The sequence below is a fragment of the Ranitomeya variabilis genome, chromosome 5 (genome assembly GCF_051348905.1).
Source record: "Ranitomeya variabilis isolate aRanVar5 chromosome 5, aRanVar5.hap1, whole genome shotgun sequence".
NCBI lineage: Eukaryota > Metazoa > Chordata > Amphibia > Anura > Dendrobatidae > Ranitomeya > Ranitomeya variabilis.
This window is the reverse complement of record NC_135236.1, coordinates 484,895,569-484,967,657: the sequence shown is the minus strand read 5'-3', so window position 1 is coordinate 484,967,657 and position 72,089 is coordinate 484,895,569.

Genomic DNA, 72,089 nt, shown 5'->3' with positions numbered 1-72,089 from the left:
ATTCTTATTCTCTGCCTTTCTGATGTTTTTCTTGGCCTGCCACTTCTGGCCTTAACAAGAACTGTACCTGTGTTCTTCCATTTCCTTACTATGTTCCTCACAGTGGAAATTGACAGGTTAAATCTCTGAGACAGCTTTTTGTATCCTTCTCCTGAACAACTATGTTGAATAATCTTTGTTTTCAGATCATTTGACAGTTGTTTTGAGGAGCCCATGATGCCACTCTTCAGAGGAGATTCAAACAGGTGAACAACTTGCAAGTGGCCACTTTAAGTAGCTTTTCTCATGATTGCATACACCTGGCTATGAAGTTCAAAGCTCAATGAGGTTACAAAACCAAAAAAAGTTCTTTAGTAAGTTAGTAAAAAGTAGGTAGGAGTATTTAAAAGAAGAAAATGATAAGGGTGCCCATACTTATGCACCTGTCAAATTTTGTTTGAATGCAGATTGCACATTTTCTGTTAGTACAATAAACCTCATTTCAAGGCAGAAACATTACTGTGTCCAACAGTTATTAGATATATGAAACTGAAATAGCTGTTGCAAAAAAAAACAATTTTTATAAAACATTAAGCTTAAGATTAATAGGGGTGCCCAAACTTTTTCATATAACTGTATATATATTCTGTATTTATATTTAATTCAGCGCGATATATGTGAAAAGCCGGTAATTCAATTGCCGGCTTTTCATTTCTCCTTCCCAAACCCGACATGATATGAGACATGGTTTACAAACATACAGTAAACCATCTCATATCCCTTTTTTTTTTGCATATTCCACACTACTAATGTTAGTAGTGTGTATGTGAAAAATTTGGGCACTGTAGCTTGTAAAATAAAGGGTTAAATCGCGGAAAAAATTGGCGTGGGCTCCCGCGCAATTTTCTCTACCAGAGTGGTAAAGCCAGTGACTGAGGGCAGATATTAATAGCCTAGAGAGGGTCCATGGTTATTCGCCCCCCCGGCTACAAACATCTGCCCCCAGCCACCCCAGAAAAGGCACATCTGGAAGATGCGCCTATTCTGGCACTTGGCCACTCTCTTCCCACTCCCGTGTAGCGGTGGGATATGGGGTAATGAAGGGTTAATGTCACCTTGCTATTGTAAGGTGACATTAAGCCAGATTAATAATGGAGAGGCATCAATTATGACACCTATCCATTATTAATCCAATAGTACGAAATGGTTAATAAAACACACACACATTATTTACAAGTATTTTAATGAAATAAAGACACATGTTGTTGTAATATTTTATTAGACTCTTCTCTTAATCCACCTGAAGACCCTCGTTCTGTAACAAAGTTAAAAAAACAAACAACAATATTCCATACCTTCCATCGTTATGTCCCACGATGTAAATCCATCTGAAGGGGTTAAATCATTTTACAGCCAGGAGCTGTGCTAATGCACTCGCTCGTGCCTGTAAAACCCCGGGTACTGAATGGAAAGCTGGGTGATCTGTAGTTACCTTGAGTTGCGGTGAGGCGCCCTCTGCTGGATGTCCTCATATGAACTTGAGCGTAGGAACTTTTCCAAGGTTCCAGTTCATGAGGACATCCAGCAGAGGGCACCTCACCGCAACTCAAGGTAACTACAGATCACCCAGCTTTCCATTCAGTACCCGGGGTTTTACAGGCACGGGCGAGTGCATTAGCACAGCTCCTGGCTGTAAAATGATTTAACCCCTTCAGATGGATTTACATCGTGGGACATAACGACGGAAGGTATGAAATATTGTTGTTTTGTTTTTTTAACTTTGTTACAGAACGAGGGTCTTCAGGTGGATTAAGAGTCTAATAAAATATTACAACAACATGTGTCTTTATTTCATTAAAATACTTGTAAATAATGTGTGTGTGTTTTATTAACCATTTCGTACTATTGGATTAATAATGGATAGGTGTCATAATTGACACCTCTGCATTATTAATCTGGCTTAATGTCACCTTACAATAGCAAGGTGACATTAACCCTTCATTACCCCATATCCCATCGCTACACGGGAGTGGGAAGAGAGTGGTCAAGTGCCAGAATAGGCGCATCTTCCACATGTGCCTTTTCTGGGGTGTCTGGGGGCAGATGTTTGTAGCCAGGGGGGGCCAATAACCATGGACCCTCTCTAGGCTATTAATATCTGCTCTCAGTCACTGGCTTTACCACTCTGGCGGAGAAAATTGCGCGGGAGCCCACGCCAATTTTTTCTGCGAATTAACCCTTTATTTTAGCAGCTACAGTGGCCAAATTTTGCACATACACACTACTAACATTAGTAGTGTGGAATATGCAAAAAAAAAAGGGATATGAGATGGTTTACTGTATGTAAACCATGTCTCATATCATGTCGGGTTTGTGAAGGAGAAATGAAAAGCCGGCAATTGAATTACCGGCTTTTCACTAACACCACTGTGTATTTCTCGCAAGTCACACTGCTGGTCCGTGCGTAATCCGTATTTTTCTCGCCCCCATAGACTTTCATTGGCGATTTTTTTTGCGCAATACGGTGACAAACGCAGCATGCTGCGATTTTCTACGGCCGTACAAGACCGTATAATACGGATCAGTAAAATACGGCTGATAGGAGCTGGGCCATAGAGAATCATTGGGCCATGTGTTATGAGTATTTTACGGGTGTATTTTCTGCGCTCATACGTCCGTAAAACTCGCCAGTGTGAGGCCGGCCATAATGTTTACCAGCATCTGCGGTTCCGTCAGAATTTCATGTTCCATGTCTAAGTAACATCCTGGAAACTCTGAAAACATCTAGATTTCGCCAGATGAGTTCATGGCACTGTGTTTCTGGGCCAGTGAAAGTGTCAATGCCACCTCAACATCTTCAACATTGGCTCTGGGGTTAGACCCCAGGCACGGAGCTTCCACCAGCTCCTTATCATACCATGGCTTGAGCAGGTTGATGTGGTAGACCTGATAGGGTTTCCTTCTCCTTGGCTGGTGGATCTTATAGTTAACTTTGCACAGTCTTTTGGCCACTTCATATGGCCTTTGCCAATTTGCCAGAAATATACTTTCCATTGTGGGAATGAGCACTACAACTCAATCTCCAGGACTAAACTGTCTCGGCCTTCCCGACCGATTGTAGACCCTTGATTGAACCTCTTGTGCCTGGAGGAGGCTCTCACAATCGGCATTACCTCTATAATTCTCTCCTGCATCCGGGCCACATGCTCGATGATGCTCTGGTGGGGTGTAACTTCGGCTTCCCAGGTCTCCTTTGCAACAATTAGGAGACCCCAATGGTGCCAGCCATACAACAGTTCATATGGCGAGAACCCCAAAGAGGACTGTGGAACTTCCCTGATGGTAAAAAGCAGATACTTAAGTAGGTAGTCCCAGTTTTGACAATCCTTTTCCATTATCTTCTTGAACATGACCTTCAGGGTTTTATTAAACCTCTCCTCCAGGTCATCTGTGGATGGTATACCGATGTACTGAGTTGCGTAATCTGGAAGGCCCTACACAACTCTCTCGTCACTTTGGACATGAATGGAGTTCTTTGGTTCATCAGGATCTACTTTGGCAGGTTGTTTCAGGAAAAAATATGGACTAGTTCTCAGGTTATACTTCTGTCTGAGGAGTTTCTTAGGGGTGCCACCTTGGGTACCATGTCGGGTAGTCCAGGACTCCGGGTACAATGTCACAAAGACACATTCCAACCAGGATATATTGATGCCCTTGGGCAGACTTTACGAAGGGACTAACTAGATCCATGGCAATGTGGTCAAACGGGAACTCTACTATCACAATGTTTGGTTGGTTAGCCAACACCTGCTTATCCATCTGGATCTTTAAGTCCCACATGATTTTAACCGTTTCATTCTCTACCACTTTCTCTTGGGTCTCCCATCTGGACTACTTAGCCCATGTGCTGTGGAGATGTTTCTGTAAAAAATTCACGCTACTTGGTTGTGGTGTTTGGTATACATTGTTGTTACTTGCATTTTGCATCCTGCCACTATGTGTTGCACTGTTTCTGAAGTTTCTTTGCATAGTCAGCACCTTGGGTCTTGTCTTGTGTGGTAGATTCCTGCTTCTATGGGTCTGGTACTTAGTGCTTGCTCTTGTGCCGCTATGATTAGTGCCTATGTGCTTTCTTGGAGTCCCGCTTTCTCCTGCCATTGGTATGATTTATCCATGTCATCCACCACCATTATCTATCTATGGTACATCCCATGCAGTGGCTTGTCTTGCCATTGCGCTTCATGTTCCTGTTCTTCCTTCCAGATCTGTTGTTATTGCTGCCTTAGGCTTTCTCTCAGCATCTCATCTTTTGGTGCCATTCTTTCTAATGTATTTCTGGATACTCCTTGTTTCAGCTGATGGTGGCTTGTGAAGCCACGACCACCCTGCTTTCTGATAGTATACAATCTTTGGGTGTTAGACTTAGGGTGGAGACCTTCATGCATTGTGCGGAACTCTCATGTCTTCATATCTGCAGCTTCCATCTCTTTTTTTGGCCAGCACACAATGCCAGCAGGGTATCTGATAACTGGCAGGGCATATGTACACTCCCTGACAGAAGTTATGTCGCTTATCCATGTTATGTAAATAAAAGCTTATAACCTCACATTAAATTCATCCGTTGGTTGTATAAATTATTCTTTTGAAAGCTGAAACCCTCCGAAATGTGGTTTAGGTTAAGAAAATAAATTGGCATCAATGCAGAAATATTGATCAGTTAATGTACACAGAATGGTCAGAGTTTGCCAAGACAAAGGTTTTGTCGCCTGGTCATGTAATGCACCCAATCCTAGTTAACATCCTCACCTGTGCTCAGTAAATGATCAGTTAATTAGTGTGTGTGTGTGTATAAAAAGAAACCCTGCATCCCAGACCTTCACTTGAATTGCAACTTGAGCTCTGACAACATGCCAAAAATCCACCCTGCGACCAAAGCCTGGATTATCAAAAGGCTGAAGACCAGATCCACTGCAGAGGTGGCTGGCACCTTTAATGTGTCTCAGCGTCAAGTACAAAGAATTAAAAAAAGATTTGAAGAGACTGGAGATGTGTTTGACAAGCCCAGGTCCGGCAGACCCCGCAAGACAACTGCTCAGGAGGAATGTTTGTTGGTTAGAAAATCCAAAGCAAGCCCCTCTTCCTCTGCAGCAGAGCTCCAACAGGCCTGGCCACCTCAAGTCCCTGTATCAACTAGAACAGTTTGTAGGATTCTGTCTCGATATGGCCTCCATGGTGGAATCAGTGCCCAGAAGCCAGCACTAAACAAAAGGCGAATAAAAAACCGTGTGGCATTTGTAAAGTCCCACAGCCTGCTAAACAGATGGACGCTGGAAAAGTGGCAGAAGGTTGATTTCTCTGATGAATCTTCAGTAGAATTACACCACAGCCACCGCAAATACTGCAGGAGACCTACTGGAGCCCGTATGGATCCTAAATACACCCAGAAAACAGTTACATTTGGTGGTGGAAAGATCATGGTCTGGGGTTACATTCAGTATAGGGGTGTGCAAAACATTTGCAAGGTGGAAGGCAATATCAATAACCTAAAATATCAAGAAGTATTAGCTACCGCTTATATTCTAAATCATAAAAGGGGTCAAATTCTTCAGCAGGATGGTGCTCCATCTCATACATCCATCCCGACAGCAAAGTTCCTTCAGGCAGAAAAGATCAAGGTGCTCAAGGACTGGCCAGCCCAGTCACCAGACATGAACATCATTGAGCATGTTTGGGGTAGGATGAAAGAGGAAGCTTGGAAGACAAAACCAAAGAATCTAGATGAACTCTGGGAGGCATGTAAGACTGCATTCTTTGCTATTCCTGATTACTTCATTAATAAATTGTATGAATCATTGTTGAACCGCATGGATGCAGTCCTTCAAGTTCATGGAAGTCACACAAAATATGACTCTAATAGCCCCACAACTTCACTCACCAATGTTATGCAACATATATTTGTATTTTAAGTTAATTATTTGTTTGAATATAACATTACTTTCAGTGGGCGACAAAACTTTTGTCTTGCCAAAATCTGACCATTCTGTGTCCATTAACTGAGCAATATTTCTGCATTGATACCAATTTATTTTCTTAACCTAAACCACATTTCGGAGGGTTTCAGCTTTCAAAAGAATAATGTATACAGCCAATGGATGAATTTAATGTCAGGTTATAAGCTTTTATTTACATAACATGGATAAGCGACATAACTTCTCTCAGGGAGTGTAGAATTAATGGCAGCGATCGCATTGGGACTTTGTGATATTAAATACATACCATCTGCACAAATGTCTGTCAAATATACATATATTGTACCACTGTATAGCATACGGCATGACCTTTAAAGTGAATCTTTCACCAGGTTTTTGCCAACTCATCAGAGAGCAGTATAAGGTAGAGACAGAGACATTAATTCTAGTGATATGTTACTTACTGGACTACTTGCTGTAGTTTTGATAAAGTAGGATCAGTAGGAGATTATCATTAGAGGACTAGTTAACCTGATGCCATGTAGTCCTCCATATTCATGAGCTCTGTATGAACTCGTTCCCATCACTAATTGGCACCTTTCTGCCTATGCACAGTGTACACAGAAAGCTGCCAGTCAGTGGAAGAAGTTATACAGAGCTCAGCATTCAGAGAACTGCAATAGATAAAACAACTTTATAAAAATGGCAGCACGCAGCCCAATAAGTGATACATCGCTGAAATCACGGTCTCTGCCCCTACATCAAGCAGATGTTATTCTTTCCATTGAGCTGGCTCTTCAGGACCTGTCTTGCCCTTTGATGGTATCGGGTTGTTGATGCTTTCCTTGCCTCCTCATCATGTAGCATGTCTGTATATCTGCTATGTGCCCTGTTGGTTATTCCACTCCATCAGTCTTGACTACCTTGCCTCTCTTTATTACCAACTGGCCACACTTCTCCAGTCTGAAAGACATCCCTATGCCTTCGCTGTATATCCCTGCTAGTTGGATCAGTGAATTGATGTCTTGTTTGATTTTTGCATACAGCTTGATGTCATCCATGTAGAGGAGGTGGCTGATGGAGCTTCCACTCTTGAACTTATATCCATAGCTAGACTCTGTAATTATCTGGCTGAGGGGTTTCAAGCCTATGCAGAACAGCAATAGGAACAGTGCATCACCTTGGTATATGCCGCATTTGATGGTCACTTGTGCTGGTTGTCTTGTGTTGACTTCCAGTGCTGTTCTCCATAGCCCCATTGAGTTTCTGAGGAAGGTTCTTAATTTCCTGTTGACATTGTACAGAGTCAAGCATTCACTGATCCATGTGTGGTGCATTGAGTCATAGGCATTCCTGTAGTCAATCCAGGCTGTGTTGAGATTGGTCTGTCTGGATCTTGAGTATTGAGCGACTGCTCTATATACAAGGAACTGATTCTTATAGCCTCTGGTGTCGGGCCCAATGCCTTTCTGAGTTGGATTCATGTACTGGTTCATATGGTTCTTGTCATGGTTTGGACAGGGTTAATGCCCTACCCTCTCAGGGTTAATTGTTGTGGCCTCCTTTTAGATCTGGGAGGGATATTTATACCCACGCTGGACTAGGATTCTCTGTCAGTTATACTTTCGTTCTGTCTGTGTACCTTACCACCTGGTGTGCGTGTGCATACTGTGTTGTTTGCTCTCCGTGCTCGATCTGGTCTGTTTGATCCTCTCACCTTCTCCGCTTTGTGTTTCTAGTGATTCGCTTAATCGGCTTTCTGACCTCCGGCTTCCACCTGACTATCCTTCTGTCTCACCCTCCAGCACCTCGCTTATCTCCCGGTTATTGACCTCAGCACGTATCATGTCGGACGCTGTTCAGACTAGGTCTTCCGACAGACAGCGGTAATTCCGCTGTTGACCACTATTTGCTCATTGGCGTCTGCTAGATTTTGTCTAGCTGTTCCGGGTTAATTTACCTGATCCTCGGATTGGAAGCTGGGCCATTCCCATGGCCTTTAAATAGTTCTCCTGTTCATTGGGCGTCGCCGATTATAGCTTCTCCCTTGTGCGTTGTTATCTCGGTCTGGAGTGGAGAGCTGGTTTGAAGATTCGTTGCTGGTGGTGTATTTTGCTCTGTCTTATTTACTCCTTCCTTTATTTGTATTTATTTTGCCCTGCACATTTATAGTGTATTCCTGAGTGACTGCGGCGTGGTGTATATTTTCCTTTATCCTTGTCTGTTCTATCTGTGGGTATTGGAATATTACCTCTTCACTGGGTGGAGGGCGGAGGTATCAGCCTAGGGTTATTACAGGAGTTAGGGTGAGGTTCGAGGCCTGGACATGCACACCATCAGTGTAAACTCCAGGTAGAGGGTCAGTCAGGATTTCCCTAGTCTGAGGGAAACTGCAGGGGCCCGGATATTTAGCTCTCGCTCACCTAGTTTCCCCGTGACATTATAATCGGCCCAGCAACAACAAAAAAAAGAAAAAAAAAAGGGGTTTCTTTTTTTTTGTCTTGTCATGGATCCCATGACTTCCATAACCCGCCAGTTGGAGGCGCTGTCCCTACAGGTCACTGAGTTGAGGGGGGCAGTGCAGCAACAGGGACTAGCAGTAGCTAATGTGCAGGCTGGAGCGACAGGAAGAGTTGCTGAGCCTAAATTTCCTTTGCCTGAAAGATTTACTGGGGAACGCAGTAAATTTGTTTCTTTTCATGAAGCTTGCAAACTATATTTCCGCATGCGCCCGATCTCCTCGGGTAATGAGGCTCAGCAGGTGGGTCTGGTGTTGTCTTTGTTAAGCAGGGATCCCCAAGCGTGGGCGTTTTCTTTGCCATCTGATTCTGTTGCATTTGACTCTGTGGAGAGTTTTTTTTCTTCTCTTGGGACAGTCTACGATGAACCTGACAGAATGGCTCTAGCAGAATCTAAGATACACACTATTCGCCAGGGGGAGCAAGTTGCAGAGGATTACTGTTCTGAATTTCGTCGCTGGGCGATCGATACACAGTGGAATGATCCAGCATTGCGGAGTCAGTTTATACATGGGATTTCTGGAAGGGTTAAAACAGCCCTTCAGATGTACAAGACTCCTGCGTCTCTAGATTCTGCCATGAGTCTGGTTGTCCACATAGATCGTCATTTGCGTCAGGGGGAGCATGAGACGCCACCTGTGGGAGAAGGTTTAGGTTCACGTGAGGTTGCTGAAGGTGAGCCCACGGAACCTATGCAAATCGCAGGGGTGTCACATGTCAAGCGTCAAGCTCCTGAGCTCAGGAAGCAGGGAGCCTGTTTTTACTGTGGTAAAACTGGTCATTTTATTAACATCTGTCCTCTGCTGTCTAAGAAAAACGCAACGGCGGAAAACTGCTAGGCTCAGAGGGTGTGGAGGAGTCCAATCTGAGCTTATGTATATCCTCCATGGTGGTTTCTCAATGCATGCTCCCTGCTAAGGTTTTTATTGCTGGCAGTGAGCTGCCAATTACTGTTTTTGTGGATAGTGGTTCAGCCACAAATCTCATTGATGAGGAGTTTGCGCGCACAGCTGGTTTTAGGATTGAACTGTCACATCCTATCCACGTGGTCACCATCAATGCTGCTCCTCTCTCTCAGGGGGAGATAACTGAATTTTTGGCTGAGGTGAAACTCCACATAGGAGTTCTACATTCCGAGTGGGTTACATGTAAGGTGCTCAGGAATCTTCCTGCTCAGGTGGTTTTGCGTTTTCCTTGGTTGTCTATGCACAACCCGGTAATTGACTGGAAAACTCAGGACATAATTCGGTGGAGCGAGTTCTGCCAGGAGAATTGCCTGGCCACATGTGTGGCTGCGGTGACTTCAAGCGTTCCGGAGTCACTTCTGGATTTTGTGGATGTGTTCTCTGAGAAGGGTTGTTCAGAGTTGCCGCCACATCGTCCTTATGACTGTTCTATCAGGTTTAAACCAGGGGCCAAATTGCCTAAAGCAAGGATGTTTAACATCTCCGGTCCGGAGAGACAAGCGTTAAAAGATTACATTGCTAAAAGCTTGAGCAAAGGGCATATCAGGCCGTCATCCTCGCCGGTGGCAGTAGGGTTCTTCTTCGTGAAGAAGAAAGATGGCGGATTACGCACGTGTTTGGATTTCAGGGAGTTGAACCAGATTACGGTTCGTGATCCATACCCTATGCCTCTGATACCAGATTTTTTCAACCAGGTGGCAGGTGCTAAGTGGTTTACCAAGCTTGGCCTCAGGGGGGCGTACAACCTCATAAGAGTCCGTCAAGGTGATGAGTGGAAGACGGCTTTTAATACCCCTGAGGGTCATTTTGAAAATTTGGTGATGCCGTTTGGGTTGACTAACGCACCTGCAGTGTTCCAACATTTCATCAATGATGTGTTCTCGCATGTTTTGGGGAAATTCGTTATTGTGTATCTAGATGACATTCTCATATATTCTTGCGACCGTGATGCTCATTTAGATCATGTCAGGCAGGTGTTACAGCTTCTCAGAGAGAATAAGCTGTATGCTAAACTTGAGAAATGTGTATTTTCTGTTCAAGAGTTGCCTTTCTTGGGTTATATTGTGTCTACTTCTGGGTTTAAAATGGACGCCGCTAAGGTGCAGGTGGTGTTGCATTGGGAACATCCTGATAACCTGAAAGCACTTCAGCGGTTCCTTGGGTTTTCTAATTACTATAGGAAATTTATCAAGGATTTTTCCATCATTGCTAAACCGCTTACTGACATGACTAAAAAGGGTACCAATTTCTCCGTTTGGCCTGAGGCTGCTGTGCGCGCATTTGAATTTCTTAAGAACAGTTTTGTTTCAGTCCCCATTCTTGTGCAGCCAGACGTATCTAAACCCTTTGTTGTGGAAGTCGATGCGTCTGAGGTTGGTGTTGGGGCAGTACTATCTCAAGGCTCATCTTTGAGTGGTTTACGTCCGTGCGCAGGGCCGGCTCCAGGTTTTTGAGGGCCCCGGGCGAAAGAGTCTCAGTGGGCCCCCCCCCCCCTTTTAACACATACTCGATTCATGATGCCCAGATACAGCAGAGAAATATAGGTATAGTACAATGCCAGATTTCACTTCTTACATGAGTGAAAGCTATTGTAAATTCTGCAGTGTATATATACAGAACAGGAGGAGTGGTACTGTGCAGTGTAAATATACAGGAGGAGTGGTACTGTGCAGTGTAAATATACAGGAGGAGTGATGGTACTGTGCAGTGTATATACAGGAGGAGTGGTACTGTGCAGTGTATATATACAGGAGGAGTGATGGTACTGTGCAGTGTATATATACAGGAGGAGTGATGGTACTGTGCAGTGTATATACAGGAGGAGTGGTACTGTGCAGTGTATATATACAGGACAGGAGAAGTGGTACTGTGCAGTGTATATACAGGAGGAGTGGTACTGTGCAGTGTATATATACAGGAGGAGTGATGGTACTGTGCAGTGTAAATATACAGGAGGAGTGATGGTACTGTGCAGTGTATATACAGGAGGAGTGGTACTGTGCAGTGTATATATACAGGACAGGAGAAGTGGTACTGTGCAGTGTATATATACAGGACAGGAGAAGTGGTACTGTGCAGTGTATATATACAGGACAGGAGGAGTGGTACTGTGCAGTGTAAATATACAGGAGGAGTGGTACTGTGCGGTGTATATATACAGGAGGAGTGATGGTACTGTGCAGTGTATATACAGGAGGAGTGGTACTGTGCAGTGTATATATACAGGAGGAGTGATGATACTGTGCGGTGTATATATACAGGAGGAGTGATGGTACTGTGCAGTGTATATACAGGAGGAGTGGTACTGTGCAGTGTATATATACAGGAGGAGTGATGGTACTGTGCGGTGTATATATACAGGAGGAGTGATGGTACTGTGCAGTGTATATACAGGAGGAGTGGTACTGTGCAGTGTATATATACAGGAGGAGTGATGGTACTGTGCAGTGTATATACAGGAGGAGTGGTACTGTGCAGTGTATATATATAGGACAGGAGGTGTGGTACTGTGCAGTGTATATATACAGGAGGAGCGGTACTATGCAGTGTAAATATACAGGAGGAGTGGTACTGTACAGTGTATATATACAGGACAGGAGAAGTGGTACTGTGCAGTGTATATATACAGGACAGGAGGAGCGGTACTGTGCAGTGTATATATACAGGAGGAGTGGTACTGTACAGTGTATATATACAGGACAGGAGGAGTGGTACTGTGCAGTGTATATATACAGGACAGGAGGAGTGGTACTGTGCAGTGTATATATACAGGACAGGAGGAGTGGTACTGTGCAGTGTATATATACAGGGGAGTGATGGTACTGTGCAGTGTATATATACAGGAGGAGTGGTACTGTGCAGTGTATATATACAGGACAGGAGAAGTGGTACTGTGCAGTGTATATAAACAGGACAGGAGGAGCGGTACTGTGCAGTGTATATATACAGGAGGAGTGGTACTGTGCAGTGTATATATACAGGACAGGAGGAGCGGTACTGTGCAGTGTATATATACAGGAGGAGCGGTACTGTGCAGTGTATATATACAGGACAGGAGGAGTGGTACTGTGCAGTGTATATATACAGGACAGGAGGAGTGGTACTGTGCAGTGTATATATACAGGACAGGAGGAGTGGTACTGTGCAGTGTATATATACAGGGGAGTGATGGTACTGTGCAGTGTATATATACAGGAGGAGTGGTACTGTGCAGTGTATATATACAGGACAGGAGAAGTGGTACTGTGCAGTGTATATAAACAGGACAGGAGGAGCGGTACTGTGCAGTGTATATATACAGGAGGAGTGGTACTGTGCAGTGTATATATACAGGACAGGAGGAGTGGTGCTGTGCAGTGTATATATACAGGACAGGAGGAGTGGTACTGTGCAGTGTATATATACAGGACAGGAGAAGTGGTGCTGTGCAGTGTATATATACAGGACAGGAGGAGTGGTGCTGTGCAGTGTATATATACAGGACAGGAGGAGTGGTACTGTGCAGTGTATATATACAGGACAGGAGGAGTGGTACTGTGCAGTGTATATATACAGGACAGGAGGAGCGGTACTGTGCAGTGTATATATACAGGAGGAGCGGTACTGTGCAGTGTATATATACAGGACAGGAGGAGTGGTACTGTGCAGTGTTTATATACAGGACAGGAGGAGTGGTGCTGTGCAGTGTATATATACAGGACAGGAGGAGTGGTACTGTGCAGTGTATATATACAGGAGGAGTGGTACTGTACAGTGTATATATACAGGACAGGAGGAGTGGTACTGTGCAGTGTATATATACAGGGGAGTGATGGTACTGTGCAGTGTATATATACAGGAGGAGTGGTACTGTACAGTGTATATATACAGGAGGAGTGGTACTGTGCAGTGTATATATACAGGAGGAGTGGTACTGTGCAGTGTATATATACAGGAGGAGTGGTACTGTGCAGTGTATATATACAGGAGGAGTGGTACTGTGCAGTGTATATATACAGGAGGAGTGGTACTGTACAGTGTACATACTTCAACAGCCGCTCAGCCCAGGCCCCCAGCACCTGTCCTGTATATATATTATATACACTGTATCTATACAGGCTGTGCTGGGCGGCTGCTGTAGTATCTATATATATATATATATATATATATATATATATATATATATATATATATATATATATATATATATCAGCTGCAGCCGCCCAGCCCATGGCCGCCCCAGGTCACCCAGTCCCAGACTGTCAGAACATACAGCGATATAGCATTGCACTCACTCAGGTGCTGGTAGGAGCTCCGTTCAGCAGTGCACACAGCCAGGAGATTCAGAGCAGGAGAACTCTCCGCCCACAATGTCACGCTGGCTGTGTCCAGTTAACCCCTATGTGTGCCTGGCCCTGCACTGACAGTGAGAAGATGCTTGTGCCAGCGCAAATTGAAAGGGTAGAAAGGGTTAAAGCAGCCAGATGGCTCTATGACTGTGTGAGTGGGCCCCCCTGTCTCGTCAGGGCCCCGGCACTTGCCCTGGTAGGCCGGGTGCTGCCGCCGGCCCTGTCCGTGCGCCTATTTCTCCAAGAAACTGTCATCCGCCGAACGTAACTACGATATCAGCAACAGGGAGTTGTTGGAAATTAAGTTGGCCTTTGAGGAATGGCGACACTTCTTGGAGGGGTCGGTACATCAGGTTACTGTTATTACCGATCATAAGAATTTGCTGTATTTGGAGTCAGCCAAGCGCCTGTCCCCCAGGCAGGCTCGCTGGGCATTGTTTTTCACGCGGTTCAATTTTGTGGTCACCTACAGACCGGGGTCTAAAAACACTAAGGCGGATGCTATATCCAGGTGTTTTCCGGGGGGAGAACCTCGGGAGGATCCAGTACCCATCCTCCAAAAGGGTGTTGTGGTTTCGGCTCTCACTACCGAGGTTGAGGCTGAGATTGCCGAGGCTCAGGAGGAGGTACCATCTGAGCTTCCCGTCAACAAATCTTTTGTACCGCTTCATCTCCGCCTAAAGGTTTTGGCGGAGCATCATGATGCTGTCCTGGCTGGCCACCCAGGGGTTAGAGGTACCTTGGAGTTGGTGTCACGTCGGTTTTGGTGGCTCAAGATCCGACAGGACGTGGTCTCATACGTGCCAGCTTGTACCACGTGCGCTAGGGCTAAGATGCCTCGCTCCTGTCCTGTTGGCACACTACTTCCTCTTGAGGTACCTAGTAAGCCTTGGACGGAAATCTCCATGGATTTCATCACTGATTTGCCCTCATCAGCTGGGAACACGGTCATCTTGGTGATTGTTGATCAGTTTTCTAAAATGTCGCACTTTGTGTCTTTGCCTTCGTTGCCTAACGCTAAGACTCTGGCTCAGGTATTTGTGCAGGAGGTGGTCAGACTTCATGGGGTTCCATCTGACATCGTGTCTGATAGGGGGTCTCAGTTTGTGGCAAAATTTTGGAGAGCATTTTGCGCACGTCTGGGGATCAAGTTATTTCATTCTTCGGCGTTTCATCCTCAGTCAAATGGTCAGACTGAGCGTATGAACCAAAATTTGGAACAGTACTTACGCTGTTTTGTCTCTGATAACCAGGAGGAGTGGTCTACCTTTCTTTCTTTGGCTGAGTCGTCTGGGGAGTCTCCGTTTTTTTGTGTTTACAGGCTACATCCTCAATTTTGTACCTTGAGTCAGAGGGGCTCTTCCGGCGTTCCAGAGGAGGACCAGTTGGGGACACAATTGTCATCAGTCTGGAGGAGAGTTAAGCAGCGCCTGTTGAGTGTGGGTGCTAGGTACAAGCGTGTGGCTGACAGTAGGCGTGTGCCAGGTCCAGACCTGAGTGTGGATGACTGGGTGTGGTTATCCACAAAAAACATAAGACTCAAAATACCGTCCCTTAAATTGGGTCCACGGTTTATTGGTCCATTTAGGGTCACCGCCGTCATTAACCCAGTAGCGTACCGATTGGAGCTCCCTACGGTGTATAAGATACACAACGTGTTCCACAGGTCTCTTCTAAAGAAGGTGCTGGGTTCTGTGGACGCGGCGCCTATGCCACCTCCAGTCTTGGTGGATGGTAATTTGGAGTTTGAAGTCTCCAAGGTGGTTGACTCTCGTGTAATGCGTCGCACTTTACAGTACTTGGTACACTGGCGTGGTTATGGGCCTGAGGAGAGGTCCTGGGTACCAGCCTCGGACATTCATGAGGATCGGCTGGTCAGGTTTTTTCATCGTCGGCATCCAGACAAGCCGGGTCCTATAAGCTGTGAGGGCCCTGGGGTCCCTCGTAGAAGGCGGGGTACTGTCATGTCGGACGCTGTTCAGACTAGGTCGTCCGACAGACAGCGGTAATTCCGCTGTTGACCACTATTTGCTCATTGGCGTCTGCTAGATTTTGTCTAGCTGTTCCGGGGTTAATTTACCTGATCCTCGGATTGGAAGCTGGGCCATTCCCATGGCCTTTAAATAGTTCTCCTGTTCATTGGGCGTCGCCGATTATAGCTTCTCTCTTGTGCGTTATCTCAGTCTGGAGTGGAGAGCTGGTTTGGAGATTCGTTGCTGGTGGTGTATTTTCCTTTGTCTTATTTACTCCTTCCTATATTTGTATTTATTTTGCCCTGCACATTTATAGTGTATTCCTGAGTGACTGCGGCGTGGTGTATATTTTCCTTTATCCTTGTGTGTTCTATCTGTGGGTATTGGAATATTACCTCTTCACTGGGTGGAGGGCGGAGGTATCAGCCTAGGGTTATTACAGGAGTTAGGGTGAGGTTCGAGGCCTGGACATGCACACCATCAGTGTAAACTCCAGGTAGAGGGTCAGTCAGGATTTCCCTAGTTTGAGGGAAACTGCAGGGGCCCGGGTATTTAGCTCTCGCTCACCTAGTTTCCCCCTGACAGCACGTTTGGCTACCCTCTGGCGCCATTTGCTTCCTTTGCACCCCCGTGCCTGGCTCCGCCCCTGGCCCCTCCACCTGTGTCACATGGTTCAGGTCCTGCTTGCTACCTGGTGAGTTTTCCCCGTTCTGTTCTGGGCTCCCTTACTGCGGCGAGTAGCCTCCCGGCAGTAGTTACATCCGGGATCCCTGACATTATAACTGACTATACAGTCTCTTCCGGGTGGTGCACAGCTAAAAGAAAGTTACACCTTTTAATAGAAAGGTGAAGTGCTTCTAATCAGTGCAGGAGTAGGAGAAATCAGATGCTGTGGTCTTCTGGCTACTCTCTGTCACGGTAAACCCGTGACACAGGGTATTTTGAAATAATCATGAATGATAAAGTGCAAGTGCATAAGTATAATAAATACATGCAACTTGAGCATACTAATATGCTGCATGGAAAAAGTAAAAATAAAAAATGTGATAGGTTAATGTAATAAAAGATTAAAACAAATAATTGACTTGTGACGTAATGTGAATTTAATGCAGTTTTAAAAGTGGACATGCCCACTACATGGAGTGTACACCTAAAACATGATGAGTCCTGAGTATATCATGAATAGAAAAAAAGATAAGTGGAGTATGAAATAAAATGTAAGTGAAAAGAGTGTGTACCTAGTATGACAGAACGCTAAAAAAAACGTGAAAATATTTTAATGATAGATAAAAGAGATTCATTTTCAATTTTAGGCCTATATACAATATCATATTGTTAGTCCAGAAAGTTGCATAATATAAACCCTGATCTAGTATAAAATTATGGAGAGAATGCATTATTGATAATTGTGCAAAATCAATGCATAAATCCTTCTCCACATATTATACAAATCCATGATAAGAGAGCACATAGTTCTCATACATAAATATTATCCCAAATATGGGAAACAAAAACCTGCAGGTATTTAAACCTTCAGCAAGGATGTGTTAATTATCAGCAGAAAGTGGAAGTAACTGTTGGGTCCTAGAGGGAGAAAGATGCAAAAATCAAGAAGGTGCTTGTAGAGCTATTCGCAAAAACCTTCTACAGCCGGATCCAGAATGACTGTCTGTCACACCTAACACACTCGTGGCAGCAACTGATCTAAATTAATTTAACTAATTGACAAGTTTATTGATTATAGAACTTACAGTGGGTACGGAAAGTATTCAGACCCCTTTAAATTTTTCACTCTTTGTTTCATTGCAGCCATTTGGTAAATTCAAAAAAGTTCATTTTTTTCTCATTAATGTACACTCTGCACCCCATCTTGACTGAAAAAAACCAAAAATGTAGTAATTTTTGCAAATTTATTAACAAAGAAAAACTGAAATATCACATGGTCATAATTATTCAGACCCTTTGCTTAGTATTGTGTAGAAGCACCCTTTTGAGCTAGTACAGCCATGAGTCTTCTTGGGAATGATGCAATACGTTTTTCACACCTGGATTTGGGGATCCTCTGCCATTCTTCCTTGCAGGTCCTGTCCAGTTCCGTCAGGTTGGATGGTGAACATTGGAGGTCAACCATTCTCAGATCTCTCCAGAGATGCTGAATAGGGTTTAGGTCAGGGCTCTGGCTGGGGCAGTCAAAAATGGTCACAGAGTTGTTCAGAAGCTTCTCCTTTGTTATTTTAGCTGTGTGCTTAGGGTCATTGTCTTGTTGGAAGGTTAACCTTCGGCCAAGTCTGAGGTCCAGAGCACTCGGGAAGAGGTTTTCATCCAGGATATATCTGTACTTGGCCGCCTTCATGTTTCCTTCAATGACAACCAGTCGTCTTGTCCCTGCAGCTGAAAAACACCCCCATAGCATGATGCTGCCACCACTATGTTTCACTGTTGGGATTGTATTGGGCAGGTGATGAGCAGTGCCTGGTTTTCTCTACATATACAGCTTAAAATTATCACCAAAAAGGTCTATCTTCTATCTATAGTCTGGGAGTCCTTCATGTGTTTTTAGCAAACTCTAAAGTTGGCTTTCATATGTCTTGCACTGAGGAGAGGCTTCCGTCGGGCCACTCTGCCATAAAGGCCTGACTGGTGGAGGGCTGCATTGATAGTTGATTTTTGTAGAACTTTCTCCCATCTCCCTACTGCATCTCTGGAGCTCAGCCACAGTGATCTTGGGGTTCTTCTTTACCTCTCTCACCAAGGCTCTTCTCCCACAATTGCTCAGTTTGGCATGAGTACTGCAGAAATTCTGTTGTAACCTTGGCAAGATCTGTGCCTTGCCACAATTCTGCCTCTGAGCTCCTTGGCCAGTTCCTTTGACCTCATGATTCTTATTTAGTCTAACATGCACTGTGAGCTGTGAGGTCTTATATAGGCAGGTGTGTGCATGTCCAAATCAAGTCCTATCAGTTTAATTAAACACAGCTGGACTCCAATGAAAGAGTAGAACCATCTCAACGAGGATCACAAGGAAATGGACAGCATGTGACTTAAATATGAATGTCTGAGCAAAGGGTCTAAATAATTATGACCATGTAAGTGCAGCGCCCCAGAGTCCTGGTCGTTGCAGTACTGTGGCTCCGCCACTAAGGGGAGCTATGGTACGTCTGATGGCACTGAAGGAGTTCATCTGATCAGGTATCACAGACACCAATACATTTCACAGCTGGGCCACCAGGGGGAGCTAAGGGTTCTATTCACTAGGCCACTCCCCACCATAGTGGGTAAACTGGGGGTCAGGCAGGAAGTTAGACAGAAAGCTGACTGGGTTGGAACCAAGCAACACCTTGTGGCAGAGGGTGTTGCGGGAGAAGATTCGGTAGGGTCTCTGTCAGGGGTGGGATCCTGACAGAGGCTTGGCAACTTGAGCGAAAGTAACGGGACCGTGCCTGCTCAGTATAGCGGCGGTGCCCAAGAAGGGATTGGAAGCGAGATAGATTGTGCTGAGTGAGAAACGAGATCAAAGCAAGAAGGAGAACACCAGTAGGGGTCGTGCTGTAAGACCGAGGCAACATCCTACTGAGGCGCACAACCGGCGGCCGGAACGCCGAGGGAGTATTACAATATTCAGCTTCAAGCAATACTCTAAACAGCGGCAGGACAGTCAGTCTAAGGCGGGCTGTCTCACCTAAATCACCTATGCAGTCTTGGGGGGCAACTAGTGGAGAGGGGCGACTCTAGGGTCCCAGAAGAGCTCCGAGCCTACCCGTCAAACGGGTGCCGTTCTAACCGTAACATTAGGGAGGGACGGAGAATTAGCAGAACATCATCTAATCGAGTTGTGAGGGAACTTAAGAAACGGACACAACAGTTGTGGGGACTTTCCGTAAGCACAGCAGGGAAGGACCGCAACACATAGCGCTAGAAGGAAGGCACAGATTTCCACCTGTTAAGAGAACTCTGGAGGTGCCATTGGACCGGCTGGACTTGCGCAGCCTGGCTATCTGGACTCCGGACTGAGGACCCAGAGATCTTCAGTAAAGAGGTAAAGAGACTGCAACCTGGTGTCCTCGTTATTTACTGCACCGCACCACTACAGCATCACCACCTCCATCATCTATCCACATCTATCACTGTACGCCCCTCAGCAGGGTCACGGACCGGGCCTAGCCACCGTGACAACCCCAGAGCAGAGACTCAGAGGCCCGGTACCGGGTACCCCTCGGCCCTGCGGCAGTGGGGGCGCTACATAATATTTCAGTTTTCCTTTTTTATTAAATTTGCAAAAATCTCTACATTTCTGGGGGGGGGGGGGTTCAGTCAAGATGGGGTGCAGAGTGTACATTAATGTGAAAAAATGAACTTTTTTGAGTTTACCAAATGGATGCAATGAAACAGAGTGAAAAATTTAAAGGGGTCTGAATACTTTCCATACCCATTGTATACGTAACCAATCATAGATTCTGTCTTATACATTCTGTACAAAACCAGTCATGATTTCACAGATTATGACTAACAGAAGATGGTACCAGTGGAGGGCTGTGGAATCAGACTCTCTTTAATTGCTAGTCGGTATCTTCATTTGTATTTTCATCTGTAAATCATATCTATTTGTTATGCTGCACTCAATAGCAATTCCAATAGCAAATCTACAGAAATAAAATGTGTATCAGGGTGCAGACTCTCACTATGTCATGAGAGCCCATAATGCAACATGTGATAAGTATATTGATCTGTTCATTGCAATTTTAGTGAAGGGTGAAGAAAGTAAAAAGATTTGCTTTGCCATATCACATAAAATTGCCTGAAATGTAATATCTTATTACTGAAACTAATCAAATGGAATATGTTATTATTACAGAAAAAAAAACATTGCTGGATTATTTAAAGGTTATATAGCATTTGCATGAAATAAGAACTAAATATACCTTACTTAAGGGTTGTGAACCTTCCCTTTAATTACCCAATAGGTTTTGTAAACCATTATCTGCAATTATGAAGTAATGAGACTTGTGTAATCGACTGACAAACTGCTGATAAGATGTTAAAATTAATAGAAGCGAATGAATAATTTGCATACCACAAAAAGGAAGTTATTTAGGGAAGTATTAAGTAAATTTCCCTTGCTCAGCAATATATTGTGAAATGACTATATAGCATGTAATACTTCAGTGAGTATGGAAAGTATTCAGACCCCTTTAAATTGTTCACTCTTTGTTTCATTGCAGCCATTTGGTAAATTCAAAAACTTCATTTTTTTCACATTAATGTGCACTCTGCACCCAATCTTCACTGAACAAAAACAGAAATGTAGAAATGTTTGCAAATTTAACAAAATAGAAAAACTGAAATATCACATGGTTATAGGTAGGGTTGAGCGACTTTCATTTTTTTAAGATCGAGTAGGGTTTTGGGAAACCCGATTTTGTCCAGAGTCGAGTCGAGTGCAGTCGGCCGATTATCGCTAAAAGTCGGGGATCGACCGAAACACGAAACCCAATGCAAGTCAATGGGGAAGCATAGTCGGCAGTGAGTGGAGGCCAGGAAAACACCTACAGTGCCCATTTTAATGCCAAAAACATCCATTCTTGTTTCTGAAGCTTGCCAATCTTAATTAACTGTATAATAATAGTTGGGCATAAGGAATTGGGGGAAAGTTGTGGGGGGAGTAGGGCTGGCTCAAGTTTTTCGTGGGCCCAGGAAATGCGGACTACGTCACGGCGGTGTTGCAGGGAAAGGTAAGTATTTAAAAGTTGCAAGTGCTGTGATCCTGAGCAAGCAGGGGGGGCCCACTCGTTCGCATTGCCACTGGCACAGGGCCCCTCAAAGTACGGCGGTGTGTTTGCATGGCGGGGGCGCCTCCCACCAGCAGCGACACTTTTGCGTACTCTGAGGGGCCCTGTGCCAGTGACGTCGCCAACGAGTATGCCCCCCCACCTGATGAAGGAACCTGCACTTTCATCTGCACCTTCCTCTTTGTCCCTGTGTAAGGTGGTATAACATGCGGGAAGGGGAACCTTACTTTCAGCAGGGTCAGATTCTGGCTGTGTAGAGTACAAGGGGAATGTAGTGGTCTAGGTCAATGTACCAGCAGACTCATTTAGCAGTGGCTGGGCAATGGGCAGGATGAGGAGGAAACAGATATAGGGCCAAAGAATAAAGTAGGCTACATGCAGTTCAAAATTGGTAACAGGACTAAACAGGCGGCATTGCTTTGTTCAGTGGAGTAGCAAACCCAAGAGCAGCAGACACTGTTTCAAGGGCCTAACCACACTAGTAGGCCAAATGCAGTTTAATATCTGATAGTATAGGGCGAAAGCCAGAATGTGGAAGCTCAGCTTTGTTCAGTTGAGGACAACACCAGGGAGGGGCAGACACCTTTAGTAGGCCGGAAAAGCCTATTGCATTTTTTAAAATGGTAATTTGGAGCAGAAGGTTGAAGCTCAGCTTTATTTAGTTGAGGGCAACACCAGGGAGGGGCAGAAGCCGTTAGTAGGCCCTAACCACCATTTTTTTTTTTTTTAAAACCACTTAATGAGAGCCGGAAGGTTGAAGCTCAGCTTTATTTAGTTGAGGACAACACCAGGGAGGGGCAGAAGCCGTTAGTAGGCCCTAACCACCATTTTTTTTTTAAAACCACATAATGAGAGCCGGAAGGTTGAAGCTCAGCTTTATTTAGTTGAGGACAACACCAGGGAGGGGCAGAAGCCGTTAGTAGGCCCTAACCACCATTTTTTTTTTAAAACCACATAATGAGAGCCGGAAGGTTGAAGCTCAGCTTTATTTAGTTGAGGACAACACCAGGGAGGGGCAGAAGCCGTTAGTAGGCCCTAACCACCATTTTTTTTTTAAAACCACTTAATGAGAGCCGGAAGGTTGAAGCTCAGCTTTATTTAGTTGAGGACAACACCAGGGAGGGGCAGAAGCCGTTAGTAGGCCCTAACCACCATTTTTTTTTTTTTTAAAACCACATAATGAGAGCCGGAAGGTTGAAGCTCAGCTTTATTTAGTTGAGGACAACACCAGGGAGGGGCAGAAGCCGTTAGTAGGCCCTAACCACCATTTTTTTTTTTTTTAAAACCACTTAATGAGAGCCGGAAGGTTGAAGCTCAGCTTTATTTAGTTGAGGACAACACCAGGGAGGGGCAGAAGCCGTTAGTAGGCCCTAACCACCATTTTTTTTTTTTAAACCACATAATGAGAGCCGGAAGGTTGAAGCTCAGCTTTATTTAGTTGAGGACAACACCAGGGAGGGGCAGAAGCCGTTAGTAGGCCCTAACCACCATTTTTTTTTTTTTTAAAACCACTTAATGAGAGCCGGAAGGTTGAAGCTCAGCTTTATTTAGTTGAGGACAACACCAGGGAGGGGCAGAAGCCGTTAGTAGGCCCTAACCACCATTTTTTTTTAAAAACCACTTAATGAGAGCCGGAAGGTTGAAGCTCAGCTTTATTTAGTTGAGGACAACACCAGGGAGGGGCAGAAGCCGTTAGTAGGCCCTAACCACCATTTTTTTTTTAAAACCACTTAATGAGAGCCGGAAGGTTGAAGCTCAGCTTTATTTAGTTGAGGACAACACCAGGGAGGGGCAGAAGCCGTTAGTAGGCCCTAACCACCATTTTTTTTTTTTAAACCACATAATGAGAGCCGGAAGGTTGAAGCTCAGCTTTATTTAGTTGAGGACAACACCAGGGAGGGGCAGAAGCCGTTAGTAGGCCCTAACCACCAATTTTTTTTTTTTTAAAACCACTTAATGAGAGCCGGAAGGTTGAAGCTCAGCTTTATTTAGTTGAGGACAACACCAGGGAGGGGCAGAAGCCGTTAGTAGGCCCTAACCAAAGTTGAAGGCCAAATGCAGTTTAATTTCTGATACTATAGGCCGAAAGCCAGAAGGTGGAAGTTCCGATTTAGACAGTGGAGGACAATTTGAATTAGGGACTGCAGACAGACTTAGTAGGCTGTCCCCTGTGGACCATGCATCCACCACATTAACCCATTGCGCCGTAATGGACACGTAATCTTCCGTGGCCATGCCTACAGGTCCATGCGTCTGTTGTCAGGTGCACCTTTGTACTCACAGATTGCCAGAGTGCATGGACAATGCGGTCTTCTACATGCTGGTGGAGGGTTGGGATGGCTTTTCTCGCAAAAGAAGTGTCGACTGGTTAGCTTGTAGCGTGGTACAGCGTAGTCCATCATGGCCTTATTAATAGTAAATAAAATATATAACTAGGCTCTATGAACTTTTAAATAGGTTCCAGGGGTACACGGGCAGCATTGGTGTGGTCAGTGGAGGAGTATTGCAAGTAGGGGCTGCAGACAGGCTATCAAAGGCCTAAAATAACAAACAGTAGGCAGTCATGGCAGTTTTACATCGGTTACATGGATACACAGGCAGGCACTCCAGGCAGCATTGTGCTCAGTGGAGGAGTATTGCAAGTAGGGGCCGCAGACAGGCTATCAAAGGCCTAAAATAACAAACAGTAGGCAGTCATGGCAGTTTTACATCGGTTACATGGATACACAGGCAGGCACTCCAGGCAGCATTGTGGTCAGTGGAGGAGTATTGCAAGTAGGGGCCGCAGACAGGCTATCAAAGGCCTAAAATAACAAACAGTAGGCAGTCATGGCAGTTTTACATCGGTTACATGGATACACAGGCAGCTAGGTGGTGAGTGGAGGAGTATTTAAAGTAAGGACCGCAGACAGGCTATCAAAGGCCTAACATAACAAACAATAGGCTCATGGCAGTTTTACAGCGGTTACATGGATACACGGGCAGGCAGCTTGGTGGTGAGTGGAGGAGTATTTAAAGTATGGACCGCAGACAGGCTTCGAAGGCCTAACACAATAAAATGGGCTGGCTGTAGGCACTTTAAAATTGGTTCCAGGGGTACACGGGCAGCAGTGGTCTGGTCAGTGGAGGACTAGTGGAAGTATGGACCGCAGACAGGCTTCGAAGGCCTAACACAATAAAATGGGCTGGCTGTAGGCACTTTAAAATTGGTTCCAGGGGTACACGGGCAGCAGTGGTCTGGTCAGTGGAGGCCTAGTGGAAGTATGGACCGCAGACAGGCTTCGAAGGCCTAACACAATAAAATGGGCTGGCTGTAGGCACTTTAAAATTGGTTCCAGGGGTACACGGGCAGCAGTGGTCTGGTCAGTGGAGGCCTAGTGGAAGTATGGACCGCAGACAGGCTTCGAAGGCCTAACACAATAAAATGGGCTGGCTGTAGGCACTTTAAAATTGGTTCCAGGGGTACACGGGCAGCAGTGGTCTGGTCAGTGGAGGCCTAGTGGAAGGAGGGACCGCAGACAGGCTTCGAAGGCCTAACACAATAAAATGGGCTGGCTGTAGGCACTTTAAAATTGGTTCCAGGGGTACACGGGCAGCAGTGGTCTGGTCAGTGGAGGCCTAGTGGAAGGAGGGACCGCAGACAGGCTTCGAAGGCCTAACACAATAAAATGGGCTGGCTGTAGGCACTTTAAAATTGGTTCCAGGGGTACACGGGCAGCAGTGGTCTGGTCAGTGGAGGCCTAGTGGAAGGAGGGACCGCAGACAGGCTTCGAAGGCCTAACACAATAAAATGGGCTGGCTGTAGGCACTTTAAAATTGGTTCCAGGGGTACACGGGCAGCAGTGGTCTGGTCAGTGGAGGCCTAGTGGAAGGAGGGACCGCAGACAGGCTTCGAAGGCCTAACACAATAAAATGGGCTGGCTGTAGGCACTTTAAAATTGGTTCCAGGGGTACACGGGCAGCAGTGGTCTGGTCAGTGGAGGCCTAGTGGAAGTATGGACCGCAGACAGGCTTCGAAGGCCTAACACAATAAAATGGGCTGGCTGTAGGCACTTTAAAATTGGTTCCAGGGGTACACGGGCAGCAGTGGTCTGGTCAGTGGAGGCCTAGTGGAAGGAGGGACCGCAGACAGGCTTCGAAGGCCTAACACAATAAAATGGGCTGGCTGTAGGCACTTTAAAATTGGTTCCAGGGGTACACGGGCAGCAGTGGTCTGGTCAGTGGAGGCCTAGTGGAAGGAGGGACCGCAGACAGGCTTCGAAGGCCTAACACAATAAAATGGGCTGGCTGTAGGCACTTTAAAATTGGTTCCAGGGGTACACGGGCAGCAGTGGTCTGGTCAGTGGAGGCCTAGTGGAAGGAGGGACCGCAGACAGGCTTCGAAGGCCTAACACAATAAAATGGGCTGGCTGTAGGCACTTTAAAATTGGTTCCAGGGGTACACGGGCAGCAGTGGTCTGGTCAGTGGAGGCCTAGTGGAAGGAGGGACCGCAGACAGGCTTCGAAGGCCTAACACAATAAAATGGGCTGGCTGTAGGCACTTTAAAATTGGTTCCAGGGGTACACGGGCAGCAGTGGTCTGGTCAGTGGAGGCCTAGTGGAAGTATGGACCGCAGACAGGCTTCGAAGGCCTAACACAATAAAATGGGCTGGCTGTAGGCACTTTAAAATTGGTTCCAGGGGTACACGGGCAGCAGTGGTCTGGTCAGTGGAGGACTAGTGGAAGTATGGACCGCAGACAGGCTTCGAAGGCCTAACACAATAAAATGGGCTGGCTGTAGGCACTTTAAAATTGGTTCCAGGGGTACACGGGCAGCAGTGGTCTGGTCAGTGGAGGACTAGTGGAAGGAGGGAGCGCAGAAAGGCTTCAAAGGCCTAAAATAACAAACAATAGGCTCATGGCAGTTTTACAGCGGTTACATGGATACACGGGCAGGCAGCTTGGTGGTCAGTGGAGGAGTAGGGACCGCAGACAGGCTATCAAAGGCCTAAAATAACAAACAATAGGCTCATGGCAGTTTTACAGCGGTTACATGGATACACGGGCAGGCAGCTTGGTGCTGAGTGGAGGAGTAGTGCAAGGAGTGTCTGTCCCAGTACTCCCAAAATATAAATAGATGTTAATGTCTCGCAAAACAACCAAAACAAAAAAAAAGATGGCATACTTAGGTACAGGGGTGGGCTCATCTGCTGTGTTTCTGACATAGTAATTTGGCAGTAACTATTTAATGGTGCCAATATAGGACACAGACACAGACTACTTTAAGTTGCATCATAGATGTCTACAAATTTGTATTGTCAGTGCCAGACATTGAATGATGTCAGCGAATAGACTAAAGATTGGTGGAGCTGTGCGACATAATTTTGCACGTAGTACAGCCCAGTTTGAGCTGGGGTAGGGGGGAACTCTCTTGAGGCCGGCGGGACCGCCCCAGGGCCACTCATGTTACAACGGTGTGTCTGACGTTGGGTGCGCACCACCACCGCCAGAGACACTACATTGTACTATGAGGGACCCAGTAGCAATGCCGTCAACCAAAAGCGAGCACACCCACCTCTTCAGACAAACAGCAGTCTCACGGGTGCTTGCGCCAAGTCGCGATACCACGGCCCCGTGTGGGGAGTTTGGCCATTTAGGGAGGTGTAAACATGTCGTATGCTGTACAATCTGCAGCAGCAAATTAGACATTAGAAAAGTAATTCACAGGCAAGAGCTTTTCATAGGAAAGCTAGGTGTCGGCCGGGCAAGGTGGGGCAAAAGATTTTGAAATCCAGTTGTGGTTCATTTTAATGAATGTTAGATCGTCAACATTTTGGGTAGCCAGACGAGTCCTTTTTTCGGTTAATATTGACCCTGCAGCACTGAATACTCTTTCTGATAGGACACTTGCTGCCGGGCAAGCAAGCTCCTGCAATGCATATTCTGCCAATTCTGGCCAGGTGTCTAATTTGGAGGCCCAGTAATCAAATGGGAATGACGGTTGAGGGAGAACATCGATAAGGGATGAAAAATAGTTAGTAACCATACTGGACAAATGTTGTCTCCTGTCACTTTCAATTGATGCAGCAGTACCTGTCCTGTCTGCGGTCATAGCAAAATCACTCCACAACCTGGTCAGAAAACCCCTCTGTCCAACGCCACTTCTGATGTGTGCACCCCTAACACTCCTAGTCTGCTGCCCCCTGGAGCTCGTGTGAGAACGATCACGTGCGCTGTGTGCTGGGAATGCCTGAAGCAAACGGTCAACAAGAGTTGATTGTTTGGTTGCTAATATTAGTTCCAAGTTCTCATGTGGCATAACATTTTGCAATTTGCCTTTATAGCGTGGATCAAGGAGGCAGGCCAACCAGTAATCGTCATCGTTCATCATTTTCGTAATGCGTGTGTCCCTTTGTAGGATACGTAAGGCATAATCCGCCATGTGGGCCAAAGTTCCACTTGTCAAATCTCCGGTTGTGATTGGTTGAGGGGCAGTTGCAGGCAAATCTACGTCACTTGTGTCCCTCAAAAAACCAGAACCCGGCCGTGACACGCAACCAATTTCCTGTGCCCCCGTGAAAGTTTCCGCATTAAAAATATACTCATCCCCATCATCCTCCTCGTCCTCCACCTCCTCTTCGCCCGCTACCTCGTCCTGTACACTGCCCTGACCAGACAATGGCTGACTGTCATCAAGGCTTCCCTCTTCCTCTGGTGCAGACGCCTGCTCCTTTATGTGCGTCAAACTTTGCATCAGCAGACGCATTAGGGGGATGCTCATGCTTATTACGGCGTTGTCTGCACTAACCAGCCGTGTGCATTCCTCAAAACACTGAAGGACTTGACACATGTCTTGTATCTTCGACCACTGCACACCTGACAACTCCATGTCTGCCATCCTACTGCCTGCCCGTGTATCCTCCCACAAATAAATAACAGCACGCCTCTGTTCGCACAGTCTCTGAAGCATGTGCAGTGTTGAGTTCCACCTTGTTGCAACGTCTATGATTAGGCGATGCTGGGGAAGGTTCAAAGACCGCTGATAGGTCTGCATACGGCTGGCGTGTACAGGCGAACGTCGGATATGTGAGCAAAGTGCACGCACTTTGAGGAGCAGGTCGGAGAACCCAGGATAAGTTTTCAATAAGCACTGCACCACCAGGTTTAAGGTGTGAGCCAGGCAAGGAATGTGTTTCAGTTGGGAAAGGGAGATGGCAGCCATGAAATTCCTTCCGTTATCACTCACTACCTTGCCTGCCTCAAGATCTACTGTGCCCAGCCACGACTGCGTTTCTTGTTGCAAGAACTCGGACAGAACTTCCGCGGTGTGTCTGTTGTCGCCCAAACACTTCATAGCCAATACAGCCTGCTGACGCTTGGCAGTAGCTGGCCCATAATGGGACAACTGGTGTGCAACAGTGTCATCTGCCGATGGAGTGGTTGGCCGACTGCGTTCTGTGGAAGAGCTGTAGCTTCTGCAGGAGGACGAGGAGGAGGAGGAGGGGGTGCGAACGCCTACAGCCAACTGTTTCCTAGACCGTGGGCTAGGCACAACTGTCCCTAAATTGATGTCGCCTGTGGACCCTGCATCCACCACATTCACCCAGTGTGCCGTGATGGACACATAACGTCCCTGGCCATGCCTACTGGTCCATGCATCTGTAGTCAGGTGCACCTTTGTACTCACAGATTGCCTGAGTGCATGGACGATGCGCTGTTTAACATGCTGGTGCAGGGCTGGGATGGCTTTTCTGGAAAAAAAGTGTCGACTGGGTAGCTCGTATCGTGGTTCAGCGTACTCCATCAGGGCTTTGAAAGCTTCGCTTTCAACTAACCGGTAGGGCATCATCTCTAACGAGATTAGTCTAGCTATGTGGGCGTTAAAACCCTGTGTACGCGGATGCGAGGATAAGTACTTCCTTTTTCTAACCAGAGTCTCATGTAGGGTGAGCTGGACTGGAGAGCTGTAGATCGTGGAACTTTCGGGTGTGCCGGTGGACATGGCAGACTGAGAGACGGTTGGAGACGGTATTGTTTCCGCCGGTGCCCTACATGCAATATTTCCTCCTACAAAACTGGTGATTCCCTGACCCTGACTGCTTTTGGCTGGCAAAGAAACCTGCACAGATACTGCCGGTGGTGCGGAAAATGGTGGCCTTACAGTGACGGAAGGGATGTTGCGTTGCTGACTAGCTTCATTGGCCGAGGGTGCTACAACCTTGAGGGACGTTTGGTAGTTAGTCCAGGCTTGAGAATGCATGGTGGTTAAGTGTCTATGCATGCAACTAGTATTTAGACTTTTCAGATTCTGACCTCTGCTTAAGCTAGTTGAACATTTTTGACAGATGACTTTGCGCTGATCAGTTGGATGTTGTTTAAAAAAATGCCAGACTGCACTCTTCCTAGACTCTGATCCCTTTTCAGGGATTGCAGACTGAGCTTTAACCGGATGGCAACGCTGTGCTCCAACAGGTTTTGGCTTTGACACGCGTTTTGGTCCAGATACGGGCCCGGCAGATGGAACCTGTTGCGATGTTGATGCCTGCTGCGGCCCCTCCTCCACCTCCGCTTCTGAACTACTGCCGCCTGCACCCTGTTCCCCCAATGGCTGCCAATCGGGGTCAATAACTGGGTCATCTATTACCTCCTCTTCGAGCTCGTGTGCAACTTCGTCTGTGTCACTGTGTCGGTCGGTGGTATAGCGTTCGTGGCGGGGCAACATAGTCTCATCAGGGTCTGATTGTGGATCTGTACCCTGAGAGGGCAATGTGGTGGTCTGAGTCAAAGGAGCAGCATAGTACTCTGGCTGTGGCTGTGCATCAGTGCACTCCATGTCAGAATATACTTGTAATGGGCATGGCCTGTTAAATGTTTCACTTTCTAAGCCAGGGACGGTATGTGTAAAGAGCTCCATGGAGTGACCCGTTGTGTCGCCTGCTGCATCCTTCTCTCTTGTTGTAGTTTTTGCTGAGGAGGACAAGGAAGCGACTTGTCCCTGACCGTGAACATCCACAAGCGACGCGCTGCTTTTACATTTACCAGTTTCGGAAGAGGAGGCAAAAGAGCTAGAGGCTGAGTCTGCAATGTAAGCCAAAACTTGCTGTTGCTGCTCCGCCTTTAAAAGCGGTTTTCCTACTCCCAGAAAAGAGAGCGTTCGAGGCCTTGTGTAGCCTGACGACGAAACTGGCTCCACAGCTCCAGACTTAGGTGGAATATTTTTATCCCCACGACCACCTGATGCTCCACTACCACTACCATCATTACCAGCTGACAATGAACGCCCACGACGACCTCTTGCACCAGACTTCCTCATTGTTTTAAAATCTTAACCAAAGTAACTTTATTTGTTGCTATCAAACAACTTACACGGTGAGCTATAACTTCAGTATGATTTCAATATCCCTTAACAGGTTGGTGAGACCACAAGGAAAATCAGGCACAATGTTACACACTCTGTTTTCTGTGGCACAAAATCACAGAGATGACACACACGCAGGACTGTCACTCAAGCACTAATGTCAATATTAATCTCCCACCTAATTTATTTATTTTTTTTTCTCAGGGAGACTTTAGAAACCAAATAATATTAAAAAAAAAAAAAAAAAGGCTTTCTATGGCCCACAATTAGAGAGAGAGAGGTGGCACAACCAGGAGTCAAGACTGGCGCACAAGCTGAAAGGGCAATATTACTCTCCCACTGTTTTTTTATGTATTTTTTGTTTTTTCAGGGAGACTTTAGAAACCCAATAATATTTAAAAAAAAAAATAAATAGGCTTTCTATGGCCCACTGAATGAGAGGGAGAGAGGTGGCACACCCAGGAGTCAAGACTGGCACACAAGCTGAAAGGGCAATATTACTCTCCCACTGTTTTTTTAGGTTTTTTTTTTTTTTTCAGGGAGAATTAGAAACCAAATAATATTAAAAAAAAAAAAATAGGCTTTCTATGGCCCACTGAATGAAAGGGAGAGAGGTGGCACACCCAGGAGTCAAGACTGGCACACAAGCTGAAAGGGCAATATTACTCTCCCACTGTTTTTTTATGTATTTTTTGTTTTTTTCAGGGAGACTTTAGAAACCCAATAATATTTAAAAAAAAAAATAAATAGGCTTTCTATGGCCCACTGAATGAGAGGGAGAGAGGTGGCACACCCAGGAGTCAAGACTGGCACACAAGCTGAAAGGGCAATATTACTCTCCCACTGTTTTTTTATGTATTTTTTGTTTTTTTCAGGGAGACTTTAGAAACCCAATAATATTTAAAAAAAAAAATAAATAGGCTTTCTATGGCCCACTGAATGAGAGGGAGAGAGGTGGCACACCCAGGAGTCAAGACTGGCACACAAGCTGAAAGGGCAATATTACTCTCCCACTGTTTTTTTAGGTTTTTTTTTTTTTTCAGGGAGACTTTAGAAACCAAATAATATTAAAAAAAAAAAAAAAAAAAAAAAAAATAGGCTTGCTATAGCCCACTGAATGAGAGATAGCACACACAGCAGTGGCACACAAGCCCTTACTGAGGCCAATATTTTTCTCCCACTGATTGATGTAGTGTTTTTGTGTTGAGGTAGAATTTAGAACACAAATCACGGAAAAAATAAATAGGCTTTCTATGGCCCACTGAATGAAAGGGAGAGAGGTGGCACACCCAGGAGTCAAGACTGGCACACAAGCTGAAAGGGCAATATTACTCTCCCACTGTTTTTTTATGTATTTTTTGTTTTTTCAGGGAGACTTTAGAAACCCAATAATATTTAAAAAAAAAAATAAATAGGCTTTCTATGGCCCACTGAATGAGAGGGAGAGAGGTGGCACACCCAGGAGTCAAGACTGGCACACAAGCTGAAAGGGCAATATTACTCTCCCACTGTTTTTTTAGGTTTTTTTTTTTTTTTCAGGGAGAATTAGAAACCAAATAATATTAAAAAAAAAAAAATAGGCTTTCTATGGCCCACTGAATGAAAGGGAGAGAGGTGGCACACCCAGGAGTCAAGACTGGCACACAAGCTGAAAGGGCAATATTACTCTCCCACTGTTTTTTTATGTATTTTTTGTTTTTTTCAGGGAGACTTTAGAAACCCAATAATATTTAAAAAAAAAAATAAATAGGCTTTCTATGGCCCACTGAATGAGAGGGAGAGAGGTGGCACACCCAGGAGTCAAGACTGGCACACAAGCTGAAAGGGCAATATTACTCTCCCACTGTTTTTTTAGGTTTTTTTTTTTTTTCAGGGAGACTTTTGAAACCAAATAATATTAAAAAAAAAAAAAAAAAAAAAATATAGGCTTGCTATAGCCCACTGAATGATAGCGCACACACAGCAGTGGCACACAAGCCCTGACTGAGGCCAATATTTTTCTCCCACTGATTGATGTAGTGTTTCTGTGTTGAGGTAGATTTTAGAACACAAATCACGGAAAAAATAAATAGGCTTTCTATGGCCCACTCAGTGAGAGATGGCACACACAGGGATGGCACTGTAGCAGAAATGCCAATCTTAATCTCCCACAAAAAAAAAACAAAAAAAAAAAAAAACTGTCCTACAATTACTATCTCCCTGCAGTAATGTAAGCCAGGTATGGCAGGCAGCAATAGGAGTGGACTGATGCACAAATTAAATAAAAAGTGTGGACAAACAAAAAAGATAGCTGTGCAGAAAGGAAGGAACAAGAGGATATGTGCTTTGAAAAAAGCAGTTGGTTTCCACAGTGGCGTACACACAGCAATACAGCTATCACGGAGCCTTCTAGGGCAGCCCAATGAGCTACAGCGCTGAGGGGAAAAAAAAAAAAAAATAGCTTCCACTGTTCCTGCACACCGAAGGTGGTGTTGGACAGTGGAAATCGCTGCAGCACAAGCGGTTTGGTGGTTAGTGGACCCTGCCTAACGCTCTCCCTGCTTCTGACGAAGCGGCAGCAACCTGTCCCTAAGCTCAGATCAGCAGCAGTAAGATGGCGGTCGGCGGGAACGCCCCTTTATAGCCCCTGTGACGCCGCAGACAGCAAGCCAATCACTGCAATGCCCTTCTCTAAGATGGTGGGGACCAGGATCTATGTCATCACGCTGCCCACACTCTGCGTTCACCTTCATTGGCTGAGAAATGGCGCTTTTCGCGTCATTGAAACGCGACTTTGGCGCGAAAGTCGCGTACCGCATGGCCGACAAGCACAGGGGTCGGATCGGGTTTCATGAGACGCCGACTTAGCCAAAAGTCGGCGACTTTTGAAAATGATCGACCCGTTTCGCTCAACCCTAGTTATAGGTATTCAGACCCTTTGCTCAGACACTCATGTTTAAGACACACGCTGTCCATTTCCTTGTGATCCTCCTTGCGATGGTAACATAGTTATTATTAAGGTTGAAGGAAGACTTTAAGTTCATCCAGTTCAACTCATAGCCTAACCTAGCATGCCCTAACATGTTGATCCATGTGGCAAACAGTAAGCTTCACATTGGGGAAAAAAAATTCTTCCCGACCCCACATACAGCACTAGTTCCCTGGATCAACGCCCTATCAAGGAATCTGGTATATATAACCTGTAACATTATACTTTTCAAGAAAGACATCCAGTCCCCTCTTAAATTTTAGTAATGAATCACTCATTACAACATCATACGGCAGAGAGTTCCATAGTCTCACTGCTCTTACAGTAAAGAATCCGCGTCTGTTATTATGCTTAAACCTTCTTTCCTCCAGACGTAGAGGATGCCCCCTTGTCCCTGTCACCGGTCTATGATTAAAAAGATCAGCAGAAAGGTCTTTGTACTGTCCCCTCATATATTTATACATTAACATAAGATCATACCTTAGCCTTCGTTTTTCCAAACTAAATAGCCCCAAGTGTAATAACCTATCTTGGTATTGCAGACCCCCCAGTCCTCTAATAACCTTGGTCGCTCTTCTCTGCACCCGCTCCAGTTCAGCTATGTCTTTCTTATACACCGGAGACCAGAACTGTGCACAGTATTCTAAGTGTGGTCTAACTAGTGACTTGTATAGAGGTAAAATTATGTTCTCCTCATGAGCATCTATGCCTCTTTTAATGCATCCCATTATTTTATTTGCCTTTGTAGCAGCTGCCTGACACTGGCCACTGAATGTGAGTTTGTCATCCACCCATACACCCAGGTCTTTTTCATTGACGGTTTTGCCCAGAGTTTTAGAATTAAGCATATAGTTATACATCTTATTACTTCTACCCAAGTGCATGACCTTACATTTATCCCCATTAAAGCTTATTTGCCATTTATCAGCCCAAGCTTCTAGTTTGCATAAATCTTCCTGTAAGATAAAATTGTCATCCTCTGTATTGATTACCCTGCAGAGTTTAGTGTCATCTGCAAATATTTAAATTTTACTCTGTATGCCCCCTACAAGGTCATTACTAAATATGTTAAAAAGAAGCGGGCCCAATACTGACCCCTGTGGTACCCCACTGCTAACCGCGACCCAGTCCGAGAGTGCTCCATTAACCCCTTCATGACAGTGGGATTTTTCGTTTTTCCGTGTTCGTTTTTCACTCCCCTCCTTCCCAGAGCCATAACTTTTTTATTTTTCCGTCAATTTGGCCATGTGAGGGCTTATTTTTTGCGGGACGAGTTGTACTTTTGAACGACATCATTGGTTTTACCATGTCGTGTACTAGAAAACGGGAAAAAAATTCCAAGTGCGGTGAAATTGCAAAAAAAGTGCAATCCCACACTTGTTTTTGGCTTGGCTTTTTTGCTAGGTTCACTAAATGATTAAACTGACCTGCCATTATGATTCTCCAGGTCATTACGAGTTCATAGACACCTAACATGACTAGGTTATTGTTTACCTAAGTGGTGAAAAAAAATTCCAAACTTTGCTAAAAAAAAAAAAAAATTGCGCCATTTTCCGATACTCGTAGCGTCTCCATTTTTCATGATCTGGGGTCGGTTGAGGGCTTATTTTTTGCGTGTCGAGCTGGCGTTTTTAATGATTCCAATTCGGTGCAGATACGTTCTTTTGATCGCCCATTATTGCATTTTAATGCAATGTCGCGGCGACCAAAAAAATGTAATTCTAGCGTTTCGATTTTTTTTCTCGTTACGCCGTTTAGCAATCAGGTTAATGCTTTTTTTTTATTGATAGATCGGGCGATTCTGAATGTGGCGATACCAAAAATGTGTAGATTTGATTTTTTTTAATTGATTTATTTTGATTGGGGTGAAAGGGGGGTGATTTAAACTTTTATATTTTTTTTATTTTTTTCACATTTTTTTTCACATTTTTTTTTACTTTTGCCATGCTTCAATAGCCTCCATGGGAGGCTAGAAGCAGGCACAGCACAATCGCCTCTGCTACGTAGCAGCGATCTGCTGTTCGCTGCTATGTAGTAGAAAATCAGGTGTGCTGTGAGCGCCGACCACAGGGTGGTGCTCACAGCTACCGGGGATCAGTAACCATAGAGGTCTCAAGGACCTCTATGGTTACAATGTACAAGCATCGCCAACCTCCGATCATGTGACGGGGGTCGGTGTCATGATCTCCATGGCCAGAGAACTAGCATAAGCCTCAATAGGAACAAGCTCTTGGAAGATGTAACTATACTGACCATGAACTAAACCTACCGCATCATCTAGAAGTAGCCAGGTAGCATGTCCTACTTTTTATCCCTATATGCCCAGCGCCGGCCGGAGAACTAAATAATGCTAGCAGAGGGAAATATAAGACCTGACTCACCTCTAGAGAAATGCCCAAAAAGGAGACAGAGGCCCCCCACATATATTGGCGGTGATATGAGATGAAACAACAAACGCAGCAGGAAAATAGTTTTAGCAAATTTGAGGTCCGCTTTCTAGATAGCAGAAGACAGAAAGCATACTTTCATGGTCAGTAGAAAACCCTAACAAAACACATCCAGAAATTACTTTAGGACTCTGGCATTAACTCATAATACCAGAGTGGCAATTCCTGATCAACAAGAGCTTTCCAGACACAGTAACGAAACTGCAGCTGTGAACTGGAACCAAAATACAAAAACAAAACATGGACGAATGTCCAACTTATCTAGTAGATGTCTGGGAGCAGGAACAAGCACAGAGAGGCTTCTGATAACATTGTTGACCGGCAAGCATCTAACAGAGAAGCCAGGTTATATAGCGACACCCAGATCTAATCAGAACAGGTGAACAGGGAAGATGATGTCACAAGTTCAATTCCACCAGTAGCCACCGGGGGAGCCCAGAATCCAAATTCACAACAGTACCCCCCCCCTCAAGGAGGGGGCACCGAACCCTCACCAGAACCACCAGGGCGATCAGGATGGGCCCTATGAAAGGCACGAACCAGATCAGAGGCATGAACATCAGATGCAGTGACCCAAGAATTATCCTCCTGGCCGTATCCCTTCCACTTGACCAGATACTGGAGTCTCCGTCTGGAAACACGGGAGTCTAGGATTTTTTCCACAACGTACTCCAACTCACCCTCAACCAACACCGGAGCAGGAGGCTCAACGGAAGGCACAACCGGTGCCTCATACCTGCGCAATAACGACCGATGAAAAACGTTATGAATAGAAAAGGATGCAGGGAGGTCCAAACGGAAGGAAACAGGGTTAAGAATCTCCAATATTTTATACGGACCGATGAACCGAGGCTTAAACTTAGGAGATGAGACCCTCATAGGGACAAAACGAGAAGACAACCACACCAAATCTCCAACACAAAGCCGAGGACCAACACGACGGTGACGGTTGGCAAAAAGCTGAGTCTTCTCCTGGGACAACTTTAAATTGTCCATCACCTGCCCCCAGATATGATGCAATCTCTCCACCACCGCATCCACTCCAGGACAATCCGAGGATTCCATCTGACCGGAGGAAAATCGAGGGTGGAACCCCGAATTACAGAAAAACGGGGACACCAAAGTGGCAGAGCTGGCCCGATTATTGAGGGCGAACTCCGCCAATGGCAAAAAAGCAACCCAATCATCCTGGTCAGCAGACACAAAACACCTCAGATATGTCTCCAGGGCCTGATTAGTCCGCTCGGTCTGGCCATTAGTCTGAGGGTGAAAAGCAGACGAAAAAGACAAATCTATGCCCATCCTAGCACAGAATGCCCGCCAAAATCTAGACACAAATTGGGTTCCTCTGTCAGAAACGATATTCTCAGGAATACCATGCAAACGAACAACATTTTGAAAAAACAGGGGCACCAACTCGGAAGAAGAAGGCAATTTGGGCAGGGGAACCAAATGGACCATCTTAGAAAAACGGTCACACACCACCCAGATGACAGACATCTTCTGAGAAACAGGCAGATCTGAAATAAAATCCATCGAGATGTGTGTCCAAGGCCTCTTAGGAATAGGCAAGGGCAACAATAATCCACTAGCCCGAGAACAACAAGGCTTGGCCCGAGCACAAACGTCACAAGACTGCACAAAGCCTCGCACATCTCGTGACAGGGAAGGCCACCAGAAGGATCTTGCCACCAAATCCCTGGTACCAAAAATTCCAGGATGACCTGCCAATGCAGAAGAATGTACCTCAGAGATGACTCTACTGGTCCAATCATCAGGAACAAACAACCTATCAGGCGGACAACGATCCGGTCTATCCGCCTGAAACTCCTGCAAGGCCCGCCGCAGGTCTGGAGAAACGGCTGACAAGATAACTCCCTCCTTAAGAATACCTGTGGGGTCAGAGTTGCCGGGTGAATCAGGCTCAAAACTCCTAGAAAGGGCATCCGCCTTAACATTCTTAGAACCCGGTAGGTACGATACCACAAAATTAAACCGAGAGAAAAATAATGACCAGCGCGCCTGTCTAGGATTCAGGCGCCTGGCGGTCTCAAGATAGATCAAATTTTTGTGGTCAGTCAATACCACCACCTGATGTCTGGCCCCCTCGAGCCAATGGCGCCACTCCTCAAACGCCCACTTCATGGCCAAAAGCTCCCGATTCCCAACATCATAATTCCGCTCAGCGGGCGAAAATTTACGGGAAAAGAAGGCACAAGGCCTCATCACGGCGTAGTCAGAACTTTTCTGCGACAACACTGCCCCAGCCCCGATCTCAGAAGCGTCGACCTCAACCTGAAAAGGAAGAGTCACATCAGGCTGACGCAACACAGGGGCAGAAGAAAAACGGCGCTTAAGCTCCTGAAAGGCCTCCACAGCATCAGGGGACCAATTAGCAACATCAGCACCCTGTCTAGTCAAATCGGTCAATGGCTTAACGACATCCGAAAAACCAGAAATAAATCGACGATAAAAGTTGGCAAAGCCCAAAAATTTCTGAAGACTTTTAAGAGAAGAGGGCTGCGTCCAATCACAAATAGCTTGAACCTTGACAGGATCCATCTCAATGGAAGAGGGAGAAAAAATATATCCCAAAAAGGAAATTCTCTGAACCCCAAAAACGCACTTAGAACCCTTGACACACAGAGAATTAGACCGCAAAACCTGAAAAACCCTCTTAACTTGCCGGACATGAGAGTCCCAATCATCCGAAAAAATCAGAATATCATCCAGATACACTATCATAAATTTATCCAAAAAATCGCGGAAAATATCATGCATAAAGGACTGGAAGACTGAAGGGGCATTAGAAAGACCAAAAGGCATCACCAAATACTCAAAGTGGCCCTCGGGCGTATTAAATGCGGTTTTCCACTCATCCCCCTGCCTGATCCGCACCAAATTATACGCCCCACGGAGATCAATCTTAGAGAACCACTTGGCCCCCTTTATGCGAGCAAACAAATCAGTCAGCAACGGCAATGGGTATTGATATTTAACCGTGATTTTATTCAAAAGCCGATAATCAATACATGGTCTCAAAGAGCCGTCTTTTTTTGACACAAAGAAAAAACCGGCTCCTAAGGGAGATGACGATGGACGAATATGTCCCTTTTCCAAGGACTCCTTTATATATTCTCGCATAGCAGTATGTTCAGGCACAGACAAATTAAATAAACGACCCTTTGGGTATTTACTACCCGGAATTAAATCTATAGCACAATCGCACTCACGGTGCGGAGGTAGTGAACCCAGCTTGGGTTCTTCAAAGACGTCACGATAATCAGACAGGAACTCAGGGATTTCAGAGGGAATAGATGATGAAATGGACACCAAAGGTACGTCCCCATGAGTCCCCTTACATCCCCAGCTCAACACAGACATAGCTCTCCAGTCAAGGACTGGGTTGTGAGACTGCAGCCATGGCAATCCCAGCACCAAATCATCATGTAGATTATACAGCACCAGAAAACGAATAGTCTCCTGGTGATCCGGATTAATACACATAGTCACTTGTGTCCAGTATTGTGGTTTATTATTAGCCAATGGGGTGGAGTCAATCCCCTTCAGAGGAATAAGAGTCTCCAAAGGCTCTAAATCATACCCACAACGATTGGCAAAGGACCAATCCATAAGACTCAAAGCGGCGCCAGAGTCGATATAGGCGTCCGTAGTAATAGATGACAAAGAGCAAATCAGGGTCACAGACAAAATAAATTTAGACTGTAAAGTGCCAATGGGAACGGATTTATCAAGCTTTTTAGTACGCTTAAAGCATGCTGATATAACATGAGTAGAATCCCCACAATAGAAACACAACCCATTTTTCCGTCTAAAATTCTGCCGCTCGCTTCTGGACAGAATTCTATCACACTGCATGTTTTCTGGCGTCTTCTCAGTGGACACCGCCAGATGGTGCACTGGTTTGCGCTCCCGCAGACGCCTATCGATCTGAATGGCCATTGTCATGGACTCATTCAGACTTGCAGGCACAGGGAACCCCACCATAACATCCTTAATGGCATCAGAAAGACCCTCTCTGAAAGTAGCCGCCAAGGCACACTCATTCCACTGAGTAAGCACAGACCATTTACGGAATTTTTGGCAGTAAATTTCAGCTTCATCTTGCCCCTGCGATAGGGACATCAAAGTTTTTTCTGCCTGAAGTTCCAAATGAGGTTCCTCATACAGCAAGCCCAAGGCCAGAAAAAACGCATCCACATTGCGCAACGCAGGATCCCCTGGTGCCAATGCAAAAGCCCAATCTTGAGGGTCGCCGCGGAGCAAGGAAATCACAATCCCAACCTGCTGTGCAGGGTCTCCAGCAGAACGAGATTTCAGGGACAAAAATAACTTACAATTATTTCTAAAATTCTGAAAGCTAGATCTATTCCCTGAGAAGAATTCCGGCAAAGGAATTCTCGGCTCTGATACCGGAGCATGAACAACAAAATCTTGCAAACTTTGTACTTTCGTGGCGAGATTATTCAAACCTGCAGTTACACTCTGTAGATCCATTATAGACAGGTGAACATAGAGCCATTCAAAGATTAGAAGGAGAGAGAAAAAAAAGAAAGACTGCAGCATAGACAGACTGGCAAGTGATCCAATTAAGAGCACACTAACTACTAGAGAAAAAAAAAAAAAAAAAAAAAAAAATTTCAGCAGACTTCTTATTTCTCTCCTTTCTCAGCCAAGGATTTTAACCCTTTAGTGGGCCGGTCAAACTGTCATGATCTCCATGGCCAGAGAACTAGCATAAGCCTCAATAGGAACAAGCTCTTGGAAGATGTAACTATACTGACCATGAACTAAACCTACCGCATCATCTAGAAGTAGCCAGGTAGCATGTCCTACTTTTTATCCCTATATGCCCAGCGCCGGCCGGAGAACTAAATAATGCTAGCAGAGGGAAATATAAGACCTGACTCACCTCTAGAGAAATGCCCAAAAAGGAGACAGAGGCCCCCCACATATATTGGCGGTGATATGAGATGAAACAACAAACGCAGCAGGAAAATAGTTTTAGCAAATTTGAGGTCCGCTTTCTAGATAGCAGAAGACAGAAAGCATACTTTCATGGTCAGTAGAAAACCCTAACAAAACACATCCAGAAATTACTTTAGGACTCTGGCATTAACTCATAATACCAGAGTGGCAATTCCTGATCAACAAGAGCTTTCCAGACACAGTAACGAAACTGCAGCTGTGAACTGGAACCAAAATACAAAAACAAAACATGGACGAATGTCCAACTTATCTAGTAGATGTCTGGGAGCAGGAACAAGCACAGAGAGGCTTCTGATAACATTGTTGACCGGCAAGCATCTAACAGAGAAGCCAGGTTATATAGCGACACCCAGATCTAATCAGAACAGGTGAACAGGGAAGATGATGTCACAAGTTCAATTCCACCAGTAGCCACCGGGGGAGCCCAGAATCCAAATTCACAACAGGTCGGCGATGCCGTCATTTCCGGCCGCCCGGCCGGATGCAGTAGTTAAATGCCGCTGTCTGCGTTTGACAGCGGCATTTAGCTAGTTAATAGCGGCGGGTGAATCGCGATTTCACCCGCCGCTATTGCAGGCACATGTCAGCTGTTCAAAACAGCTGACATGTCCCGGCTTTGATGCGGAAGGAAGTTAGGAAGTTATAAGAGTTAAAAGTTTTAAAAGTTGAAAAGCGATTTCTCATTTTTACAACTTCATTTTTTTAGGGACCACATCACATTTGAAGTCACTTTAAGGGCTGTTTATGACAGAAAATACCCAAAAGTGACACCATTCTAAAAACTGCACCTCTCAAGGTGCTCAAAACCACATTTAAGAAGTTTATTAACTCTTTACGTACTTCACAGGAACTGCAGCAATGTGGAAGGAAAAAAATGAACATTTCACTGTTTTTTCACAAACATTTTACTTCAGAACCAATTTTTTTTATTTTCACAAGTGTAAAAAGAGAAAATGATCCACAAAATTTGTTGTGCAATTTCTGCTGAATACGCTGATATCCTATATGTGGGTATAAACCAATGTTTGGGCGCACGGCAGAGCTCGGAAGGGAAGGAGTGCCATTTGACTTTTTCAACGCAGAATTGGCTGGAATTGAGATCAGACACCATGTCACATTTGGAGAGCCCCTGATGTGCCTAAACAGTGGTGTCATGATCCAGTCCGGGGTTTCTGATTATTCTCTCCCCAGGATGGTCATGCAGGGGTTAATCTTCCTTGCCTCATTTTGGAATCTTTCTGGCTATTGCACTCCGCTGTTACCTGCAAGCAGTGTCAGTTATAGTTCCTGTCTCTGACTTGAGCAGCTGACCAGTTATTCTCTGATTTGTCCTCTGCCAGTTTACCTAGTTCCTGTTCATGTGTTCCCCTGTGACTTCACTCGTTGTAGTACTTGCTCTCCGTGTTGTGACCTCCTGGTGTTTGACTCGGCTTGCCCTCTGACCTGTTTGACTGACTGTCTTGTGTCTCTGCTCCCGACCAGCTCTGACTTCTTTGGCTTGTTTCTGCCCACGTGTATTGCTGTGACCTCTGGTACTTCGTTCTCTCTCTGTTGCTGATCCGACTTTTTCTGACTACTCTGTCGCCACCTAGTGGCTTCTGCCTGCTGCTCTGTGATTTCTCTGTGAGTGTACCTGTTTTCCTTCACCTGCACCCCCTGGAGGAGGTTGTGTGCTACTGCGCTGCAGCAGGCATTGCAAGTGGAAACACCCCACAAGTGACACCATTTTGGAAACTAGACCCCCCAAGGAACTTATCTAGATGTGTGATGAGCACTTTGAACCTCGAAGTGCTTCACATAAATTTATAACGTAGAGCCGTGAAAATAAAAAATCATTTTTTTTCCACAAAAATGATCTTTTTCCCCAAAATTGTTATTTTCCCAAGGGTAACAGGAGAAATTAGAACCCCAAAGTTGTTGTGCAATTTGTTCTGAGTATGCTGATACCCCATATGTGGGGGTAACCCACTGTTTGGGTGCACGGCAGAGGTCGGAAGGAAAGGGGCGCCGTTTGACCTTTTAATCTCAAAATTGTGAGAGCAGATGCCATGTCGGGTTTGGACATGTGCCTAAACAGCAGAAACCCTCCACAACTGACCCCATCTTGGAAACTGCACCCCTCAAAGATTTTATCCAGGGGTATATTGAGCATTTTGAACACACAGGTACAACACAGAATTTGATAACATTAGGTCGTAATATTGAAAAAGTTCATTTTTTTCACAAAAATCTTGTTTTAGACCTGAATTTCTCACTTGTCAGAGATTACTCTAAAAAGTGGACCCCACAATTTGTTACCCACTTTATTATGAGCTCGGTGATATCCCATATGTAGTCAAAAAGTTCTGTTTGGATAAACGGCAGGGCTCGGACAGGAAGGGACACAATGTGACAAATTTGGCTTTTTTTAAATAGATTGTCATACTGGCAGAGCCTCTGTGGTTCAAGAGCAACAGAAATCCCCCATAAATGTCCTTTTTTAAAATAAATTGTACCCTCTAATCTATTTATCTAGGGAGGTAGTGTGTAGTTTGATGCCACCATTTTTATGCAGTTGATGCAACACAAGTTTGAAAATTTCCAAATTGCATTTTTTCCCATTGTCTCTTTTAATACTTCTAAATGCATGCTTCTAAAAATACATTGGCTGATTATAAAATTTGGTCTTGCTAACTAAACAGTTGTCACACATGTGTGTATATAGCAGGAAGAATAAACTGTACTGGAATGAAGGGTAAAATGTGGAGGAAAATGCAGCCAGCTATGTGGCAAACAGTGCCGTATCTAGGGGGGGCAGCCGGGGCATGTGCCCCGGACGCAGCCAGCAGGGGGGCGCATTCGGCCCGCCTAATGTGGCGGTCCACAGTGTCTCCCCCGGCGGCTGCACTCTGCCGCCCCTGGTCTGGGAGTCAGCTGTTCTCAATGCCAACTGTCAAGCTGACAGCCGGCACAGAGAAGCTGCAGAGTGCCGGTTCCCAACATGTGCGGAGATGGAGGGGGGCCCCTGCAGGGTGGCTGTGGCGGGCAGGGAGAAATCCCTGCAGCTCCGCTGCCTACAAGACAAAATAGCAGCGGAGCTGCAGTGATCTGTCTTCCTGCCCGCACTTCCTCTCACACAGACGCGCCGCTGGATGACGTCATCATTCAGCGGCTGGCTGTGTCAGAGGAAGGCGATGGAGATGCTGCGTGTGTGTGTGTGTGTGTGTGTGTGTGTGTGTGTGTGTGTGTGGTGCGCTGCAGGGTAATGTGCAGAAAAGTAAATGGTGTGTGTGTGTGTGTGTGTGTAGGGGGAGGAGAGGGCAATGATGGGGATGGTGGAGGAGGAGAGGACAATGACGGAGCTGATGGGGAGAGGGAAATGATGGGGATGGTGGAGGAGGAGAGGGCAATGATGGGGCTGATGGGGAGAGAGCAATGGTGGGGGAGGAGAGGGCAATGATGGGGATGGTGGGGGAGGAGAGGACAATGATGGGGCTGACGGGGAGAGGGCAATGATGGGGATGGTGGAGGAGGAGAGGGCAATGATGGGGCTGATGGGAGAGAGGAATGATGGGATGGTGGAGGAGGAGAGGGCAATGATGGGGCTGATGGGGAGAGAACAATGGTGGGGGAGGAGAGGGCAATGATGGGGCTGACGAGGAAAGAGCAATGATGGGGATGGTGGGGGAGGAGAGAGCAATGATGGGGCTGACGGGGAGAGGGCAATGATGGGGATGGTGGGGGAGAGGGCAATGATGGGGCTGACGGGGAGAGAGCAATGATGGGGATGGTGGAGGAGGAGAGGGCAATGATGGGGCTGATGGGGAAAGAGCAATGATGGGGATGGTGGGGGAGGAGAGGGCAATGAAGGGGCTGACAGAGAGAGAGCAATGGTGGGGGAGGAGAGGGCAATGATGGGGCTGATGGGTAGAGAGCAATGGTGGGGGAGGAGAGGGCAATGATGGGGCTGACAGAGAGAGAGCAATGATGGGGATGGTGGGGGAGGAGAGGGCAATGATGGGGCTGACAGAGAGAGAGAGCAATGGTGGTGGAGGAGAGGGCAATGATGGGGCTGATGGGGAGAGGGCAATGATGGGGATGGTGGGGGAGGAAAGGGCAATGATGGGGCTGACGGGGAGAGAGCAATGATAGAGATGGTGGGGGAGGAGGAAATGATGGAAGTGGTGGAATGGGCAATGATGGGGATGGTGGGGAAGGAGGAAGCGATGGATGTGGTGAAAACGGCAATGATAGGATTGGGTGTCATGATCTCCATGGCCAGAGAACTAGCATAAGCCTCAATAGGAACAAGCTCTTGGAAGATGTAACTATACTGACCATGAACTAAACCTACCGCATCATCTAGAAGTAGCCAGGTAGCATGTCCTACTTTTTATCCCTATATGCCCAGCGCCGGCCGGAGAACTAAATAATGCTAGCAGAGGGAAATATAAGACCTGACTCACCTCTAGAGAAATGCCCAAAAAGGAGACAGAAGCCCCCCACATATATTGGCGGTGATATGAGATGAAACAACAAACGCAGCAGGAAAATAGTTTTAGCAAATTTGAGGTCCGCTTTCTAGATAGCAGAAGACAGAAAGCATACTTTCATGGTCAGTAGAAAACCCTAACAAAACACATCCAGAAATTACTTTAGGACTCTGGCATTAACTCATAATACCAGAGTGGCAATTCCTGATCAACAAGAGCTTTCCAGACACAGTAACGAAACTGCAGCTGTGAACTGGAACCAAAATACAAAAACAAAACATGGACGAATGTCCAACTTATCTAGTAGATGTCTGGGAGCAGGAACAAGCACAGAGAGGCTTCTGATAACATTGTTGACCGGCAAGCATCTAACAGAGAAGCCAGGTTATATAGCGACACCCAGATCTAATCAGAACAGGTGAACAGGGAAGATGATGTCACAAGTTCAATTCCACCAGTAGCCACCGGGGGAGCCCAGAATCCAAATTCACAACAGTACCCCCCCCTCAAGGAGGGGGCACCGAACCCTCACCAGAACCACCAGGGCGATCAGGATGGGCCCTATGAAAGGCACGAACCAGATCAGAGGCATGAACATCAGATGCAGTGACCCAAGAATTATCCTCCTGGCCGTATCCCTTCCACTTGACCAGATACTGGAGTCTCCGTCTGGAAACACGGGAGTCTAGGATTTTTTCCACAACGTACTCCAACTCACCCTCAACCAACACCGGAGCAGGAGGCTCAACGGAAGGCACAACCGGTGCCTCATACCTGCGCAATAACGACCGATGAAAAACGTTATGAATAGAAAAGGATGCAGGGAGGTCCAAACGGAAGGAAACAGGGTTAAGAATCTCCAATATTTTATACGGACCGATGAACCGAGGCTTAAACTTAGGAGATGAGACCCTCATAGGGACAAAACGAGAAGACAACCACACCAAATCTCCAACACAAAGCCGAGGACCAACACGACGGTGACGGTTGGCAAAAAGCTGAGTCTTCTCCTGGGACAACTTTAAATTGTCCATCACCTGCCCCCAGATATGATGCAATCTCTCCACCACCGCATCCACTCCAGGACAATCCGAGGATTCCATCTGACCGGAGGAAAATCGAGGGTGGAACCCCGAATTACAGAAAAACGGGGACACCAAAGTGGCAGAGCTGGCCCGATTATTGAGGGCGAACTCCGCCAATGGCAAAAAAGCAACCCAATCATCCTGGTCAGCAGACACAAAACACCTCAGATATGTCTCCAGGGTCTGATTAGTCCGCTCGGTCTGGCCATTAGTCTGAGGGTGAAAAGCAGACGAAAAAGACAAATCTATGCCCATCCTAGCACAGAATGCCCGCCAAAATCTAGACACAAATTGGGTTCCTCTGTCAGAAACGATATTCTCAGGAATACCATGCAAACGAACAACATTTTGAAAAAACAGGGGCACCAACTCGGAAGAAGAAGGCAATTTGGGCAGGGGAACCAAATGGACCATCTTAGAAAAACGGTCACACACCACCCAGATGACAGACATCTTCTGAGAAACAGGCAGATCTGAAATAAAATCCATCGAGATGTGTGTCCAAGGCCTCTTAGGAATAGGCAAGGGCAACAATAATCCACTAGCCCGAGAACAACAAGGCTTGGCCCGAGCACAAACGTCACAAGACTGCACAAAGCCTCGCACATCTCGTGACAGGGAAGGCCACCAGAAGGATCTTGCCACCAAATCCCTGGTACCAAAAATTCCAGGATGACCTGCCAATGCAGAAGAATGTACCTCAGAGATGACTCTACTGGTCCAATCATCAGGAACAAACAACCTATCAGGCGGACAACGATCCGGTCTATCCGCCTGAAACTCCTGCAAGGCCCGCCGCAGGTCTGGAGAAACGGCTGACAAGATAACTCCCTCCTTAAGAATACCTGTGGGGTCAGAGTTGCCGGGTGAATCAGGCTCAAAACTCCTAGAAAGGGCATCCGCCTTAACATTCTTAGAACCCGGTAGGTACGATACCACAAAATTAAACCGAGAGAAAAATAATGACCAGCGCGCCTGTCTAGGATTCAGGCGCCTGGCGGTCTCAAGATAGATCAAATTTTTGTGGTCAGTCAATACCACCACCTGATGTCTGGCCCCCTCGAGCCAATGGCGCCACTCCTCAAACGCCCACTTCATGGCCAAAAGCTCCCGATTCCCAACATCATAATTCCGCTCAGCGGGCGAAAATTTACGGGAAAAGAAGGCACAAGGCCTCATCACGGCGCAGTCAGAACTTTTCTGCGACAACACTGCCCCAGCCCCGATCTCAGAAGCGTCGACCTCAACCTGAAAAGGAAGAGTCACATCAGGCTGACGCAACACAGGGGCAGAAGAAAAACGGCGCTTAAGCTCCTGAAAGGCCTCCACAGCATCAGGGGACCAATTAGCAACATCAGCACCCTGTCTAGTCAAATCGGTCAATGGCTTAACGACATCCGAAAAACCAGAAATAAATCGACGATAAAAGTTGGCAAAGCCCAAAAATTTCTGAAGACTTTTAAGAGAAGAGGGCTGCGTCCAATCACAAATAGCTTGAACCTTGACAGGATCCATCTCAATGGAAGAGGGAGAAAAAATATATCCCAAAAAGGAAATTCTCTGAACCCCAAAAACGCACTTAGAACCCTTGACACACAGAGAATTAGACCGCAAAACCTGAAAAACCCTCTTAACTTGCCGGACATGAGAGTCCCAATCATCCGAAAAAATCAGAATATCATCCAGATAAACTATCATAAATTTATCCAAAAAATCGCGGAAAATATCATGCATAAAGGACTGGAAGACTGAAGGGGCATTAGAAAGACCAAAAGGCATCACCAAATACTCAAAGTGGCCCTCGGGCGTATTAAATGCGGTTTTCCACTCATCCCCCTGCCTGATCCGCACCAAATTATACGCCCCACGGAGATCAATCTTAGAGAACCACTTGGCCCCCTTTATGCGAGCAAACAAATCAGTCAGCAACGGCAATGGGTATTGATATTTAACCGTGATTTTATTCAAAAGCCGATAATCAATACATGGTCTCAAAGAGCCGTCTTTTTTTGACACAAAGAAAAAACCGGCTCCTAAGGGAGATGACGATGGACGAATATGTCCCTTTTCCAAGGACTCCTTTATATATTCTCGCATAGCAGTATGTTCAGGCACAGACAGATTAAATAAACGACCCTTTGGGTATTTACTACCCGGAATTAAATCTATAGCACAATCGCACTCACGGTGCGGAGGTAGTGAACCCAGCTTGGGTTCTTCAAAGACGTCACGATAATCAGACAGGAACTCAGGGATTTCAGAGGGAATAGATGATGAAATGGACACCAAAGGTACGTCCCCATGAGTCCCCTTACATCCGCAGCTCAACACAGACATAGCTCTCCAGTCAAGGACTGGGTTGTGAGACTGCAGCCATGGCAATCCCAGCACCAAATCATCATGTAGATTATACAGCACCAGAAAACGAATAGTCTCCTGGTGATCCGGATTAATACACATAGTCACTTGTGTCCAGTATTGTGGTTTATTATTAGCCAATGGGGTGGAGTCAATCCCCTTCAGAGGAATAAGAGTCTCCAAAGGCTCTAAATCATACCCACAACGATTGGCAAAGGACCAATCCATAAGACTCAAAGCGGCGCCAGAGTCGATATAGGCGTCCGTAGTAATAGATGACAAAGAGCAAATCAGGGTCACAGACAAAATAAATTTAGACTGTAAAGTGCCAATGGGAACGGATTTATCAAGCTTTTTAGTACGCTTAAAGCATGCTGATATAACATGAGTAGAATCCCCACAATAGAAACACAACCCATTTTTCCGTCTAAAATTCTGCCGCTCGCTTCTGGACAGAATTCTATCACACTGCATGTTTTCTGGCGTTTTCTCAGTAGACACCGCCAGATGGTGCACTGGTTTGCGCTCCCGCAGACGCCTATCGATCTGAATGGCCATTGTCATGGACTCATTCAGACTTGCAGGCACAGGGAACCCCACCATAACATCCTTAATGGCATCAGAAAGACCCTCTCTGAAAGTAGCCGCCAAGGCACACTCATTCCACTGAGTAAGCACAGACCATTTACGAAATTTTTGGCAGTAAATTTCAGCTTCATCTTGCCCCTGCGATAGGGACATCAAAGTTTTTTCTGCCTGAAGTTCCAAATGAGGTTCCTCATACAGCAAGCCCAAGGCCAGAAAAAACGCATCCACATTGCGCAACGCAGGATCCCCTGGTGCCAATGCAAAAGCCCAATCTTGAGGGTCGCCGCGGAGCAAGGAAATCACAATCCCAACCTGCTGTGCAGGGTCTCCAGCAGAACGAGATTTCAGGGACAAAAATAACTTACAATTATTTCTAAAATTCTGAAAGCTAGATCTATTCCCTGAGAAGAATTCCGGCAAAGGAATTCTCGGCTCTGATACCGGAGCATGAACAACAAAATCTTGCAAACTTTGTACTTTCGTGGCGAGATTATTCAAACCTGCAGTTACACTCTGTAGATCCATTATAGACAGGTGAACATAGAGCCATTCAAAGATTAGAAGGAGAGAGAAAAAAAAGAAAGACTGCAGCATAGACAGACTGGCAAGTGATCCAATTAAGAGCACACTAACTACTAGAGAAAAAAAAAAAAAAAAAAAATTTTTAGCAGACTTCTTATTTCTCTCCTTTCTCAGCCAAGGATTTTAACCCTTTAGTGGGCCGGTCAAACTGTCATGATCTCCATGGCCAGAGAACTAGCATAAGCCTCTATAGGAACAAGCTCTTGGAAGATGTAACTATACTGACCATGAACTAAACCTACCGCATCATCTAGAAGTAGCCAGGTAGCATGTCCTACTTTTTATCCCTATATGCCCAGCGCCGGCCGGAGAACTAAATAATGCTAGCAGAGGGAAATATAAGACCTGACTCACCTCTAGAGAAATGCCCAAAAAGGAGACAGAAGCCCCCCACATATATTGGCGGTGATATGAGATGAAACAACAAACGCAGCAGGAAAATAGTTTTAGCAAATTTGAGGTCCGCTTTCTAGATAGCAGAAGACAGAAAGCATACTTTCATGGTCAGTAGAAAACCCTAACAAAACACATCCAGAAATTACTTTAGGACTCTGGCATTAACTCATAATACCAGAGTGGCAATTCCTGATCAACAAGAGCTTTCCAGACACAGTAACGAAACTGCAGCTGTGAACTGGAACCAAAATACAAAAACAAAACATGGACGAATGTCCAACTTATCTAGTAGATGTCTGGGAGCAGGAACAAGCACAGAGAGGCTTCTGATAACATTGTTGACCGGCAAGCATCTAACAGAGAAGCCAGGTTATATAGCGACACCCAGATCTAATCAGAACAGGTGAACAGGGAAGATGATGTCACAAGTTCAATTCCACCAGTAGCCACCGGGGGAGCCCAGAATCCAAATTCACAACAATTGGGGGAGGAAATGCTGGAGGTGGTGAAATGGGCAATGGTGGGCGTGACGGAGAATGCAATGATGGAGGTGGTGAAGAGAGCAATGATGGGGTGGGGTAGAGGACAATAATATGTGTGTGGACAATTTGAGTGGAGATAGGGGGATTTATTATGTGTGGGGAGAATTTGGGGATGGGGCAATTTTTTATTCAGGAGCACTTTAATGACACTTGTATCTTTAAGGGCATCATGTGGAGATTTTCTGCAAAAGAGCGGAGAAGATGGAAGTCTGCAGCGACGAGCTGTGGATGAGAAATCGCATCATGGGATCTGGACAAGATGAAGAAAAGAAGGAGAACGACTCCAGAGACGACGTCATCTATAAGGTACCTGGATGTAAATGTTTGTGATACTGACTAACTCTCATGTTTTTATTTATGTTAGGAGCATTAAAGGGGATGTCCAGGTTTGTATTGAGTCTGCAGTCATTCTTTGTGACTGCAGACTTCTGATTTCTCACAGTGCGCACTGCACACTGTCAGGATTCTCTCGTGGCGATTTACATACATGCGGTCACATGCTGACTAGACATGTGTGGCCTCACTCAATGATAATGAACTGAGCGAGGCCGGGCACGTCTAGTCGGAATGTGGTCAGAAGTATACAAATCACATGCTTGTGCTGACATGACTGTCCACCGGCAAGGGAGAATCCTAAAAGTGTGCAGTGCATTTGTTGTGATAATTCAGAAGTTTGCGATGTCATGATTCAGCTCTGCAGGTTCCAGTAGTCATCACATGGACACTTCACTCATATGCGATTTTCATACTTATGGTCCTGTGACAACGAGCTTCTCTTCCTGCTTCTCTGTTTTTTACTGATCATTGAGAGCATTAGGGAGAGGAGCTCGTCGGTACATGACTAAGTGTGAAAATCGCATATGTCCTTGGTTGGGGGGGGCGCCAAAATGAATTCTTGCCCCGGGTGCCAGAAACTCTAGATACACCTCTGGTGGCAAAGCTGAGTCTGTCCAAAGATGAAAGAACACCAACAGGGCTAGAATGACAGACACTTTCAGAGACTGGTCGTACAACGTCCATTTAGCTCCATCAATCCCTATATGAGAGACGAATGTGCCAATAAACATGGTACACCATAGCAAGCTATGTTTTCTCAATTTTGACTCTCATAGTTGTGGTCTACATATGATGTCAATTACAGGCCTCTCTCACCTTTTTAAGTGGTGGCTGACTAAATACTTTTTTTCCCCCCACTAAATATATATATATTTAGAGTAACCAATGTAGAGCTCCCAGAGCTCTGCTACTACTGGGAGTGTATAATATGTAAAATTTCAAAGACAAAAGGACAAAAAATAAACAAACAGCACAAAAAAGCAGCCATACTTATAGCATTGACTGCATTATATGCCAACTGTAAATTTTGGCGGATGAGCAACAATGTCATGTCTTTCCTGGGGTTGCATTAGGCTCCTTAATTCCAGAAATCTTGCTTAAGCATATTAAGACATTTTTGACAATTATATGCTTCCAACTCTGTGGGAATAATTTGGGGAAGATACAGAGGCTTTCGAAAGTATTCACACTCCCCCTCCCCATCCTCCTTGGCATTTTTCCTCACCTACCTACAGTGGAATTTCACTGTTTCTTTTAGAAAGATGGAAAAATTCAGCATTGAAATATATATATACAGTGGGGCAAAAAAGTATTTAGTCATTCAGCAATAGTGCAAGTTCCACTACTTAAAAAGATGAGAGGCGTCTGTAATTTACATCATAGGTAGACCTCAACTATGGGAGACAAACTGAGAAATAAAAATCCAGAAAATCACATTGTCTGTTTTTTTATCATTTTATTTGCATATTATGGTGGAAAATAAGTATTTGGTCAGAAACAAAATTTCATCTCAATACTTTGTAATATATCCTTTGTTGGCAATGACAGAGGTCAAACGTTTTCTGTAAGTCTTCACAAGGTTGCCACACACTGTTGTTGGTATGTTGGCCCATTCCTCCATGCAGATCTCCTCTAGAGCAGTGATGTTTTTGGCTTTTCGCTTGGCAACACGGACTTTCAACTCCCTCCAAAGGTTTTCTATAGGGTTGAGATCTGGAGACTGGCTAGGCCACTCCAGGACCTTGAAATGCTTCTTACGAAGCCACTCCTTCGTTGCCCTGGTGGTGTGCTTTGGATCATTGTCATGTTGAAAGACCCAGCCACGTTTCATCTTCAATGCCCTTGCTGATGGAAGGAGGTTTGCACTCAAAATCTCACAATACATGGCCCCATTCATTCTTTCATGTACCCGGATCAGTCGTCCTGGCCCCTTTGCAGAGAAACAGCCCCAAAGCATGATGTTTCCACCACCATGCTTTACAGTAGGTATGGTGTTTGATGGATGCAACTCAGTATTCTTTTTCCTCCAAACACGACAAGTTGTGTTTCTACCAAACAGTTCCAGTTTGGTTTCATCAGACCATAGGACATTCTCCCAAAACTCCTCTGGATCATCCAAATGCTCTCTAGCAAACTTCAGACGGGCCCGGACATGTACCGGCTTAAGCAGTGGGACACGTCTGGCACTGCAGGATCTGAGTCCATGGTGGCGTAGTGTGTTACTTATGGTAGGCCTTGTTACATTGGTCCCAGCTCTCTGCAGTTCATTCACTAGGTCCCCCCGCGTGGTTCTGGGATTTTTGCTCACCGTTCTTGTGATCATTCTGACCCCACGGGGTGGGATTTTGCGTGGAGCCCCAGATCGAGGGAGATTATCAGTGGTCTTGAATGTCTTCCATTTTCTAATTATTGCTCCCACTGTTGATTTCTTCACTCCAAGCTGGTTGGCTATTGCAGATTCAGTCTTCCCAGCCTGGTGCAGGGCTACAATTTTGTTTCTGGTGTCCTTTGACAGCTCTTTGGTCTTCACCATAGTGGAGTTTGGAGTCAGACTGTTTGAGGGTGTGCACAGGTGTCTTTTTATACTGATAACAAGTTTAAACAGGTGCCATTACTACAGGTAATGAGTGGAGGAAAGAGGAGACTCTTAAAGAAGAAGTTACAGGTCTGTGAGAGCCAGAAATCTTGATTGTTTGTTTCTGACCAAATACTTATTTTCCACCATAATATGCAAATAAAATGATAAAAAAAACAGACAATGTGATTTTCTGTTTTTTTTTTTTCTCAGTCTGTCTCCCATAGTTGAGGTCTACCTATGATGTAAATTACAGACGCCTCTCATCTTTTTAAGTGGTGGAACTTGCACTATTGCTGAATGACTAAATACTTTTTTGCCCCACTATATATATATATATATATATATATATATATATATACATATATATATATATATATATATATATATATATATAGAAAATTTATCAGTCCATATCAAGTTAAAAACACAAAAATAACATGAATGACAAAATAGAAAAGAAAGGGAAAAATAAAAAAACAACCTTACTCATTTTGGACATGCATGTCCTTAGTCTTAGCTAAGACTACTTATGACTAAGGACATGCATGTTCGATATGCTTAAAATTGTTTTTTTCTTTTTCCCTTCCTCCTTCCTTTTCAATTTTGCTATTAATGTCTTTTTGTATTTTTACCTTGATAAATAAATTTTCTATTTTTCAAATATATTTTTTGTCTCTGCATTTTTCCTTCTTTCCTATGCTTCCACAGCTGGAAGTACTGAATCAGCATTTTCTCCATGCATCGATTTTGCATTCCGGTATTGATGACAACTATGGTGAGCTGATATTTTGGGGTCTTTTTGGAAGGTTTGCACCAGTTCATGTAAAGAACATGCCTACAACTGTGAACATTTGGTTTTATTTTCATTGTGAAGCAAAAAACAAATAGGACAAAATAACTGAAAACTTCAGTGTGCATAACTATTCATTCTCCTAAAGTCAGTACTTGGTAGAACCTCCTTATGCGGCAATTACAGCTGTAAGTTGCTTTGGATAAGTCTCTATGAGCTGTCCACATCTTGCCACTGGGATTTTTGTCGATTGGCAAATCTACTCCAGTTCCTTCAAGTTAGATGGTTTCCTCTGGTGAACAGCAATCTTCATGTCTGACCACACATTCTCAATTGGATTAAGGTCTGGGCTTTTATCATGCCACTCCAAAATATTTACATGTTTCCATTTAAACCACTCAAGTGTTGCTTTACCAGTATGCTTTGGGCTATTGTCTTGTTTCAATGTGAACCTCCGACCCGGTCTGAAATCACTGACATACTGAAACAGGTTTTGCTCAAGAATATCCCTGTCATGGGAAGCCCAGTTGCTTCAGTATCTGGTACATTGGAGGGGGTATGGTCCTGAGGAGAGGATGTGGGTACCAGCATCTGATGTTCATGAGACCAGACTTATCCTGTCTTTTCATGTGGCACACACCGATAAACCCGGTCCTGAGGTTCCGGAGGTCCTTTATAGAAGGAGGGTACTCTCACTGGGTTACCGCAACAGAGAGGAGCCAGAAGACTACATCGTCTGATTGCCTCTTCTCCTGCACTGAAAAGAAGCACTTCACTTTCTTTTTAAATGGTGTTAATTTCTTTTGGCAGAACAGGGGTTAATCGGCCATGTTGGAAACTCTGAGTTCTCAGCTGAGCTCAGTTTGCCACTCCCATCCCTTTCATAATCTGGGTCACGATTCTAATCCATGTCAAAGCTAGCATTTGCTGCATGGCTTAGGAGGAGAGGTGTTCATATGAGGAATTTTGGAGGAGTTATCTGTGACTGTTGCGTGGTTTGTAAGTGTGATAATCCCCTTCCTTCTCCTACTTTGGTTATTCCCCCGTTCTCCACTCTCTGGTGCATTCCTCTGTTATATGTGAGTGAATATTTGCATGCCTGATATTTTCAGTTACCCTTGTTTGTGTTGCCTTATTCGTCTGGTTGGTGTACAGCGGTGCAGTGGGTGGAGGAAGAGAACAGATGGAGGGCTAACTTAGAAGAAAAGGCAAAGTTGGCGACCCCGGCATCTTCACCTTCAGAAGTATCCCAGGAAATAGGGTGAGCTAGGGCTCCCCCTAATGTTAGGGACAGGGAAGGAGCCCCTGTCCCGGACCCCCGACAGCTGAATCGTGACAGTCATTTTGTAAGTTCCTGTCTTTCCATACATAATCACAAACAGCCACTGGAAAACAAAGGAGCCTGGGTTGCAGAGAGGTTAGCACCCCGGGTGTATATATTTCCTCTGTGGGTAGATCTCAATTTTTTTGCCAGCTGAAATCCATCTTAGCATAAGTGGTTATTTCATCCTTTCTGGACAGTGGGGCAGGGGGTTTCATCTGATTGACACTCGGTTCTAGCCTGTCTAGACCCAGGGTCAGACTGTCCCACTGGGACACCGAAGAATTCTCCGGAGAGCCCTGGGCTTTGGCGGGCCCCTGAGCAGAACGCATAAGGGGCCAGCTGGTGTCAACTGAATGTGCGTCCATAAGATGTACATTCAGTTGAAATGTATTGCCCCATTACCGTCGCAATAGTCCGCAAACCTAGAGGCAGACTTCTGACTTGTGTGCACCCATTGCAGGTGGCGCGTGACAGTGACTTTGACATCGTCACTGTCACGTGCCACCTGCGACAGGCGCACTCACGTCAGCCGCCGGTCTCTGCTAGGTCAGCGGCCATTTTAACATGAGTGCACCGGATTTTAAAAAGAGGATGCCACGTGGTGCAGGGAATGCAGGCAGGTAAGAGGGATATTTTTTTCTCTTTCTAATGTCACTGGGGATGTGGGATGATCCTGGGGCCAGGCCACGGAGCCTAGGAGGCACAGCCAGGGACAAGGGACATGTGCCTCCTAGGTCCCTTAGCCCTGGATAGGCCCTCTTGCCCTGGCTAAGCCCCCTGGCCCTGACTAAGCCCCCTGGGTAGGCCGCCTGGCTTGGGTAGGCTCCCTGGATAGGCCTCCTTTCCCTGGCTAGGCCCCCTTGCCCTGGCAAGGCCTCCTGGCTCTAGCTAGGCCCCACAGGTCCCCCAGCCTTGCATCCTGGGTCCCTTGTCCCTGGATGTGCCCCTATCATAGGGCCAAGAGATTTAGGGGGCACAGCAAGGTCCAAGGAACATTGGTGCCCAAGATGGGCACATTACTAAGTAAAGGGGCCAGGATAAGGGACTTAAAGGGAACCTGTCAGGTCCCCCATGTCCTCCAACCCAGCAGTATTCACAAGAAAACTTTCTTCCTAACCAGCCCAGTATAACGTTTTTCTGCAGAAATTAGGTTTAAAAAAAGCATTTATATTGTCCCCATTTCCTGCACTAATGAGGGCTTTGCACAGTCGATGGGGCGTTAGTTGCCCAGACTAGTCAGCCCTTTTTCCAAGTTGTCACGGGCTTCAGAGGCGCATTGCGCATGTCCGGAAGTTGAAAAGATGACATTCGGACACGCGCAGTGCGCCTCTGAAGCTGGGAAGCGTACACCTGGCTGCAGAGGTGCAGTGATGCTGCCAAAATGTGTGGCCCGCATGCATGAGGTTTGCAGTGGCCTGAAAATTAAGTTATCACACCCACAGGAGCGTGATATCATGGAAAAAGGGCTGACTAGTCAGGGGCAACTAACGCCCCATCTACTAATCAAAGCCCTCATTAACATAGGAAATAAAAGCAATATACATTTTTTTAAACTTCCTTTTTACAGAAAAATGTTAGACAGGGCTGGATAGGCAGGAAGTTTACTCATAAATAAGTGAATTCTATAGGGTTCGAGGGCATGGGGGACCTGACATGTTCCCTTTAATTACTGTATGGGGGTCAGAATGAGCAACATACATTATTAGTTTTTACTGGCAAGTGGGGGACATTATTACTGCTGTAATATAATTTACTTTTTAGTAGACTATTTTCCATAGGGGGAACAAAAGGGGGTCCTGTCACTGTGCAGGGCAGCACTATGTTGCTTTTTTCTTTATCTGGCATAGTGTGGAAGTCAGGGAAAAAGTGGGGAATGTGCTCGGAAAGAGAGAATCTATAAATTACTGTTATTTCCTGCAGAGATAATTCCTGGCAGGAAGAAGTGATAGCGGTCTGTGCAAGATGAAGAAGAAAACTGTATCACATGTACGCGCACACTTTACACTATTTACAGAGCTCCTGAGTATAATGCCACTGGTGATCCCTGTATTAAAAAAAGGAAAATCAGAGATACGAAGATATAGTGTATCAAAAGGCTTACATGTGAACTAATACCTAAAACTAAAATTAATGTCAACCATAAAAAAATTGTTAAAAGTATAGACAATGATTACAGATGCCTGCAATTAGCAGGTCCAAAAGACAAGAATTGATGATAAAGATAGCAAAAACACCCTAGATGGCCCTACCGGACCCTATTTGCACTTTTCCTTACAGCGGAGGTTGGCACCTTAACTTATATGCTATATGGTGCCCCCGCTCCCCGTCGGCTCTCCCTGGATACAACCTAGTAATCCTTATTTTAAAACCAAGAAACACAATAAAATGTCAAGTGATAGGAAGTGCCGCGGTGTTTAAAAAAAGGAAGAGGTGGGTGTAGCTCTTGATAAATCAACCAAAGGAGGGTATGTCCTTGCGATAAATGGTCTGTGCACTGGTGACAATCAGACAACATAAATCTCCCAAGGAGCCAAAATATCAATTCCAAAATAATCAAAAACAAAATGCAAACTGTTTTAACATCCGGATATCCAGAAAAGCTTTATTAGGAATAATTTGATACAAATTGGGGACAGGGCCTATTGATCTCACCCTATACTCGCCCTGTTGAGTGTCCCTACCTTGCCGCGGAGGTTGGCACCCTAAATAATTGCGTAAAGTGACACCCCTCTCAATGTCGGCTGCCCCTCACTTGCCCTTAATAATAGCCCCTATATCTTTCCACAATTATGTGTGGATAATAGGAGTGATGGAAAGACAAAAAGGGAGGGCAAAGTGTGAAAGGGCTCAGATTTAAAAATGATAGTAAATAGGCCAAAGTTTAATAACCCCTCTTTGGTGCGCTTAAGGGATGTATCGGTGATATAGTGCTTTGAGCCTATAAGGGGTATAAGACCAAATAGGGTACAGTGCATTGCATACTAAGGCACATAGCAAGCATTTATTCAATATGCCAAATCAAATCATATATCTAATGCAACTTCATATGCACAGTATGAGTCCCCTATTATAGCAAAGATCCATTCAAATTCATTCAAAGCACTGTTAGTTCCATTTAGTTATCCACAGTCAGGGCACTGTTAACAGCATTTAAACTGTAGTCTACCCATACCAGGGTAACCCAAAATAAGGACGCACAATTATTGCACTATGCCCATTAAAGCACCAATTGTAAACAATGTAATCTTATCTGGGATCTGAAAAAACAAAAGTAGCCTCAACACGCTTCCCTTCCATGGAGGATGTCCTATTTACCTGATGTCATTTATCTTCTGACACTGGATTTATCATTCGCCCCCTGATGAACTTGCACCATGGAAGGGAATCGCGCTGAGGTATTTGCTTGTAGCTGTACAGTGGGCCCCTAGAGTCATTTCCCTCCCCCCCGTGGGCCCCAAAAACCCAAATCCAACCCTGTCTAGACCTACACCCACAATCGTCATTTACTCTGCACCCTTTCGCTAGGGGTATTTTACTCAGGTCATTCGAGGGATACATTTGCAGGTAGGGGCCATGCACTCAGAATTAATTGATTGCTATGTGCTAGAGGGATTGCTCTCTCCTGTGTCTGTCATTTTATTGGTCATAAAGTGGCAATGGAGTTAACGCATGCTTATCTGAAGAGATATGTTTTCTCCCCCTCTGCACTAGTCTGTCACTGTTAGTGCTCGCTCACACAAGCATATAACCCGAACAAGTGCTATCCAATGTTTTATCGAATAGACTAATGTTATACTATGGGGTAGTGCAGATCTGCAATAGGACCACGTGCACCTATTCAAGTTTATGAGTGCATGGAAAACATCAGACTGCACTTGGATGTCATTCAAATGCAGTCTGATTTACCTGGACACAGACAATGGAGAAAGTGGAGAAGTTAAGTTCTCTGACTTCTCCGCACCTGTCATACGATTCTCTCATGCGAGAGAATAAGAATGTTATGCTCTTAACTCACTTATACACTGTACTGGAAATAATAAAGCCTACAACACAGAGAAGCTGCACCCACACCCTAATGATCCCTGTACAGACGGGACAATTTATAACTGCACAATTAACACCACCACTGACATGGCTCCCTAAAAAGGCATCAAAGGGTTTAGCGTACTTCCTAAGGAACCAGAGGGGAGGCCGCTGTGCACAGCTAACCAGAAGTGCAAAAGTGTGCATACGAGTACCCATAGTGAGGAAACTTAAAGCACATGCACAAAGGGGAAATAAGTTTAGCTAAGAAGAATAATAAATGAAGAAATGAGAAGGAAGACAAACAAACGCACAACAGAAATACAAATGGTGTTTGCCTAGCAGGGATAATTCCTTCACTGCAGAGCTAGAACTTTTTATCACTAATCTACTCAGAAGCAAGGAAGTGTAGTGAAGTATAGCCCAACCCAGACTTTCATAGGGCTACCAAAATGGAACAATAGGAAACACCTGAAGAGGAACAAACCCTGAAAGGAAAATAGGAACCAACAGCATGAGCACAGGAAAAAAGAGGGCTGTCAATGGGAAAGCCGAATATTTTTCTGCTGGACCCAACAAACAGGTCTGGGGTGCATGGGAAAAAAAGCTGAAATGGATGGAAAAGAGCTAAAACTAAATGGGAACAGCATGGAGAAGATTCCTGCATACCTTTCTGACTCACATATGATATCTGGGAATAATGTTGTCAAACTATTGTGCTGGTTTTATGGATTTTTAAAAATACCTCCTAAACCAAATCAAAATATTTTTTAAAGGGAAAAATCAGAAAAAACATTATTTACTTCATAATTCTATGTATATAATGCAAAACCATGTGGTTGGGGTATTGAGAGACTTAAGGTACCTTCACACGAAACGACTTTGTAACGATATCGCTAGCGATCCGTGACGTTGCAGCGTCCTCGCTAGCGATATCGTTTAGTTTGACACGCAGCAGCGATCAGGATCCTGCTGTGATGTCGCTGGTCACTGAATAAAGTCCAGAACTTTATTTGGTCGTCCGATCGCCGTGTATCGTTGTGTTTGAAAGCAAAAGCAACGATACCAGCGATGTTTTACACTGGTAACCAGGGTAAACATCGGGTTACCAAGCGCAGGGCCGCGCTTAGTAACCCGATGTTTACCCTGGTTACCAGCGTAAAAGTAAAAAAAACAAACAGTACATACTCACCTGCGCGTCCCCCAGCGTCTGCTTCCTGACACTTACTGAGCACCGGCCCTAAAGTGAAAGTGAAAGCACAGCGGTGACGTCACCGCTGTGCTGTTAGGGCCGGAGCTCAGTCAGTGTCAGGAAGCAGACGCTGGGGGACGCGCAGGTGAGTATGTATTGTTTGTTTTTTTTACTTTTACGCTGGTAACCAGGGTAAACATCGGGTTACTAAGCGCGGCCCTGCGCTTAGTAACCCGATGTTTACCCTGGTTACCCGGGGACCTCGGCATCGTTGGTCGCTGGAGAGCGGTCTGTGTGACAGCTCCCCAGCGATCAAACAGCGACGCTGCAGCGATCGGCATCGTTGTCGCTATCGCTGCAGCGTCGCTTCGTGTGAAGGTACCTTTACTACACCCCGTGATAATCAGGCGGGACTTCACAGCCTATTTTGGGACTTGTGGGGGAAGGCGGAGTTGCTAAGTGACTCAGACAGAAGACAACTCAACCCTGATCAATCCCCATTACAGCCGGAGGTGAAGGAGTTCCCCTTGTGTGTCCTGGCAAGTGGGGCGGATGAGATGGTGGTCAGTGAGACTGAGGTTCCTGATCTGGGGGTGTCTGGGGAAAATTTTGGCTCTGCTCAAATGAAGGATCTTACCCTAAAAGGTGCATTTGAAAATGTGTCTGTGATAGATGGGGTTGTTTAGGAGCCAGTGGCTGACACCAGGTTCCTACACTGCCGTTAATGGCGAGTTACTGTATTGGGTGACCACACTGAGGGGAGGGGAGATAGTGGAGCAGCTCTTGATTTCAGGTCCCCACCAGCGGAGGGTTTTGGATATGGCCCATTCACATGTTTTGGGGGGGACATCTAGGGGTAGAGAAAATGCAGGAGGGAATAATGCAGAGGTTCTATTTTCCAGGGTGTTACTGGAAGATCCTAAATTACTGTAGGTCCTGTCCTACCTGCCAGATAACCGCTCCCTCTACTCACTTCCAAAGTCCCCTAGTTCTGTTACCGATGATAGAGGTCCCATTTGAGAGAATTGCCTTGGATCTAGTTGGTCCTTTAGTTAGATCTGCATGAGGGCACCAATACATCTTAGTGGTCATGGACTATGCAACCCGGTACCCTGAAGCAGTACCATTAAGAAACTCCTCAGCCAAGAGTATCGCCCGGGAACTTGTTCATATTTTCCCAAGGACGGGTCTGCTGAAGGAGATTTTGACAGACCAGGGAACCCCATTCATGAGTAAGGTAATAAGGGAGTTGTGTAAGGTCCTTCAGATTGCCCAGCTGCAAACCTCAGTCTAACATCCACAGACAGAGGGCCTAGTAGAGTGCTTCAATAAGACCTTGAAGGCGATGCTCAAGAAGATAATTGAGAAGGATGGCCGAGACTGGGACTGTCTGCTCTTCTCAATCAGAGATGTTCCACAAGCTTCTACTGGCTTCTTGCCGTTCGAGCTCTTGTATGGTCGAGATCCACGAGGGCTCCTGGACATCGCCAAGGAAACCTGAGAAGCCGAGGTCACATCACACCGGAGCATCATAGAGCATGTCGCCCAGTTACAGGTGAGGATGGCAAAAGTGATGCCAATCATCAAGGAGCATCTTCTCCAAGCACAGGAAAGCGTGTATAACTGTTCAATGAGAGTGAGGCAGTTCAAGCACAGGGACTGGGTGCTAGTGCTTATCCCCACAGTGGAGAGCAAGTTCCTAGCCAAGTGGTAAGACCCGTACGAGGTGGTGGAAAAACTGAACGAGGTGAATTACAATGTACACTAGCCAGGCCGAAGGAAGCCGCACCAAATATACCATGTGAACTTGCTCAAGGCATGGCAAGACCAGGAGTCGCTGGAAACCCCTTGCCTGGGAGCCAATCGCACAGCCACAGTGGACGATATCACCATTGCAGAGACTCTCACGACGGTCCAGAGACAACAGTGTCGAGAACTGTTGCAGCAGAACTGTGACCTGTTCTCGGAGTTGCCAGGGCATACGCAGTTGGTCGAGCATGATGTGTTGACAGAGCCACATGTAATGGTGAACCTCAGGCCCTATAGAATTCCCAAAGCACATTGGGAGGTAATAGCCAATGAGGTGAAGAGGATGTTAGACCTTGAGGTGATTGAGGAATAGAAAAGTGGATGGTTGAGTCCCATCATCCTCGTGCCGATGCCCAATGGTGAGAGGCAGTTTTCCAATGATTACCGCAAACTGAATGAGGTCTCCAAATGTGATGCATATCCAATGCCCCGGGTGGATGAACTCATTGAAAGACTGGGAACCGCGAGGTACATTACAAACCCTTGACCTGAAGAAGGGCTACTGGCAGATCCCCATGTCAGAGTGCTAAAGAGAAGACGGTCTTCTCAATGACTGATGGGTATTTACAATACACCAGAATGCCCTTCGGACTAAAGGGGGCTCCAGCAACCTTCCAGAGGGCTATGGATCGAGTCCTGGCTCCGCCTAAGAAGTATGCCGCCGCCTACCTAGATGACATTGTGGTCTTCAGCCCTGACTGGGGTAGTTATCTACCAAAGGTACAGGCAGTTCTGGATGCGTTGAGGAATGCAGGGTTCACCATAAACCCAAAAAAGTGCCATACGAAAGGAAGAGGCCAAATACCTAGGCTATGTTGTAGGGAGGGGCAAAATCAAGCCCCAGATAAAATTGAGACGATCCAGAAATGACCATGAGTCGCCAGGGTCTGGAGTACTTGGTACCGGGTCCTGTACTTAAAGGGGATGTCACGGTGGCTGCGACCCGGTCCGTGGCCCTGGGAGCCCAAGTAAAAGGGAAAGGTCAGAGGGGACCAACGCTGCTTAAAGGGGTCCTCTGGGGCGATGTTACTGCAGCAAAGTTGGTGATGCTTCCCACAGGTGAAGCAGGGTCCCCAGGGCTCCCAATGTGTATGGCAAGGGTGGTGAATGCCGGCAAATAAACAGAGGACACAAGGTTGTAACGCCTTTACCTGGTTTACTGGTGGTAGCAGGCTACAGTCCAGGGTACAAGGAACAGGTGGTGATATGGTCTGGCCGGCCTGGAGGCAATGGTGGATCCCTCTCCCAGGTGAGGTCCATAAGCCTTCCTGCTCGTGCTCGTATGCGAGGCCCTTGCTGCCTGTGGCTTTCTGGCAAAGTCCTCTCTCACCTGTCATGGGACAGTTACCCGTATGGTGGGCTGTGCGAGCCTTTTTATAGGGTCTCTATCACAACCTAGGCTCTTCGTGTACTGCTGCACCTTCAGGTGTGGGTGCTGACAAATTACTTAAAGTCCTTTGCCCTCCGGTTCTGCTGTGCAACCTAGAGTTCAACATAACCTTGGGCTCCCGGTGCCCGGTTCCTACCCTTCGGCTCAGAGGGTGCCCGTTCACAGTTCCCCTCTAAGCCCTTTTCTTCTCCTGTGCTTCATTCCTCAGATGCTCACTACATTCCAACCCTTCAGATTATCTTCCTTTCCTGGAGCTGCAGCTCACACGTGGCTGCATGGCCCCACTCTCTGCTCTCCTTCCTCTCTCTTCCTCTGTCTCTCCAGACTGAACTAACTCCTCCTCCAGACCAGAATACTTAAAGCTGGGGAAGCTCCCCTGAATCCGGGTTCAGAGCTCCCCCTTCTGGCCTGGATTCAGAATGTGTTATATGTAGGTGCTTTACCTGATAAATGGAATCCTCCTTGCCTCCAAGCATGATATCACCCTCCCCGAAAGGAAGGCAACATCAGTGTAACAACCGGTTACCTGAGGTGTCACAACCACAACCACTTTCCAAGAAGCAAGTGAGAGTGTTGGAATTGTGGGTTACTGCCAGAGGTTTATCCCAAGTTTCACCATGATTGCCACACCATTGACGGACCTCCTTCAAGGCACAAGATCATCGTTGATTAAATGGTCTGCTGAGACTGAGATGGCATTCCAGGAGCTGAAGCAGTCTCTGTGTAAACATCCAGTTCTGGATGCACCAGACTTCAGCAAGGAGATCGTAGTCCAGTCAAATGCATCAGAAGTCTGTTTAGGAGCCGTGCTGTCTCAGGAAGTGAATGGGGAGGAGCATCCCATACTGTATCTGAGCTAGAAGCTCTATTCATGTGAGAGAAACTATGCCATTGTCAAGAAGGTGTGCTTAGCCATAAAATGGGCTGTAGATACCCCGATATATTACCTGCTAGGCCGTAAGTTTAAGCTGGTATCTGACCATGCCCCACTAAGGTGTTTGAGGGGAAAAAAAGGGAACAAATGCTTGGGTAACTAGATGGTTCTTAGGCTTCCAAGATTTCACTTTCACGTCGACTTTAGGCCAGGAAAGTTGCAGGGGAACACAGATGCCCTGTCCACAGTCCCCTGCTTAGCGATTGAAGGTGCCAAAACTTCCGACCTTGGGCAGAGGGGGGGATATGTGACGAAGTCACTGGTAATGTAATAGAGGGGAAATATGTGTCACTGCGCTTAATGGCGTCAGTGTTATGAAACCAGAGTATTTTCCTCCAGCACACTACGTGTTGCGAGGGTTAAGTTAAAGAAGTAATGGGCTGGTTTCATGTGGACATTCATTGAGTGGGTGGGAAGGTGTCCACCTTATCTCAACCTGCAGAGCTGACAGGACCTGTGTGATGTCATAATCATGTGGTCAGTCACATGATTAAAAGAGTCATATGGTCTTGGGGTTTAACCCCTTAGTGACGGAGCCAAATTTTTGAAATCTGACCAGTGTCACTTTATGTGGTAATAACTCTGCAACGCTTCAACAAATCCCAGTGATTTTGAGATTGTTTTTTCATGACACATTATACTTTATGATAATGGTAAATTTAGGTCAACATGTTTTGAATTTATTTATAAAAAATATCAAAAATTTGAGAAAAAAGTTAAAAAATTATCAATTTTCTAAATTTGAATGATTATTTCTTTAATCCAGATGGTCATACCACAGCAAACCATTAATAAATAACATTTCCCACATGTCTGCTTTACATCAGCACCATTTGTAAAATGTTATTTTATTTTGTTAGCATTTTAGGAGGTTTAATAATGTAGCAGCAATTTTTCATTTTTTCAAGGAAATTTACAAAATTTATTTTTTTAGGGACTTATCCATGTTTGAAGTGACTTTAGGGGTCCTATATATTGGGAAACCCCCAAACATGATACCATTTTAAAAACAGCACCCCTAGACATATTGAAAACTGCAGTCAGATAGTTTATTAACCCTTCAGGTACTTTACAGGAATTAATGCAAAGTGGTATGACAGAAATGAAAATGTGTATTTTTACCACCTAAATGCCTCTAACTTCTGAAGAGATTACTACAGCAGTCAGACTCTAAGGCCGCTATTTGGTTGTGAATTGCCATCGCAAACATCAGGACCACACAATCCTGATCTGAGGGCCCCAGTTTGGATAAAGAGGAAGCCCCCACACTCTGTTAACCATTTATAATGATGTAGTCACTATTGACATCAGCATCTAAGGGGTTAAACAGATATGTACGGTGACAACACTGATCATGGCTGTTATAGCAAGTTGTCAGCTATAGTGTATAGTCAACAGCTGCTGGATTGTCACCTGTATGAGGAGGCTATTCTCTTATATCTAAGGTCAGTTAAAAGACGTATTGGCTGTCATTAAGGGGTTAAATAACTGAGCTCTAGAGGCAGTCTTTTGTCAGCAAGACTGGAGAGAGAATTTTCCAGTGGTTTGTGCCTTGTGGAGGAAAGACTGAACCTGTGTTGCTCCACAGTGGGATGTTACCCACAATGCATGGACTGTGTTACAGTGTTTTGTTTTCTTTGTTGTTTTCCTGTTTTGCCTGAAGGACTGTGTTTACTTTCCACTTCTAGTTGGTTTATGCTGCCATGTAATACACCAACTCAAGACTTAAAGAGATAGTGTTCCTGTTTTACTACCTCAGTATACCACATGAGTTGAACTACGACACATACCAGCCAAAACATGCCCATTTGAATTTTGGGCTTTGCACGCCACCACCACTATGTCCACCACCATGTCATATGCAGCCCTCGCTGACAATTAGCAGAGTGCCAGCAGGTGCTGTGAAACCTGCGTTTTGTAAGCTCCACAGTTCATTTTTGCCACCGGATCCCAATGGAACAACTGTCATAGTGGGTGAAGCCGCTGTAAGGTGAATATAATAGAGAAGTTGGGGGAGCTGTATGATCAATGTCAGTAAATTGGATTCTACCAGACACCAAAAGCATTAAAATTAAATTCTGGATACAGTGTATGCAAGCAAGGGCCTGTATTGTGGTCAGTCTGTCAGGCCTGAAACCCATGTCATGAACATGTGGAGTGCCCACTAGGACCATGTGGTACTCGGTACTGGGCCGCTTCTCTTCTTAAAGGTGTGGTCACGATGTCAGTGACCCGGTCCGTGGCCCTGAGCGTCCAGTAAATGGGGCTTAATGAAAATGGAAATAAAGTCTAATGTAGTAATGTTCGTGACACTACCTGTGGTATTCGGCCAGGGGTGGCCGACGCTGCTTAAAGGGGTCCTCTGGGGCTGATGGCTTTGCGGCTTAGATGGTATAGCTCAGGAGTACAAGTAAAAGATTTTGACGAGAATTTTTATCAAATTAGTGAACATGCTTTCCCTTAAAAGTCATATTTATTATTCAGTTTATTAAAAAAACACCTTCCCAGTGACAATATTGGCAAAAATAGCCAAGACCAAGGTGTTTTTTAATAAATTGAATAATAAATATGCCTATATGGTATAGCTCCCCACAGGTAGAGCTTGGTCCCCAGGGCTCCCGGTGTAGTTGGTAAGAGGGATGATTGACGGTGGGGTGCAGGAAATAATTGCAGGACACATGGATAGCAGTTTCCTTTACCTTTTACTGGTAGAATTCAGGTACAGTCCATTGTACAGGTAACCAGTGATGGTGGGGTCCAGGCAGCCTGGAAACAGCTTGGTATCCACTTAGCCAGGTGGGTTCGGAGGCCTTCCTTCTACGCTGTATATCTGACCCTTGCTGTCTGTAGCTCTGCACCAGTCCTCTCTGTGTCTGTATTTTCAACCTGTATAGCTGACAGCCTGAACCTTTCATGGGCATTGTCCTCTCTCTGGCAGTCCCAGGCTCCCGAGTTGCTGTGGTACCTGCAGGTGTTATATTGGACAGGAGACTTGCAATCTCCTACCCTCTGAATTCAGTGGCTGGGTCTGCAATTCTAATACCACCATGGACCCCGCTGTCCGATGTCTTGGCGCATTTCCTCTGGGGTGAGCCCACTCGCAGCTCCAGACCCCAGGCTCCTTTCCTTTGCCTCTTCTCCTCTCCCTGTCCCTAATAGACTCTCTAACAGACTGTTTAACCCCTTCCCCAGGCCAGAATTTATATGTAAGTTCCCCTGAAACTGGGTTTAGAGCTCCCCTTTCCGGTCTGGAGTCAGGAAGGTGTTGTATGTCAGTTTTACCTGATTAAGGGATCCCTACTTGTTTCCAGGCATGACATCACCTCCCCCATGTGGAAGACAATACTATTGTGGCATCCGGACTCCTGGGGTGCCACAAATGTACAAGCCTCATTTTACTTGGAAGCAGCCTCCTCAAGGGAAAGAGACAGAAGTGCCATTGAGCAATCTGTACAAGCCTACGCATTTTCTATTGGCTTAATCAACAGTGTATCTTTATCTAGCAGTTGTGAGACTGGCACAAAGCCTGCAGAAATATGCAAACGTGACTATTTATCTCTAATTTTCATGACTCTGCTGTTGCCATATGTATTAAAGCTGACATCTTAAAATTGCCACACATTGCTAGATATATTGAATTTGTACATAACACCTCTGTTAGGGTACTTGTCAAGAATAAAGCCAGGAATTTTTTTCCATAAGCATGAGGCTATGTGCACACATTGCGGATTGGTGTGCAGATTTTTCCACACTGTTTTTGAAATCCGCAAGTAAACCGCACTGCGGATTACCCATGGATTTACCGCGGTTTTTGTGTGGATTCCACCTGCGGTTTTACACCTGGGGATTCCTATTGAAGAGCAGGTGTAAACCGCTGCAGAATCCGCACAAAGAATTGACATGCTGCGGAAAAAAGACTGCTGCGTTTCCGCGCGTTTTTTTCCGCAGCATGTGTACTGTAGATTTTGTTTTCCATACGTTTGCATGGTACTGTACAACGCATGGAAAACAGCTGCAGATCCGCAGCATCAAATCCACTGCGGATCTGCAGCAAAATCCGCAACATGTGCACATACCCTAAAGCATTCAATATGAGAAAGGGTGACGGTAGGGGATGTGGTGGTGCCCTCCAAGGTTGTGTAACGGATCAGAAGTTGACTGGATCTCGTTCTAACTTCCTGTCAAAATCTCCAGTGTGTTGACAAGCAGCACCACAAAGTTGTCCTGTCTCAGTAGTCAAGAGGCTGGGCCTCTAGATCCTCAACCTGGTCCTCCTTCATCCCACCATCAAGAGTCCCAGGAGACATATGACCACAACGCTGGCCACTTTGAGGAATTTGTCAGGTCTCTCAACGTACACCATTAAAGAGGGTCATGAGGAGGTGGAGTGCAGTGATGCCCAAACATTTGAGCACTCATGGCCAGGAGAAAGCCATGTTGGGGAAGGTTAATTCATGTCTGAAGAGGTGGAGGATAATCATGACGTACAGTTGCCATCAGGTCAGCCTCAAATCGCAACTCAGAAAAAGGATCAGATTGAGGAATTGGAAGATGACGTGGTCGATGATGAGGCCACTGATCCAACCTGACATGGTGGTATGCCTAGCGAGCGCAGCAAGACAGACAGGGATTGGTCCGTAGCACAAAAGCAGGCAACAAGAGGTAGTGGTTTGACTAGAGGAAGAACTTGGTCAACTGTTATTATTATTATTTATTTTTATAGCACCATTGATTCCATGGTGCTGTACATGAGAAGGGGTTACATACAAATTACAGATATCACTTACAGTAAGCAAACTAATAATAACAGTCCTTGCGGGCTTACATTCCACACAGTCCCCCGCACTCGACTAGATAACAGGCCAAGGGTACGTTGTTCCCCTGTATGGCAATTTTTTCTGAAATTACTTCAGACAAAACAACTGTAATTTGCATCATCTGCCAAAACAAGCTAAGAAGAGGCAAGAGCACTGCCAATCTGAGCACCACTAGCATGCAAAATCAAATGGCAACCAAGCCCCTCAGTAGGTGGGTGGAACGCCTGGGTACAAAATCTGTGTCTGATGGTGAAACCACTGCCCCTTCCCCTGTGTTACGGCCTTCCCAATCTGGTGTCCATTAAGCAGGCACTGATGCATCCTGCCCACAACCTGCAGTTGCACAAACATAACAGTCAGCAATCACGGCCAGTTCGTTGTCCCAGCACAGCATTCATTGTCCCTGCCCCAGACGTTTAACAGAAAGCAGAAATATTGACCCAGCCACAGGCCAAAACTTTTAAAAACCCACATAGCTGGATTGGTAGCCCTGGAAATCTTGCCATTTCGACTTGTGGGAACTGAGCCTTTCCACGACCTATTAGCAGTGGCAGCCCCACGGTACTTGATTACCATCCAACAGCATTTTTCCCAGTGTGCCATCAACGCGTTACATAAGCAGTCGTGTTACACAATATCAGCCGTGTTCTGGCCAATGCAGTCACAGGGAAGATCTATTTTTTTAAGACATGTGGACAAGTTCTTGTGGACAGGGATGCTACATTTCCCTTATGGCACACTGGCTGAACCTGGTGGAGTCTGAGACGGAGTCAGAGGCTGGGACATAACACATCTTACCCACAACAAGAATAGCGGTCCCACCTTCCATCAGGGTTTCAGTCTCCTTGTATTACAGTTCCTGTTGCTTCTCCTCCTCCTCACCAAAAGTAGCCTCCCCATCACTCCCCAGCTGGGAGATCTGCTGCACTGCCTTGGCCAAGCGGCAGCATGCTCTGCTGAAGCTCATCTGTTTAGGTGATAAAGCTCACAAAGCAGCCAAGATGTTGAAGATAATAAAAGAACAGACCGATCAGTGCCTCTCCCCACTGAACGTCCAACCAGGTCTGGTTGTGTGCAATAATGGGTGTAAGTTGGTGGGGGCCTTAAAGCTTGGCAAGCTGGCCGATGCGCTGAACTTCGTTGTACAGCATTTTTTAAAAACATACCCTAACTTGCCGGATCTACTTGCCAAGGTACGCCGTGTCACCACATATTTCAACGGACTAGCTTTGCTGCTGCAGCGCTTTAATTTGCCTCAGCACAAACTGATTTGTGACCTGCCCACACACTATAATTTGACCTTTACTAATAATAATAATAATAATAATAAATAATAATTATATTTCTATAGCGCCAACATTTTCCGCAGCACTTTATATTTTAGAGGGAACTTGTACAGACAATAAAAGACATTACAGAATAACAATAATCACATAAACAATAGATACCAAGAGAAATGAGGCCCTGCTCCCAAGCTTACAATCTACGAGGAAATAGGGGAGACACAAAAGGTGAATGGTAACAATTGCTTTCATTGTTCTGACCAGCCATAATGTAAAAAACTGGGTGTTCATGCAGCGCCCCAGAGTCC